Raw genomic sequence first — 72,089 nt, 5'->3', positions numbered from 1 at the left:
ACATCTAATGAGATGATCATGTGGATTTTTTTTTGAGTTTGTTTACATTGTGGATTACCTTGATGGATTTCTGTATATTGAACGATCCCTGTGTCCCTAGGATGAAGCCTACTTGATCATGACGGATGATCGTTTTGATGTGTTCTTGGATTCGGTTTGCCACAATTTTGTTGTGTATTTTTGCATTGATATTCATAAGGGAAATTGGTCTGAAGTTCTCTTTCTTTGTTGTGTATTTGTGTGGTTTATGTATAAGGGTAATTGTGGCTTCATACAAGAAATTGGGCAGTTTTCCTTCTGTTTCTATTTTGCGGGCAGATTGGACAGTATTGGTAATAGGCCTTCTTGAAGGTCAGATAGAATTCTGCACTAAACACATCTGGTCCTGTGCTTATTTTGGTTAGGAGACTTTTAATAACTGCTTCTATTTCTTTAGGCGTCATGGGACTGTTTAGATGGTTTATACAATCCTGATTTAACTTTGGTGCCTTGTATCTGTCTAGAAAATTGAACATTTCCTCCAGATTTTCCAATTTTATTGAATATAGGCTCTTATAGTAGGATCTGATTTTTTTTAAATTTTCTGATTCTTTGGTTATGTTTCTTTTCATTTCTGGTTTTGCTAATTTGGATACACTCTCTGAGCCCTCTGATTAGTCTTGCTAATGGTTTATCTACCTTGTTGACTTTCTCAAAGAACCAGCTCCTAGTTTTGTTGTTTCTTTGTATAGTTCTTTTTGTTTCTTCTTGGTTGATTTCTGCCCTGAGCTTGATTTTTTCCTGCCATCTACTCCTCTTGGGTTTATTTGCTTAGTTTTGTTCTAGGTATGTTGTCAAGCTGCTCTCTTCAGTTTCATTTTGGATGCACTTAGAGCTATGAGTTTTCCTCTTAGCACTGCTTTCATTGTGTCCCATAAATTTGAGTATATTGTGCCTTCATTTTCCTTAAAATGTTTTCTAAAATGTTTTTAATTTCTTTCTTTTATTACTTCCTTGTCCAAGTTATCATGGAGTAGATTGTTGTTCAATTTCCATGTATATGTGGTCTTTCTGTCATTTTTGTTGTTATTGAAGACAAGCTTTAGTCCATGGTGATCTGATAGAAAGTATGGGATTATTTCAATCTTCTGGTATCTGTTGAGGCTTGTTTTGTGATCAATTATATGGTCAATTCTGGAGAAGATTCCATGAGGTGCTGAGAAGAAGGTATATTCTTTTGTTTTAGGATGAAATATTCTATTAATATCTGTTAAATCCATTTGGTCCATAACTTCTGTTAGTTTCTTTATGTCTCTGTTTACTTTCTGTTTCCATGATCTGTGCACTGATGAGACTACGGTGTTCAAATCTCCCACTATTATTTTGTGAGGTGCAATGATGTGTGCTTTGAGCTTTAGTGAGATTTTATTTTTTATTAATGTAGGTGGCCTTTCATTTGGAGCATAGATATTCAGCATTTAGAGTTCATCTTGGTGGATTTTTCCTTTGATGAATATGAACTGTCCTTCCTTTTCTTTTTTGATAACGTTTGGTGGAAAGTTGATTTTATTCAATATTAGAAAGGCTACTTCAGGTTGTTTCTTGAAATCGGTTCCTTGAAAAATTGTTTTCTGTAATTCTACTCTGATGTAGTGTCTGTTTTGTCACTGAGGTGTGGTTTCTGTGTGCAGCAAATTCTTGTCCTATTTACGTGTCCGGTCTGTTAGTTTATGTCTTTTTATTGGGGAATTGAGTTCGTTGATATCAAGAGATATTAAGGAATAGTGATTGTTGTTTCTTCTTTTTATTGTTGGAGGTGGAATTGTATTTGTGTGGCTCTCTTCTTTTGGGTTAGTTGAAAGAACATTACTTTCTTGCTTTTTCTAGGGTGTAGTTTCCCCCCTTGTTTTGCAGTTTTTCATCTATTATTCTTTGTAAGGCTGGATTTGTGGAAAGACATTATGTAAATTTCATTTTGTCTTGGAATATCTAAGTGTCTACATTTATGTTAATTGAGTGTTGACCTGGGCTGACATTTATGTTCTCTTAGGGTCTATATGACATCTGCCCCAAATCTTCTGGTTTTCATGTCTCTGGTGAGAAGTCTGGTGTAATTCTGTTAGGTCTGACTTTATATGTTACTTGCATTTTTCACTTTCTGCTTTCAACAGTCTTTCTTTGTTTTGTGCATTTGGTGTTTTGATTATGTGAAGAGAAGAGTTTCTTTTCTGCTCCAGTCTATTTGGAGTTCTGTTGGCTTCATGTATGTTCATGGCAGCTTTTTCTTTAGGTTAGAGAAATTTCCTTCTGTAACATTTTTGAAGGTATTTCTGGACCTTTAATTTGGGATTTTTCACTCTCTTCTTTAACTAGTATCCTTAGGTTTGGTCTTCTCACAGTGTCCTTTATTTCCTGGAGGTTTTGGATTAGGAACTTTTTGCATCCTTCATTTTCTTTGACTATTGTGTCATTGTTTTCTGTGGTATCTTCTGCATCTGCGGTTCTCTCTTCTGTCTCTTGTATTCTGTTGGTGATTCTTGCATCTATGACTCTTGATCTCTCTCCTAGGTTTTCTATCTCCCGGGTTGTCCCCCTTTGTGATTTCTTTATTGTTTCTATTTCTGTTTATAAATTCTGGATGGTTTCGTTCAATTCTGTCACCTGTTTGGTTGTGCTTCCCTGTAATTCTTTAAGGGATATATGTGTTTCCTTTTTAAGGGCTTCTACTTGTATACTTGTGTTTTCCTGTATTTCTTTCAGGGCATATTTGTGTTCTTCTTAAAGTTCTCTATCATCTTTATGAGATGTGATTTTTAAATCCAAATCTTGCTTTTCCAGTGTGTTTTGATATCCAATATTTGCTTTGTTGGGAGAAATGGGCTCTCATGATGACGAGTAGTCATGGTTTCTGTTGCTTATGTTCCTGTGCTTGCCTCTGGTCATCAGGTTGTCTCTGGTGTTAGCCTGTCTTGCTGTTTCTGACAGTGGCTTCATACTCCTGTAAATCTGTCTGTCAGCACTCCTGTAGACCTGTATTCTTTGAGCTGGATCTGGGACCAGAGAACTGTGGGGTCAGGTCAGCTCCCGGTGCAGTCAGAAACCAGAAGGGTCCTGTCTCAGACTGCTTCTGGGTTTGTGTGTCTTGAAGCTTCCAGGCAGATCACTTGGAGCAGAATAATTGATCTTACCTCTGTTCTTAACGGTGTCAATGCTCCTGGCAACTGGCTTTCAGCTCTGCAAGCAGTCTTGTCCATGACTTCTCCTAGGTTCCTGTGCCCAGAGGGTACAGAAGGCATTAAGTGAGTTCCTCTTGTGCCTGGAATATGAGCAGAAGTAGTTGTCTCCTCTGAGCTCTCAGGATTGTCTGAGAGTCCAGTTTTCTCCCCAATGAGATTTGGATGCAGAGAGCTACAGGACCAGTTCAGCTCAAGGCACAGGCAGAAACCGGAAGTATGCTGTCTCAGATTGCTCCTGTATTTGTGTGTCAAGAGGCTACCAGGGGGTTTGTTCAGAGCAGAAGCGTTGGCCTTACCTCTGCTTTCAGGTGTGTTTGCCCTCAAGTTCCCATGTCTTAAGTTTTCAAATAATAAAAAGAAACTCAGGTAACATAAGATTATAACATAACTTATCATAAAATAATGTTCTGATAAACAGGGTGCCATTATTCTGTTCCCTGACTCTTCTAGGGTCCATTTTCTTGGCCTCACACAAAGTAGAAGGAATGTGGCAGATATTTCTCAGCTTCTGAGCAGAAGAAAGTAAGTCTTTGCCCAGAAGTTTACGACATGGATTATGATTCTAAAGATAGATTTGAAGGCTGTTAGAAAAACCAGTCAACATTTGTTATAAAAGCCCAAGTGGGTTGGGGATTTAGTTCAGGGTAGAGCGCTTGCCTAGGAAGCGCAAGGCCCTGGGTTCGGTCCCCAGCTCCAAAAAAAAAAAAAAAAAAAAAAAAAAAAAGCCCAAGTGGCCAGAAAGATGATTAAACAATTAGAGTATATGGTGTTCTTCCAGAGAAACAGAGATGGTGCCCAGTATTCATCATATACAACCCATGACATCTTTTAACTTCAACTCTAGAGGATTTATATTTCTATTCTGGTTTCGCCAGCACCTGTAATCCAGTTATACAACTTTATGCAGATACATAGACAATGCAAACATAGTTGTTTTTATAAAAAAATTTAAAAATACTTCAAGAAGTAGGCAAGGACATTTAAGAGTTAGCTAAAGTTCAAATCCTAGCTTTGAAGTTTCCAATAACTTCTACATATTCTACAAAAATCCACATTTATCTCTTCTTCTGAAGCCATAATTATTAAGATTAGCCTCCCCTTTTAATTTTATACACGATTACTGCAAAAGAAGTTAGACATTACTAGTTACTGAATACATTTCTCACACTGACCCATTTAGAAAGGTAATTTTTAAAAAATGTCCTTTTATGTCTCTTGTAGTATTTTCATTTTCTGAAGATGTTAGCTGGAATAGATGAGTTCTTAGTTTTCTTTCAGCAATATTTGTTATTCTTGCCTTTTCACTTAGCAAGAATTTCAAGAAAATAGGCAGAGTTCCTAAAAATGTAGTAACAATTCTGAAATATTTCCCTGAAGTGTTTAAAGAAGAATATATCAGAATGTGTTCACAGAGAGGTCATTTTCATGAGGAAAACACATAAAATAACTTTGTTTATATTTGAAATATCATGAACAGAAGTTATATAACTGTAGAGAAATAAGGAAACATGGGCTAAAACAAATGTTCTTATTTTTGTATCATTTCAAAAACCAAGATGAATGAAAGATGGGAGGATGCTGGAGTAAGAAGGACTCTAACCCACTAGATAAAGCCAACAATTAAACAATCGCTTACATGTTTTGAACAATATGGTGAAAACCACGAAAAATTTTTAAAATGAAAAATTTACTATTCATCCTTTTTCTTTTTACGATACAAACCATTAAACTCAGGGATCAGAAGTATTTTATTAATGTAAAGATACAAACAGATGACAGTTTAGATAATATTTTCAAATTATACTCAACATTGAAATTTTAGACAAAATGTAATAATTATTGTTAATATTAATTACACCATAATTGTTTTCTCTAACATCTAAATTTATAGTAACATCTCTTATATTTTGTCAATTTGTTTCATAAAGAAAATAGATGATGACATTTCGAAATTGGTGGAGATAAGATTAATGTAATCTCCAAAACCATAATTTCAGAAAGTGTTTTCAAACAAATCCATATTAAGACACTTTATCTGTCTCCAAAACAACTCTGAGCTGTTTGTTTTGATGGTTCCTGGTAACCTGGAGATACAGACCCAGTATATATATATAATGCATTTTTGAATGTCATTTACTGTGACAGAGTGGCATGAAGTAAAACCTTTTGCTGTATTATCTGACACAGAATAGAAAGACTAAGAGCTTAGTATATAGTCATTGAAAGGTAATAACTTAGTGGATAACCCATTCTGTAGCATGTCTTTTAAAACAACTGTCACATTTGTTCTCTGTTCCATACTCAGTAAATTGCATGGGTGAAACTCCAACTAAGTAGAGCGTTTTATCCACTGTTCTCCTTGTGAGTTTGAATTGCTGAATGAAGTGGCTTTGAAAGATGGTATCATTTGCTCTGGTCAATTATGTACTCCTTCCCGTCCAAATGGCTCCATTAAACTAGTTCATTGTAGTGTTGGTTTCTGAAGTGTGAATCCAGTCTGTCAGCATCTGGTTGAAGCTGACTTTCTTACAAGAGTCACCAACATTCCATCATTAATACTAATGATGTATCTGATCTACATCTTACCTGAATATTGATAAAATGAACCTTTGTCTTGGACCTCAAGAACTGTGTTTGGCTGTAGTACTTTAAAACCAACCACACAGCTTGCTCACAAAGTCAGTAGCTCAGCATTGGCCGAGCTTCTGATAATGCCAGAAATGGTAACTCAAGTTATTTCCTTGAGTTGAACTTGTTAATTTGTCACAAGTTCAGCTACAACTGGAAACTTGAAGAAAAAGTACAGTCATGTTTTCTAGAGTTGATAAGAAAAGTTCATTAAAATCGAGTGTTTGTATTACCAAGAAGATAAACACTCTTAACTGTTATTTTCAGTGATGCCTGGACACGTATGTTTGAAACTGCCATTCATTTAACTGGTGTTAATGTTCAATCAGCCAAAAGAAAGGCATCTCATAAACATGCGTAGGCCCAAAATATCTCGCTTAAACATTTATGGAATTTGTATTGTTTCCATTTGAAAAAAAAACATTTACTCTCACAGAAAGAATGTATTGAGAAATAAAACTATGTTTGTATTTGTCAACCATAGTTAATGTTTGATCTAAACCTTCACCCAGGTGATGGATTTACTGGGGCACAATCTGGAGAAATGTGAAAATTTCATATCTCATTAACTTGCATATTAAGCAAGTGGTCTACCAGACCTGCTTAACTGCAAGTATATGTCCATAAGAGAGAATGTCTTAAGCATAGCTCAAGACAACCTCAGAGATAAGATCCAACAAGTACTTATTCTTTGTCATGTCCCATCTGTTAGATATGACAAGGGATTTAGAGCACTCTGGTGTAAGACACACCTATTTGAGCCTTGACACAACAGAACTAGAAACAGAAATGAATGTAATAATGCACATAGGTTTTTGGGTAAACTGAGTCTACCCACATGATGCAGAAGAATAACTTTTATATATGCTCCTGTACTATTTAAAATTAGAATACAGTCTATATAACCAAAATAAAAATTATCTACCTGAAGTCATAAATCTCATTTTGTAATTGTGCCAATTACAATTAAAAGTAAACTTTAATGAAATTACTACTTATAATGACTAGAAAGAGCTGAATGTAAGTACCCCTCCTATAGCAATAGACACAAATAAAGATTCTCAAGTATTAGACCCTCAACACATTTGCTTATTAGTCAACCCTTTGTCCATGCTATTTCTTTATGCCAGGCAAAATGTTTACAATGAAATCTCAGCACTGGATAGTTTTGACTGCCTGTGACACTGTGAACAAAAGAGAAGATTCCACTTTCATGATGTAAAAGCAGTTGTCAGGGTCATGTATGGGTGTCTATTGTTCTTGCTGCTTCTGTCCTGGAGAGTTGGATTTGCCAGGGTTCTCTCCAGGGTGTTGAACAGGAGTGACAGGAAACTGAAATCCATAGCCATTGTACCCATCCAAGTAGACACATTGGAAGAAACTGATGGGACCTAAGGAAGAGAGTATGATTTTTGTTATAAACAATTAATACTTGTATAACAACACAGGAGGCACACTGAGGCTGTACACCACAGTAGACATAGTTCCTGACTACTGGGGAAAGCTGTACTTCATTCTGCCTTGACTTCTTTGTACATAGAATCAAGAAACATAAACCATGATGGGATACTAAAAAAGTCAATGAACCAACACAGAATGTGGTGTTGTATGTGTGTGTGTGTGTGTGTGTGTGTGTTGTGTGTGTGGACATGCATGTATGTAATAAGCATTTGTGAGTCCTAAAATAGTGAGTTATTACATTTATCTTTATCCTGGAGGCATGAAATCTACTGAGGCAGATGCTTCACACATAGAAAAACGCAGAGAAATGAGATGAATATGGCACAAAGCCAGTGAGCTGACTCAATGTGTAAAGGTGCTCATTGTCAATATTGACTACCTAAGTTCAAGCCCCAGGTCCCGCATGATGGAACAAAGGAATCAACTCCTAATATGGTGTCTTCCAAGACACACACTAAGATGCTTCTTCCCCACCTCCATCTACATAAATAAATGTAATTGCTTTAAGGAGCATGGTGCAAAATATTATGTGAAGCAGTGGACAGAACCTGAGCTTTGGCTATCAAACCAGGTTTCCCTAGAGGCAGCTCTGTTAAGAGATCAAATCCCTCTCCTATAATCACAGACACTCACTGACTGTGCTATTTTCTATCATATCCATGTGCATCATTGCAAACAATCACAGACATTTTGCCAAAGGCCTACAGGAAAATGCTGATTGAAGAGTATGATATGTAGGAGATTAGGAAGATGGCCAAATTTATATGAATGAAACGAAGTGTGGTAAGAAAGCTGAAACAAGTATTAATAGTATTAGGACTTCTTAGGCTGGTCTCACAAAATTTCTTTTTCCTCAGCCTCCCAAGAACTGAGATTATATGCATGAGTCACATTAAGGGTATCTTCAGATTCCAGTGAAGAGACATTGCCTAGCCTCAATAACTGGGTTTTCAGAAGATAGGTTTTTCTTTTTGTTGTACCTTGGTGGCACAAGTCCTCTTTTCCTAAAGCTGTTGAAATGGTAACAGCTGGTGTATATTAGATGCAGGCAACAAAAAGAGGCCAATCAGGGAGACATGAACAACTGGTGATAAAATTCAAGAGCATCTTCATATATGTTTATCTAATTTGAACCTTTGCAGATGCAGACACTGTTCTGGCACATGCATCTAACTCAAGTTGAAAGAGCTATTGTCAGAAATATCATTAGCTCTAAAAATGTAGAACTTACATTAAAGAATCATGAAGAATAGAATGTTAAGATGAAAATGTGAAATAATGTTTGATGTAATAAGTTCCACAGGTGAAAATTTTTACAGAATAATATTTCATAAATATTTAATTTAGTTTTAATCCCATTTTATTTTGATTTTGTTATGTGAGGAAAGATTTTTCTCTGTAATAATAGCCAGCCTGGGCTACTTAATATCCGGCACAGGGTGGTTTTTAATTCAAGGCAGTTGTCATGCCTCTTGTATCTGGAGTGATGGTAGAAATACGAACCATCAGGCCTGGAGACTTTTAATTACATTTCTTTTAATTTTGACCTAATTTATGTTCACATAAGAAACAATACAGTGACTTTCCATGCATTTTCATCCAGTTTCTCATACTAGCAAGATAGAGTCAACAAGAAAGTAGTGTTAATACTATCTACCCATTGCATTCTTTATTAATGCTTGTTTATGAAATAAGAGATTTCAATTATTGATGCAATCAAATTGAAATTACTAACAACAGTTTACCAATTGGAAGAGCATGACAGTTCAGATCATAATTGTTTTCTCATGGATTTCGGACTGATATATTAAATTATTACAAGATTGTTTATGCTCATGTATTTCTCCCAGACTGATTGTATGAAGCATTCCAGTCATGTGCTTTTGTGTAGCCATGTCAGTATCACCAGCAACATTTGCAGCATAGTATGTATCCAAATCTCTCAATTAATAAGCCACCTCAGGAACTTCCCTCAGCAGGCATGTAGGAAAACATGCAAATCCTACAAGAAATTTCTCTGATAAATGTTTAGTTCTTTAAATCATTATGCGTGTTGGCCTTATTGGATCAATTTTAAAAATTGTTTGCTCTAGTCTGTATAGTGATGATCTCTCTCTCTCTCTCTCTCTCTCTGTGTGTGTGTGTGTGTGTGTGTGTGTGTGTGTGTGTGTGTTTTTACAATATGAACAAATATTTCACTTGAAGCCCTGGATAATGAGACTCTTCAGCACCAAGTTCTGGAACTTCATGTGAATACTGATTACATTCTAGAATCAATGATTCCAGACACTGACTCTTAAAAAAAGTTGCCAAGTGTCCAGGAACATCACAAGGAACTTTGAATTTCAGGAGCGAGTCTAAGTAACTGAATTGCTAAAATATATTTCCACATTTTTAACTTGATTTTAAAAAAAATCAGCACTCCACTTCTACAGGTCTGTTACTTGCAGACAGTAACACACAGTTAAGCAATATTCAGGTAGAGAACCCAGAATCTATGCTCTTGTAAATAGCTTATGATAAATGGCACTATGAACATTAGTTGGAGTTACTTTATCCCTGTGCCTCTTGACTTAGACAAAAATGACAAGTTTCCATTTGAAATATAAATGGTAAACTTTGAAGTTCTTCATCACATTAGTGCAAAAAAATCATATTCTACTAATACTGTTTTTGTAGTCTCTAAAGTTTAATTACCTAACTAGTATCTTTATTATTGGAGGAGCTAGTTGTTTTTAATTTAATTATAAACTTACTTTTTTGCTTCTTTGGTGAAGACACATTATTAGTTACTTCTAGGGATAAAAAAAGTAAAAGGGAAATATTAATACATGCAGAGATCTGTAGTATGCACTTGGCTTTGTATCTTCTATTTTGAGCACAATATTTTATTATCAAAAATATCATTCTTATACACTCCAAGTTTTTATTTAGATTCATTTCAGACTTTCATGTAAAAACTGTGTACTGAGGAAAACAAGCATGCTTTTGGCGATTCTACTGGTCCTGTTGACTGGTGTGTTGATGAATGGTAATGAACTGACATGTATTCATTTATTGAGATGAAGTCTTTGATGCTCAGGTATTAGATAGTAAGGCGTAGCATCTATTAAATTCTTCTGTCACTTTTTGAAGTTGACCATTCTTATGTATTAGATAGTTTTTGTTTTTCTTTCAGTATTTCAAATTATCACATAAACCGTTTTGAATAGTATTACTCCAGGGTGTTATGGGAAACCAGAATTCTTCCTTGGTGGGTTTGGTATTCCTTAGATAACTCATTCTTTATGTCTCTTTTGTTGTCTCCAGTTTATCATGAATTCTTCCACTCTGTTTTTGTATGCAAATGAAATTTACTTTTAAAGTCTTAGTAATGTTAGGTGGCATTTGTCTTATTTCACATAACACAATTATCAGATTCAATGTTTTTTGTTTTGTTGATATTGTTGTTGTTTTGATTTTTTATAAATCATAACCCAATGTATATAGATGTCACAATTCCTTTACCTTTCATCAACAACCTGGCATTTTGGTTCATTCTGTACTATAGCTATATAAATAGTGTCATAATTAATATAGAAGTACAGGTATTATTTTGTACTAATGACAGAAGAGTAGTAGATCTATTTCTAGGTTTAAAAGGAATCCCTTTATCTTTAAACTGATAAATCAATTATCAGTCTTACCTACAATATATACACATTTTCCAGTAATACATATCATTTCAAGCTTCAATTCAAATTTGATTTCGCAAGGCATGGGTATCTTTTATCTGACTGTGGCTTTACTCAAGGCAATACTTCTCACGTTTTTAATAAAGTTCAGGAACAGTTACAGAACTTACACTTTCATAGCAAGAAGAACAGTTGATCAACTCTTACTATCCACAGAATATAATAGAAGAATATATTAGAAGAAGAAGTGCTTGTGCTCTAGCAGTTCCAAAGTCAGAAGCTAAGCCTCCTTCAGCAAATGACACTGAAAATGAACATGCTAGTTCCAACTCTTACTTTCCTAGACAGGCATTGGGAAGTGTTTAGTTAATAGTAAACATCTGGAAGTAGGAAGTTTTTCGGAGACATGTTTGGTGTATGTGTGTGTAGGTTCTATCCTGACTTCCTTCTTTGTTTGTTTACTTTAGAAGAAGGTTTCTATTATAGATGACTTTTTCTTTTCTTTTCTTTTTTTTCTTTTTTTTTTTCAGAGCTAGGGACTGAACCTAGGGCCTTGCGCTTGCTAGGCAAGCACTGTACCACTGAGCTAAATCCCCATTTGATGAAATAATAAGGTTGCACTCAAAAGTGATAATTCGTTAACAATAATATGATACTTAAATTAGGCAAGAAATATACCTGATCATATTTGCAAATAATATGAATGTAGCTCTTCTTCAATATGCAAGGAGAATAATTTATAAATAATATAAAATTACTAAAAAGCAAATATATCACATACACATAGCTTAGAAATTGCTACAATTATACCAAGATTAAGAATATTAGTCTAAAACAAACAAACAAACTCACTGTGACTTTGAGTGAAAGTGTATAAACAAGCAAAAGATAACAAACTCACCTTTATCTTTCTTTGAACGCAGGACATCTTTGGAGTCTTCTATTGAGAACAAAAATAAAGATTCATTATAAGAACACATATCAGAATAACCATTATAAAACTATATTGAATAATAAGTATTTAGAGAGAAAGAAGAATTTTTACTTTCTTGGTTGGAAATTAAGTTGGTTACTCACCAGAGAAAAGTTATGGAGTTTTTAAAAACCATGAAAAATATATCCGTCATATAATATTCAGCAGTTCCCCTTGGGACTACATATCTGGCTTATCTTAAGTTTAAACTTTTCTAAGACAGCATCTGGTGAGATTGTTCAGTTTTTAAAGTGCATGGAAGTATGAAGGTTTGGGTCTAGGTGGTCAGAATAAATTTAACATGTAGTGGTGCACAACTATAATCCTAACCCTAGGGAGGAGGAATCAGGATGATCCCTGGAGCATGCTGACAGCTAGTTTTCCCAAATCAATGAGCACCTGCTCAAAAAAAAAATAAAGGAGGAGAGTTGTGGGGCCGTGAAAGACACTCTGGTTCCTGGTTTTACTCATCCACTTTCTGCTATGACAATAAATGTCTTAAAACCATGAACTGCCTCTTTTGGGGAGCCATAGAGAAGGCCTTCTGTAGAAGACTTCTCTTCACTCCTAGTGATGGCCACCATCAAGCCTAAGCCCACCCCCATCAAGCCAGAGACTTTCTCCCTAGGGACCATCCTGACCCCCCCCTTTTCCCTTTGGCCCCAACGTGGGGTAAGCACAGTCAACTTCTTCCCTGAGTGGCTGAACTCTGTGGCAGAGCAGATGCAGCACCCCCATAACCCTACAGAGAGCTATGTAGGAAAGCACTGACTATATCATGACATGTAGCTTCATCAGGCATGTGCATGCACCTGTAGAACCTACACATATGCACACAAAAGCACAGATAAAGGCATAACACACACACACACACACACACACACACACACACATGATTCTCTAAGACAACAAATTGTAACGTTCTTACGCTAAAGGTTAGCTATGACAATTCATGTAATTAGCTTAATCATCATAGTTACATCTTTATGTGTATGTATATTAAATCTTCACATGTACACTTAAAATGTACAATTTGCATTTAATAAATATATCTCAAGGAAACTAGAGAAAAAGACATCTAATCTGAAGTGAAAATAGGAGACATAAATAGTAACTAAGTTATATTTTTAAAATTATTTGGTCTTTTATATATTCTGACTTTCTGGTACATATGAAATCCTGTGGAAATAATTTTAAATAAAAATAACACTAACAAAATATACTTGAGCAATTTTTTTATTTTAATTGCAAACTTTTAGTACTAATTGTTTTATTTACTCAAAGTTTGCATACCATATTTTAACTGATAAGTGGAAAAAGGGAAAGATGGGTCAATATTAGAATTTTTTTCTAATCTAAAGAAATATGACCTTCAAAGAGAAGCATTAATGTGAATTGTGTGTATGTGTAAATGGAGTGTATGTGTGTGTGTTTGGCATGTATGTATAGTATATGTATGTGTATGTGTATATGTATATGTATGTATATGCTGCATATATGTATCTATATGTGTATGTATCTATGTGTATACATGTGTATATGTATATATGTGTTTCCATATGTATGTGTGTACAGCTCCTATTCTCCCTTTTTTAATTCCCTATTTTCTCCATTTATGAGAGGGCTTTTACTATAAATAACTTTCATTAAAAGCAGTTTCTGATAAGATAAGAGATTTTCACTACTTGATGAAGTTATAGTTATACATGTTAATGTTAAAATAATGTTTCTGAATATTTATCAATAAATATATCTAATAATTATTTTGAAATAATGCCCTCCTAGTTATTTCCTAATACAGAAAAAGATGAAGCTTATAAAAATATAAAAGTATCAAAATATTTCTATCACATAAATGTTACTTAGAAATGTCAATAACTATACCAAGAGATCAGGAACATAATACTAAAACAAACAAACAAGAAAATGCAAAATATTGCTTCCTTAAGAGAAAGTGTATGAATAACCAACAGGTAACAAACTCACCTTTTTCTTTCTTTGGAGCTGGTGCATCTTTGGAATCTTCTAGAGCAAAATGAAAAATAAATCACAGTTTAAGTGCTTTTTTTTTTCCTCAAAAGGAAACAACTTACTTAAAGATTTTTTTTTTTTGAGTTACAGGTCTCTCTAATGCAAAGTACAGCTTCTAGGTCAAGCATTCTGACTTGGGAAATGGATATAGAGAGAGAGCATCACTAAACTTCTCTAAAAGCAGAGGCACAAAGAACAGGAAGCATGACATGAAATGTTTCTAATACACTGCTCCATCCCCCATGCCTGCATTTTTTGTAGACAGGATAAATTTTGGTGAAAGTTTTGTGGATGGGTTGGTGTTTCCATTGCTCCCAGGAGCTTTTGTCTGGCTACAGGAGGAGGTCTCTTCAGGTTTTATATCCCTAGTGTAGGGAGTCACAGCTAAGGTCATCCTTATTCATTTTTGCACAACTCCCTTACTCCAGGTCTCTGTTTCTTCCTGGAGATACCTCCCCACCTCACCCTCATTACTTGCAGATTTCCATTTCTTGTTATGACCATTTAGCTTCTTTGGCCTCAGTGCTGGAGAAAATACCTTGCCTCACAGAGACTTAGAGTGTCACTGTTTGTTTTCTGGGGAAGAGAGGCAACCCCTGTTAAAGGGTTGTTCAACCTCCAAAGGCATCGTGATGCACAGATTGAGAAACACGGCTCTAAAGGAAACTAGCAGAATCTCAATACTAAGCAAATAAATTTGGCTTATAAAACATGTCTGATACTATAGACATCATGAAGGGAAAACATTTCTAGAAAGGCAGTCAATCCACAGCAAAGAATGTTTCAGAAACGTTAGGCATGGTCACTGAGCTTTTGCATGGTCAAGTTCCATGATGAAATTTAAGTCATGTGTTTGAAGAAAATGTGGAGTAGGGAGATCCAGGTAGTAGCAATAGAAAACTGATGGAATGGCAAGGGATCATTGAGGAAATCCCTGTAGAAGTATGCTTATATGCAAGGCACTGGGACTGAAACAAAAGAATAAGTGGACATATGTATGGGCAGAGTGAGGGGCAAGCCTTAGAGTAAAAATAGAATTTGCCCAACAGATGGCACAAAATGAGAACTGGCAAGAACAGGTTCAATCAAAGGGGAAATTGTTTTTTTTTTGTGGGGGTGTGATGGTCTGTTTGTACATTTTTGAGGTGATGTCAGATAGCCCCTATTGACCTCAAGCTCCCTATGTAACTAAAGCTAAAATTAGACACCTGATTCTTCTGCCTTTACTTTCCATAGGATGGAGTTACAGGAGTAATCTAGGAGAAATTGGGAATAACTACTTCTTGAGGGATCAGGAGGGACTGAAGAGTAGGCTGAGGATGATTAAGCCACAAAACCTTCAACCCAAAATGTGTCCTGCCTAAAAGATAGGCAGGAAGAAAGAGTAGAGACTGAGGGAATGGCCAACCAAGAGCTGCCTCAAATTGATACCCATCCTACAGTCCAGAAACAATCCCTGACATTATTTATGATATCCCCTTATCCTTGTAGACAGGAATCTAGCAAAACTGTCCTTTGAGAGGCTCTACCCTGCAGACAATGGAAAGAGATGCAAAGAACTAAGGCCAAATTAGATAGAACTCTAGGAGTCTTAGGGAAGAGTTGGGAGAACAATGGAGGGACCCACAGAGACTCCACAGGAAGAACATCAGAGTCAACTAACCTGGACCTTGCAGGCTCCCAGAGACTGAATCACTAACCAAAGAGCAATCATGAGCTGGACACAGGCTCCCTGCATATATATAGCAGATGAACAGCTTGGTCTTCATGCAGTTCCCCCAAAAGCAGGAGCAGGGGCTAAATCTGTTGCCTACCCTCCTGTGGATCCAATTCTTCTAAATAAACAGCCTTGTCTGGCCTAGTGGGAGAGGAAGGGGATGTCCCTGCAGGGGAGTGGGGTTCTAATGGAGGTGATATCTAAAGGGGGGCTCTCCCTTCTCAAAGGAGGAGAAGGTGGAATGGAAGAAGGCTCTGTGTGAGTGGGTACTAGAAGGAGAAGAGGGGCTGCTAATGGGATGTAAATTAAACAAATAAATAGATTAAATAACAAAAGACAGTGAAACTGAAAGAGATGGTACATGATAAGGAACTCATAGTTCTTGCATGGATGGTTAATTTGTCTTTCCTACTTTAAGTCAGCTTTCTGTAGTGGGAACCAAAGTATACAGAGGATAACTTTAAAATATGAAATTTCAGTGCAATATCAATTAGCCCTATTGTGCTGGGCTTGAGTAATGTTGGGCATCACAATAATGTGGACATATGACCAAGGATGGTTGCCTTATTGAAGACAGGTGCCAGGAAAAGACAAAGAGATCGGTACTATCTTATCTCTTATTTCTACTCTTTATTTCATATATGTATCTAGCCTATAACATGATACTGTTGACATTTTGAAAACATCTTCCCTGTCTAGCTAATTCTAACTGAATTCACAGAGCCACTGAGACGCACAGTTCCCTAATCTTGAGATACTTTCTAATCTAGTCAAATTAACAGTCAAGATTAACCATCACATATTTTTTAAATATAAAATTTCCCCTGCGGTGTTCATAACAGCTCCGATTATTCTTAGCAAACACAATAAATAAATAAAATCTATCTAGATAATGTATGCATTGCTATCCACACAACACTGCATCTTTTCTCTGCTAGCAATCTGTTTGGATTGCTGCAGATCCAGGAGATATTGAATAATGATTAAGCATCTGGAAACCTTAGGCACAAACACAACGGAAATTTAGCCTGAAGTATTTTTATTATTCTCCATTCCTCTTGTTTCATTTGATTCAATGCATTGCTCTATTTCTAGAGGTATTCAACACTTCAAATTATTCAACGGACTTTATGAATTATGTATAACAAGCTAATACAATATTATATTCTATGAGTTTATATTTTCTCAAGAATGCCAATACATACACCATGGTCCAAAACTAGAGTTAGCAGCTAGTATATCTAAGCTCTTCAGTGGGAGAGGTTCCTCTTATGCATTCTATTATTCAAAATGATCATGAGATCTAAAGAAAAATTGCTGCCACACTGAAAATAGACACATTATTCTTGAACATGACTCCAGGGAATAATAAAGTATGCAGAGGCCACTCATATTTGGAACTGTGCACTCATCTCTTAGTGAAGTCAGGAATGTTGAATAAGCATTATGTAGTCCATTCAGAGTATCCATGCTGTCACTGAGAGTGAGATGACTGTCTCAAGGGCATTGTCAGAATAACTTAACATCACCCATAAATGAATGAGCTTCAGTTGATGTGACCCAGAGCCTAATAAGGAACAGTGGCAAACATTTCACCAAATGCACTTCTACACTGAATTTCTTGGGATCAACAAAGAGGAAAGGACTGTTCAGAGTGATATTCATGTAGCTGCTACATGAAAAGCTTCAGTCAAACATGACTATTTCATGGTTATCTTGTAGAATAAAGTGAATTTAATTACATTTGCCCTAAAAGTTAAGATCGTTTCAATCCAAACTTAAAGGTCAGAAAAAACATATTCTCCCTAATAATTAATTTTATAATTTTACTTGCACTGATACCAAAGTGGATCTCTTCTGACCTGGGAAAGTAGCAGATTTACATGAATTGTTAGTGCCATAATTCTTAGTATTACCCTCATACTTACTGGAACTAAGTAATCAATAATCTTGATTATGCACCAAATTATATATATATACATATATATATGTATGTATATAATATTATATTAATTTTACATTAAATATCATTTCAAAGAAAAAATTTAACTGAACCCTAGATATATTAAATAATTTTTCCAAATTTATGCTGCTTTATTGGTAGATTTCTGAAGTTAAGGTCCCCAGTATCAGAAGCCACTGACCCATGAAACAATTTGTAGAAATTTGATATTCATTTCATTATGTCAAAAATATTATACTACTATTTACAACATTCTATCCCCCCAAAAATCAACCTCTAAATGTTTAAATTTAGATAATCAGATATTAAAAATTTTAGTCATATTTTTAGCTTTTAAAATATACTAAATCTACAACAGATAATGCTTCTCTTTTTAATTACAAGTTTATGATAATGGTCAGTTAATATTGTACTTGGAGAAAAATAAGAATTTTCAGGCATTAGAAGTTTTGATATGCTCCATTGCATACCTAAGAGCTTATTCACCAAACAAACAACACAAAAGAGAAGACTCTGTATTACTGAGCTCAAAGATGATAAAGATAATTTTATCTTATACTCAGTGGGGAAGAAGAATTCAGCAGGTGCGACATGGGCTCCTGTGTTGTCCAAGATTGTCCTTTGTCAGTTAAAATTCACCATGAAGGGTATGGACTTTGAGATGCTTTGTTATGATAGAATAGGACAATGAAAATACAATTGCCTTGGAGGATTCTGAAAAAAAAATAGCAGCAACAAAATTTCAATATTCTCCATGCCTCTCAATGCAGTAGAGGAGAGAGATACCAAAAACACATGCATTTAACAAAATCAGATGAACTCACAAATATCTGTGAGTGAAAACGGTGACTAAAACAAAGTGAATCAAATGAATGAAAGAAGAGTTGAGGCAAACAACCAGGATTATGAGAGACTGGAGAACAGCAACTCCCAAAAGTTGAGCAGATATTTTCCTGAGTGCATCATGCTGACTGCCACGAGATCATCTGTTGACATTGGTCAGGAACTTTTCTCCAGTTCAAAAGTTGACACAAAGCTGCCATGAAAGCTGAGACTACAGGAGTAAAAGGGGCACATTTAACTTCTGGGAACTAGCCAGGTGTAGTTCATTTCCATGATGCTACCTCACCAATGCTAAGAAGATGCTGAGCTTGTAATAAAAGTGTGGAAGGCAGGACAATTGAAACAAAGACCAACAAGAAAAGTGAGAGGAAGCTTTCAGCTTTAATATAATTTTCTGATGGGTTCTTAGTTTATTTTTCAGTGATGCTACAGTAAATATGCTTGGATTTTAGCAAAATCTGTCAGGAGCCATCAAAGGACAAGCTAATAACTAGCAGGTGATCTTTCTGAGATGACTTTGCCTTAGATTAAAATCTACAACCAAGCTCTAATAGGCAAGGCCCATGAGAAAATCATTTTAGGGAAGATTACTGCTATTAATATGATTTTACTATTATTAACACATATATAACAATCACTAGCTATTAGCCTGCCTTTTGAGCAGATCTCTGCAGAAATATGAAGATGTACTGACTTGTAGTGATGCTATGTATACAAATAGATGACTTCTTAATTTTTAACTCTGATCCTATAAGAATTCCTAAAATTATATCAGTATTTATTAAACTCTTTTACATTGGGACTGCTATTAGGTCCCTTTCTGATAGTCAGAACTGCAGTGAACTCTGTCAGTCTCTCGTTATGCCACCAGTTAATTGCTCTTAGATAGCAACCAGACTTTCTACTACTTAGAGCATATTCCAAGAGGTTGTAAAATCATTAACCAAATGTTATAAAAGGGAACTGATGATTTATTATAGGTGCTAGGACAGAAGATAAAATATTGACTGGGCTTATTCATCCAAAACTTCAATAATAACTTAGTTATGGTTTTCAACTTTCAATGAACCTGTGGAGTTGTGACAGGTTATGATTGTTTAGCCAGATAAATACTCCTAATAGATTTGGATGTAAACTTCTCTGTTGTAAACTTCTTATTCAATTTATAATTTGAACTAATGAAAAATTATGATGAACTCTTTAGCATGTGATCACATATTCTGAAATATGTATAAGTGCTGAAGACAAAGAGTCAGAACTGAGCGGAGAAGAGATTTTTAGATAGAACACTTTTTAGACAGATCTGAGCAGAACTTTTAATAACAGAACTGAAGTTTTGTTTTAAGTCAGGACACAAGAAATCTTTTTGGACAGAACTAAGCTTAAGAAGAACTTAGAAGTAAAGACATAGCATTGGGAAAAAGGCATTGAGAGTAAGAGCATTATTGGGACATCAGAGTAGGAAGAGATAGCAAGTTTAGAAGGAGAATGCAGAATGGAACAACTTAGAAACAATAGGTAACATTAAAAAAAACTAAGGGAGCAATATGCAGAATGCAGAGGGAAAGAGGAAAAAAGAAGCTTCAGAGAGGCAGAAGGAGCAGGCCTTTTCCTAATAACAAGGTAGGCATACTAAAAGGAACAAAGCTTTCTTTTTACAAACTTGTGTTTAATTCACTTAGTATTAAAATGGTAGTAGCTTTTTTCTTTCTCAATGCAATAAAGATTGGAGCTCACTTTTCTCCCAGAAAGACTGAATTCTCTGTGCTTTGATGCTTGGTCTTTTGCTCCAAATGCATATATAAGAATGGTTGTGTGTGTGTGTGTGTATGTGTGCGTGTATGTGTGTGTGTGTGTGTGTGTGTGTGTGAGAGAGAGAGAGAGAGAGAGAAAACATAATTGTGAGAATGTTTGCATGCTGACCCCAACTATAATGACTGAAAATATATAAATATGCATGTGTGAATATATGTATATATGTGTGAATTTATGAATTTATGTGAGTTTATGCATATTTGCTTATATAAAAGTTTTTTCTTCTGTGACTGTTATTCTCTTCTCCTGGTTTAATAGAAATTTATTGCTCCAAACTTTCCCCTAGCCTGACAAACAAGAGGCATTTGGACAAAAAGACAAAAGGCTCTAGCTATCAATCCTTTACTTAATCTCCTGTTAATTTAGGATGAGACTGCAAAAGGAGGAGTGCAAATTTTTCCTGGCTGCTTTAGGATCTTTCCACTTTCCCTACTTTTTTCTAAGAGAGATTTCACAACTTAGCTTTTACAACTAAGAAATAAATGCTAAATTCACTTCAGACTTTCCTTACTTCTTCTGCAACTTTTACCAGCAGGCTGAAAGTTAGAGCTGCACAGTTACTACTGAGATAGAACAAAGGCTACTGTACTTAATTCCCAGCTGTTAGGCTACCAGTGTTAATTGCCTAAACCAGCAGCTTTTAACCCTTAGAATTAGCAAGAAAATTTTTAAGACTTTTTAGAAGTTATCGTCAACATTTCAGTATGGTTAGAGAACTAGAATATTCGGAGATCATCAGTCTTTAAAGCCAGACCAGAGTCCTGCTCTGTGTCTTGTTTCAACATGCTCCAGGCCAGCAGGCTCCCAACACAAATACTTGGTAATATTCTGTCACAAAGCTGTACCTAAGGTGACATATCATTCTTCTGTTGAGGGTATGTGGTTCCAGTTTGGCCAATTATTAGGCAAATTCTATAAATATTCACGGATAGTCTTTTGTGAGAGCATAACTTTTTAATTCCTTTCATCCTGCAAGGAGGAAATAGTGGAGTTTTCATAAAAACCTGATATTATTTTTAAAAGACCGCTAAAGTAGTTTCTATGATATCAGATAATTTTGCATTCCCAAAGCAATTATTAAAGTTCTGGCCGCAAAAATCCTGTTCTTTTTTATATTTAAGTCTTTAAAAAGTTTCAGTGATTCTATATATATGAAATAGTACATAACAGCAGACTAATCTGCATTTTATAACTAACTAATGATGTTAAATACTTCCTAACACTTAATGTTTTCTTACACATGCTCTTTGACAACTACTGTCTTTAATTTTGAATTTCTTAAAATTAATTTGTAATCATTTTAAGTAATATGTAATAGGTATTAATTCCTTTAAGGCAATTTCATGTATATATAAATATACACACACACACACACACACGTCTCATATAAAGGCTGAGAAAGAAATTAAGGAAACAACACCCTTCATAGTAGTCATAAATAATATAAAATTTGTGTAACTCTACCCAAACAAGTGAAAAATCTGTGTGACAAGAACTTCAAATCTGTGAAGAAAAAAAATCAATGAAGACCTCAAAAAAGTGGGGAGATTTCCCATGCTAACAGATGGGTAGAATTAAAATAGGAAAAGTGGCCTTCCTGTCAAAAACAATCTACAGATTCAACACAACCCCCATCAAAATTCTAACCCAATTCTTAAAGACATGGAAAGAGAAATCTCAAATTCATCTGGAAAAACAGAAAACCTAGAAAAGTGAAAACAGTTCTTAACAATAAAAGGATTTCTGGGGGAATCACTATCCCTGACCTCTGACCTCAAGCTACAAAACAATGGCGAGCAAAAATGTGTGATATTGGTACAGAGATGGACACATTGATCAATGGAATAGAATTGAATACCCAGAAATAAAGCCATACAGTTATGGAGACTTGATTTTTGACAAAGAAGCCAAAAATATACAATGTAAAAAAATCTTTAATAAATGCTGGTCTAACTGGCAGTCTGTATGTAGAAAATGAAAATAGATCCCTATTTGTCACTTTGCACAAAACTCAAGTCCTAGTGGATCAAGGACCTCTACATGAAACCACATACACTGAATCTAATAGAAGAGAAAGTGGGAAAGAGCCCCTGACTCATTGGCATGGGGAAGGGGGGCAATTTCCTGTGTAAACTGAACTATATTGGTTCAGCCTCTAGATCAAGAATTGATAAATATGACTTCGTGAAACTGAGAGGCTTCTGTATGGCAAAGGACATAGTCAATAGGACAAATCAGCAACCAACAGATTGGGAAAAATTCTTCACTAATCCCACATCTGATAGAGGACTAATAACAAAATATATAAAGAACTCAAGAAGCAAACCACCAAAAAGTCAAATCAAAACATGGGGTATAGAACTAAACGGAGAATTCACAATGGAAGAATCTCTAGTGGCTAAGAAGCACTTAAAGGACTGTTCAAAGTCCTTAGTGATCAGGGAAATGCAAATCAAAGTAATACTATAGTTCCACCTTACAGCCATCATAATTGCTAAGTGTTGGGAGTGATGCCCTTAAAACCCTCCATTATTGATGTTAATATTATGGTTAGAGCTAAGTATGACTGGGTTCATGGAAAATCCTCAGCTAGCTGCAGAAGACTAATACAAATCTGGTCGTCAGGACACCCAGTGATATGACAAACCTGTGACCTTTCTGAGACACCAACATCCTGCTGACTAATGATATGACAAACCTGTAACCTTTCTGAAAAACCAACATCCTGTTGATATCAGCTGACCATACGAGTATTTTGTCCTGCGTAAATGTTTCCCACTTCCCTCCTCTTTCTGTTACCACTGTTATGGTATAAATTCAGCCTTGGGGAAGAATAAAATTGTCGCCTTGATCAGACTCTTGTCTTGGCGTCCTTCTTTGCGCCTTTTGTCCCCCATTCTCTTCCAGGCACCCTCTGCACTCTTGTTGACTGTCCTGCAGGGTGGGACAACTGGCTGGGACAGCTAGATCAAAACCTCAGTTGACGGCATATGTTGGCAAGAATGTGGAGAAAGAACATTCAACCACTGCTGGTGGGACTGCAAACTGATAGAACCACCCTGGAAATCAATCAGGAGGTTCCTTAGAGATTTGAAAATAGATCCACCAGAAGACCCACCTATACCACTCTTGGGCATATACACAAAAGAGGACCCACTAGTGGAGGACATGTGCTCCACTATGTTTATAGCAGCCTTATTTGTAATAGCCAGAAGCTAAAAGCAACACAGATGTCCCTCAATGGACGAATGGATACAGAAAATGTGGTTCATTTACACAATGAAATACTACTCAACTATTAAAAACATCACCCTGGGGTTGGGGATTTAGCTCAGTGGTAGAGCGCTTGCCTAGGAAGCGCAAGGCCCTGGGTTCGATCCCCAGCTCCGAAAAAAAAAAATTATTAAAAACATCACCCTGAATGAGTTAACCCAGTCACAAAAAACACACATGGTATGTACTCAATGATAAGTGGATATTTCCCCAAAAGCTCATAATGCCCATGATACTATTCACAGACCATATGAAGCTCAAAGAAGAGGAAGACCAAAATGTGGATGCTTCAGTACTTAGAATGGAGAAAAAATTACTCACAGGAAGTAGAGGGTAGGAGAGACTTGGGAGGAAGAGAGGAGAGGGAGGGGTAAAAGGGAGGCAGGATCAAATATGAGAGGAGACTGGGATGATATACAGAGGGTTAGGAATTTGAACAGAGGTATGAAGAAATGGGGAATGGGGAACTAGGGGTAGCTACCAGCTAGTTCCAGATGCCAGGAAAGCAAGAGGCTCCTAGGACTTAACAGGGATAAGATTAGTTGAAATACCCAACAAAGGGGAGAGAACCTATAGAGACCATGTACAGAGGTTTGGCAAGGCCTTGGTTGGGGAATGTACTTACCCACTCTTCTCAAAATTTTAATCCAGAATTACTTCTGTTTAAAGGAAATGCAGAGACCAAGAGTGTAGCAGAGACTGAGGATAAGGCCATCCAGAGACTGCCCCACTTGGGGATACATCGCATATGTAGCCATCAAACCCAGTCACTATTGATGATACCAAGAAGTGTTTGCTGACAATAGCCTGATATGGATGTCTTTTGAGAGGCTCTGCCAGAGTCTTACAGATACAGATGAGGATGCTTGCAGCTAACCATCAGACTGAGCACAGGGACCCCAATGGAGGAATTAGAGAAAGGACTGAAGGAGCTGAAGGGGTTTGCAACCCGATAAGAAGACCAACAATATCAACCAACCAGATCCCTCATATCTCCCAGGGACTAAACCACCAACCAAAGAGTACATATGGAGGGACCCATAGTTCCAGCCTCATATGTAGCAGAAGATGGCATTGTCTGGCATCAATAGGAGGAGAAGCTATTGGTCCTGTGAAGGCTCAATTCCCCAGTTTAGGGAAAGGCCATAGTGGTGAGGTGGTAGTGGGTAGGTGGGAGGGGGAGCATCTTCACAGAAGGGGAGGAGGGGATTGGAGAGGGGAGGGACCAGGAAAGGGGATAATATTTGAAATGTAAATATATAAAATATCCAAGAAAAAAATAATATCATGCTTTTTTGCAGCAGGCAAATGGATTGAACTAGAAAATATCATCCTGAGAGTGGTAACCCAGACCTCAAAGTATATGCATGGTATATACTCACTAATAAGTGGATATCAGTCAAAAAATTACAGAATTCTTAGGATACAATTCACAGAACTCAAGACTGTTAACAAGATGAAGGGCCCAGGCATAGATGCCTCAATCGCACCTGGGAAAGAGAAGAATGCAACCATGGAAGGTGCGGGGTAGAGACCTGGATAGAAGAGGTAGAAGAGGGGACAGGGTGCGAGAAAAGGGGAAATGAGTAGGTGTTATAGGGGGAGACAGGAGTGAAGCCTTGAGGGCCAGAAAAAAGAATGGAAACAGGCAGCCTTGGGTGGAAGGAATGAGGTGGGGTCTGGGCTCTGGAATGTACCAGAGACCTTGAAGCTGAAAGACTTTCTGGACTCAAAGGGGACCTTAGATGAAATGCCCTACAGTGGAGAGAGGGAACTTGTAGAGTGCACCTCCAGTAGAACAACAGGTCATCAATTGGAGTGATGGGGTTGCCATCCCACAGTCAAAAACTCTGATCCAGGATTGTCCCTGTCTAAAAAGAACTACGTGGACAAAAATAGAGAAGAGACTGAGGGAAAGGGGGTTTTGTAACAGGCCCAAATTGTGGTCCATCTCAAGGGGTTGTTCCAAGGCCTGACAATATTTGTTATGCTATGGTGTGCTTAAAGACAGGAATGTAGCATGGCTGCCCTCCAAGAAGTCCAACAAGCAGTTGAAAGAGTCAGATGCAGATATCTACACTCAACTGATGGACAGAAACCAGGGGCACCATACAAGGAAAAGCTGGAGAAAGCTGAGGAGGAGAGTGACCCCATAGGAAGACCAGCAGTCTCAACTAACCTGGACCCTGAGACATCACAGATTGATATACAACAGAGGTCTGGCCTCAGTGAGAGAAGAAGCACCTAACCCTGAGAGACTTGAGGCCCCTGAAAGTGGGGAGCTCTAGTGGGGTGGTGTAGGGGGTGGGGACCTGCTTTTGGAGAAGGGGGAAGTGGTATGGGATGAGGAACAGTCAGAGGGCAGATTGCAATGGGGATAACGACTGGACTATAAAATGATTAGAGAATAATAATAAAAAGAAAATTAAATTAATTAAAAATTAATTCATAATCATTTAAAGCCGTATGTAATAAGTAATTCCTTTGCATATATATATATATGTATATGTAAGAGATAAATACATGTGTCATATATATACATACATTTTCAAACTCAAGGTTATCCTCACCTATATAGTAACTTTACATATATATATATACGTGTGTGTGTGTGTGTGTGCGTATTGCATTACATTTACCTTTCACCAACAAACTGTAGTAAAACTGTAAGATAGCAAATGTAGAGGGAAAAGATACTGTCACAGAAAGGACAGTTGAATTTGCCACCGAATTCTCCTATCCTAACTATAGAATGCAACCAAATAATCAATTTAAAGCTTCTGTCAAGTGCTGTTGCTATGTGTCCAATGACAAAAAGGTTTTATACATTATACCATCCCTTGGGAGGATGGTAGGGAATGCTCATTAGTTGGAGATGATCCTGGACTAATAGTAAGACATTGTCTCATTCTCCACACCACCTGCTATACCTAAATACAGTTAAAAGCTAATTGTAAAATGATAGAGAATAATTATTCTTAAAAAACCTGAGTGGGGGTCCCATATAACTTTGTTGAGGGTGATTCTAAAGAAGATTCCACTGGGAGGCAAGCATATTAAAGGATTAGAAGTTAAACTGGCCTAAGTGTAGACATATATTGACTCAAATGGTCTATAGATTAAATTAATATGTTATTGTTTTGTGATGGTTTGAATATGCTTTGCCCAGGGGCGACACTATTAGGAGATGTGGCCTGGTTGGAGGAAGGGTGCTAGTTTGGGTGTGGGCTTTGAGACACTTCTCATGGCTGCCTGGGTGACAGTCTTCTCCTATCACCCTTTGGAACAAGATGTAGAACCCTTAGACCCCCCTGAACCATGCCTGCCTAGAGGCTGCCATGCTTCGAACTTGATGATACTGTAATGAACTTAGAATCTGTAAACCAGCCCCAATTAAATGTTGTTCTTTATAAATGTTGCTTTGGTCATAGTTTCTCCACACAGCAATGAAACCCTAAGAACAGGTTTTTAAAGAGTACAGAATACAATTAGCCATGTAAATGGTTAGATGTGATTAGACTTGTATGTTTTAAGAAATCGTTAGAGAAAATGTACAATGCATTAACCATACATGCTAAAATTTTAAAGATGACTTTGTTTGTAACAGAAATAAAGGAAATCTCTTCCATAGTGGTAGAGGCTACTAACTAGGACAACATATTTTAAAATGAAGAAAGAAATGCTTTGAAATGAGAGAAGACCTTTATTTTGAAGAGAGCACAACTAAGTTAAAACTTCTTTAAAGTAGAGTAACTCTAGAAAAGACTGTACTGGATCAATAGAAAAATACAACCTGATAAGCTGATAAGCTTTAGAGAAAATCTAGAAATGCATCCTCTGACCTGTGAAATGTTTTCCATGTTCACAAACAAACGCATAGGCACAAGGACAACATGCAATCCATGATGAGAACAATAAGCATGAGAGTCAAAACTGAAGTTCTGTTAGTCCTTGTCTATGATTAAAAGTTGAGGAATGTGGCAAAGTGGAAACCACACCGCTGGTGGCAGTGTATGTTTCGTGTGCTATTTTATACATATCAGATCGTACATGATGAACTAGATTTTGAAACAGAACTAACACACTTAATTTTGTTGAAAAGGTTTGGAAATGTACATTTCTAAGATTATATAACACTAAAACTACAATTTTAGAGTTTGCAAACATGATTATGAAGACATGAAACTCAAATTGTTATAATAAGAAGTGAGAACAAGGACAGTAATACCACTCCACAGAAATACAAAGGATGACAAGTACATAATATATAAACATTTATTCATGATAGGTCAGATAAAAGAAAATTCTTTTTTAATTAGCAAATTGTTCTGGGGCTGTTTGTAACATGAAGATCTCCCTTTTCTTCCTTTTAACACTATATCAAAAAATGCTATTATAGTGTTAGTTAATATGCGCATTGTATTGCTATACTTAAAATATAGTTGTTAAGTAAAAGTTAAAAGCATTTTTAAAATGAATATTTTTTGGAAAGATATATATAAATGGACTCAAAAAGAATAGGCTGAGTTGATTCGTAATAAGTAAATAATTGTATTGACAATATATTAACAACAAACAGAATACTTGCAAATTAAGATGCATGCTCCAAGTCACTCCACTGCTGAATTCGATAGAGCATTTTAAGATTTATTTACCTAGTGTTCCAAACATGTAATAGGGAAGACATACATGTTTCTACTTATTCTACAAAGCAGCCTCACTCTGAAATCAAACTCAGAGCAAAAAGTCTTAAGAAAACTCTGTAAATTCTTATGAATTAGGATGTAAAAATTTCTCTAGCAACTTAAAGCCGTCAGTGTATAAAATCTATACAACAACCAAGATGGTTCTAGAAGTGAAATTCTAGTGAATTTAGTTTAACATCTAAAAATTCAGTCACTGCATTATTTCATTGCTAGGTCTATAGATGCAGATAATGTTATTTACCACAATCCTGTACCACTACTTCACGATTGAAAACCAAGGAGTAAAGTGGAATCGTCTCAATGAACAATAGTTGTCTCTCTTATCTTACTCCTTTTTACAATTTTATGTTCTGAGTGATTATTTTAGAAATGAGAATGACCTCCTTTTCCCTTTGATTTCAACAAGTCCTAATCTCACTTACTGACAAGATTCACAGGCAGCCATAATAGATCCTATGTAGATAGCACCTGAAATCAGTCACTCCTGCCCTCCAAACACTTTTAACAAACCAGGGGAAAAGATTTGATAGCCATTTAGTTTTTACTATGCCATTTGTTCCTTGCTTAGATTGGCCACATTTAGAACAAATGAATTAAGATACACTGGCATGAATCTCACCAGTCCAACTCATTTGTTCTAGGTAAGTAGATAACACATCAAGCCTTGCTCTATAACTGTACCCTATTCAGATCATTTTATTCCTTTTCAAATACAAGAAATGTGGTTGACACATGTTGTACAGTAATAAAATTAATTCACTTCATTAAAATTAAAAGCCCGATGTGTTTTCATTAATTAATTGTAAGGTAATTTTATCAGCAACTTAGTTAATCTCTTATAACATTAATTAATTTAGAAGTGAACTAATTTTTATCTTTCGGGATAAATGTTATCACTTCACTAAAGACCATAAACTCATTCATTTAAAAGTTAGGGCTAAGGATTATAGCAACATAAGGCAAAGAGTTTGTTTTCTGTGCTTAAAACTTAAAAAATTTCATTTTTTGTGTGTGACTCAGTTGCTGCTTACCGATTGACAGAATCATTAATAGTGAAACTCTTATTTGAAACATTGTATATTATTTCAATCATAAATTAAATTCCTCTAGGGATATTCTGGGTTGCCGAAGATATTGAAATATTTCAGTGTGGGAATGTACATAAAATTATTAATGATTTAATGCCAAATAATATATTTGTTATGGTTAATTATGTTCTCTAAAAAATTTGTAGATGGTCATTTCACAAGTGGATTTCCAGATGAATGCATATCAAAAATATACATTCAGAGAAAAGCACCATATTACAGAAATCCTTGTTTAATTATTCCTGATGTTCTTTTAACACTTTGTGATAATTTCTAGGTAACTTGAAACTACTGACACCTCTGTGATTCATCTTACATTATAATGTGAAGCGAACTATTTATTTTATCACATTTATAAAAGATGAAGATCTTAAATTTATATCCCTAACAAAAACCAAACCCAGAACAGATGCGGTTTAATGTGGGGCAAGCAGAACCGTGTCACCAGACAGAAAAACTGGTAAAGTCCAGCAGATTAAGGAACTGTGGCAATTCTCAAAATTGAGAACTCTAGGTATTTGAATCTGCTCCTGGCCAGCTTCCGGCCCTGGAGCAGGTGACCACAACATCCAACAAAGAGGACCATGTCCACTGATCACATAGCGTAGATCCCAGAGCTCTCCATACTAATGAGTTATCTAGATGGACTTGCCAATACATTAGCCAATAAATTTCCCTTCCCTGACATTCCTTCCTGCAAAAGGTATTTAATCTCTGGTCCACCCTGAGTAAATTTATGAACACTTTTCACCTTGAATAAACAGTTTGACAAAGCAAGGATTGTCTCTTTCACCAAGAACCGCCATTGGGGGGGACTAGCCTTCCTTACGGAGCCTTACCACCTAAGTGTTCTGCACAAGGCCCCTCGCTTCTGGTTGAGTTAGATTGTGCAAGCTGTTTCTCCACAGCATATGCTCTCCTGATCCTTGGCTTTAGGGGCTATAAAGAAAGGGTACTATAGAAAGAGGAGCTTCCTAGGACTCTTCTTGAGGATCATCAATACATTTCGTCCTCATATCTGTGAGAAAATCCATTAGTTTTATAATTTTTAAAATTGCTGGAGACTATATGACTTTCACTCAATGAATTTTTGTATGACATTCCTGGCGAGTTTTATTTATTAATGATTCCTTTATGTTCTCTTCTGTACTAACCCATTGAGCAAGCTATGAAAAACATTTAAGTCCTCGCAGTCTATAGAGCAAGTACTGCCTACACAGAATGTGAGGAATTGAAATGTGGGTATTGCAAATGTAAATGTGTCATAAGTATAAAATACACAAATACACATACAGCTTCAAAGTTATAATTTAAAAGATGTGAACTTTTATGCTTGTTACATATTTAAATGGTATATGTATATATTTAGTTACACCTAATATTAAAATAATTTTGCATACTTTGAAAAACTTTGTTATGTAACTGTCAAAAGTTACACATTCGGCTAATAGTGTACATAGTTTTTGGATAACAGTAATTTTCAATGCTTTCTTTTAAAACTGGAAACATGGAAAAGAACAAATTCTATTATTTCAATAAATTCTCAAAACTTTCAAAAATTTGTTTACAGCAGGATTATGCATACTTAGAATGCTCAGAAAACTCAGCATGTTTATTATATTCAATTGAGCAAGGAGGCAGGGTTAATTCATACATATACACACGAAATCAGAGCTATTATATTAGCTGAATAGGAAGCAGGCTTCACTAATCTCAGTATGAGCAATCTCTGTAGGGGAGTAGTCCTCAGGCCATAAACTTCCCAGAGTGGGAAGACAGCTATGATAGAATTCTTACTCACACACTGTCAACACTCATGCCACTGACATCCATTTATTCAAGACCTTACTAGCTCCAAGCAGATGAGTGCATAGCCAAGTGGGTTATTAGAATGCAGGACTGAACTGGAGAAAGTGTATCACTAAGGCTGTCTTTCTATCTGCCTCTCAGCTGCTCCTAAGGAAAGCAGCCTTTTCCACCAGGTGGGTTCACTACCATGATTTTCCACCTTACTTCAGGCTCAGAGTGATGGAGCTGCTGACCACAGACTGAAATATATTTTGTTCTTTAAATGATGTGTCTTACCATAGCCACATACATGTACTAAAAAGAATTTATTGCCAATACAAACAGTACTTACTTGATATTTTTCCACGTTTTTCTGCTAAAAATAAAAATACACATTTTGTTTTACTAACATAATAAATCAAGAAATTGTAGCATGTATCAATGGGCTATGAGGTATCTAATATATTTGGTTCAACTCCCTAATAATAAGAATTAATGAACAAATATATCTCCCCATTGCTAACAAATGTGTTTTCTCAATAACTCACTCTTTTTTACAGAAGAAAACATAAATGCTACCAAAAAGGACATTCTTCACCTCAGGTGTCAAATAACTTAAAAATTTAAGCACTCTTACTAAAATCCGATAGATCTTTAAAAAATTATGATTCAACATAATTACAGATAACATGAACAAAATTACTTTTCAAGATGTAGTTTATGTATACAATTTACATTCTCTAAGCTACATACAATATATTGAAAATCATTTTCCTTTCAAAGATGAATAGAGACAAGTAAATGTCAATTACATTAAAAGCTAATGGCTCTGCAAACTGCATTTTTTCTCTTCGATGAGTGATGATTATTTGAAGTACAACATCTCATTGACAGTATTTAACATAAAATAAATAACATAAAATAATCACAGTGAGATGAAAATGCCAGGAGATAGGCATTTTCTTAGAAAAAGAGATGGGGCATATCTCTTGTGTACCACCATTTATTAAATTTAAATATTTTGTCTCCAAAATCATAATTTTAACAGAACCTGCATTACACTGATATACTTTGAGATCTGTAGAGTTCATACTGAAGAATTAAGAACTACAAATGTACAAAAGTCTAATTTTTAATGCAAATAATTTGAGTTAGGAGACATGTTTTGAGGATTTTTGTGGCTAAATGCCTTCAACAGAAAAAAAAATCACGAAATTAAGTAACTTCAAATTCTTCACTAATAATTCTTTTACTTTAAAGTTACTGGCATGATGAAGAAGACAGAGCCTGCAGAAGAAGTGGAGATCGTGATAAAATGAACCATCATTGTATTTTCTCAGCCCACTGTGACTTGGAGCTATGCTTTGCGAATTAACAATTCTTCTATACTGGATGCCACGGCACTGTTTCAGATATTAATAAGTACATGGCAAAATGGTGCATCTAGGGACATTCTACCTTTTGAGCATAGATGCTACAATTAGTAACAGAGAGAATCTGAAAGACAGGGCTTGCTTTCCTCTCAATGAGGATTTACATGTTTATTACGTAGTGAAATCATGGGCTTTGGTTTTGCTTCTCTGCCATCTTAGTTGAGCTGGCTTGAAATTATGTCACCCTTAGAACCTAATCCATTAATAAAGTTTATTCGTCATTTTGTGATATCACTCAAACACTTAACTTTCTTTTAAAGGCAACGATCTTCCATTTGCATGCTGGCATTTACAGTTTATTGCTAGGTTAAATTGGTTCTAAAAGTCAGTTTATAAATAAAATACTTGCATGATTGCACATACTAATTTTCTTTACTCACAAATAAAATAAATATTAGTTGAAATTGTTTTAAAATATTATAGGTTTATAAGTTGTGAAAATAGTTATGCAGCTCATGCTTTTTGTAATAGGAAATTTCACTCTTCCAGCATGAATAAAATATTTCACTCACTGTAATAACTCATAATATTTCTCCATATTTTATAATATTTTGTTGAAACATTATCTTTCCACTAGACTTTTTTCGTTTGAGTCTCTCTCTAGTTTATTAGCAGAAAGGCATATTTACAAAACCTCTTCTTAAAAGATATAAGCATTGCTAGTGATAGTGTTGAGTATCATATGAGTTTCCATAACAACACAGAATATGAATATTAATAAAGGTCAAGCTTACCTCTAGTCACATTGCGCACCTGAACATTTTCTTGTTTCGGTGGAACTGTTTGTTAAAAAACATACATTAAAAAATGAATCTCAGAAAAAAATGAAACTTTAAAATAATTTTGCATTAAAATGATTATCTTGTTTTAAACATAAAATGAAATAATTGCAAAGTTATAACTAGTTTCTTAAGGTAGATTTCAGATTAATTTTTTATTGCATTAATAATGAACAAACATAAATGTAGCAAAAGGGTTGGTTTATTATTATAAAGAATTATAGTGATTTGGAGGCTTAGTAAGCACCGACTACAGGTCATCAAGATCATCCAAATTTGAATGAACAAACCTGTTATTACATTATTACTATTATTATTACTATCATTACTATTACTATTATTATTATTATTAGTAGTAGTAATAGTAGTAGTAGTAGTAATCGTGGTTTCTTTCTGCTCTAGTATTTTTTTAACATAATTAAGGCCTCTGTATGTTTTCTAAATTATTATATAAAACCACCCCTAAATGTGGATCGTAAATAACTTACTAACATAAGCCTAATTTTAAAGATGAAGGAGACTGTCATGCAGTTTCCAGATTGTCCACTAGTGGCAACATAAACAAATGCTTTTTTTCCACAACCGATCTTTCATTCCTTAATCTCTTGACAATGCTATCAATACATAGTCAACAGTGGCTTCTTTTAATCAAAACAGTTCATTCAACATGCAAATATTAAATTTTATTTAGAGATATAGGAATAAATTATGACTCAAATAATTTGGGCTTCAAAAATCTAGTAAAATAAATGTATTATGTTACATAAATGCCTCTTTTTATATATCTTAAATTTGGTAATGTAGTCTGTGTCATCAATACCCACAATTCAATAGTCATATGTATGAAATTCATTTATCACTAATAGTTACAGTTTGCTTCAGGTTATAAATTTCTAATACCTTGACACTTAATAGCAGCCATGTGAAGCCTATAGTAGTTGAATGTGGAACTGAAACTGATCTATGGTATAATGTCAGCATCTGTTTTTTCATACATAGTTCTTATTCGTTTGCTTATTTTTCATAAGACATACATGTATAAATTTGCTACGCTTACCTTTACTTTCCTTTTCAGGTTTTTCAATTTTCTTCTTCCCTAGGAAGAAAAAAACCCAACATGATGTAATCAGCATATGAGACACAATGTTCTCATTTGCTCTTGGAGGGTGAAGCTGAGACATGAACACATGTAAAGGGGTAGGTAGGTGATCATGGCTGAGCCATTTTAAGGTACACAGGGACGTTCTGCATATGATAACTGTGCTGTTTATATTTAGCTTCCTGTGTGTTTAATTCCCTTGCCTTTTTTCATATGTATTTTGAAAAACAAGACTATGATGTTAAGAGGAATTCAAAATAAAAATAAAAAGAAATCTAAATTTTCATTTTCACTAAATAGCGAGTTTCTCAAATGTGAATGAAACCATACGTGCCATGAACGAGTAAGCTGTGGAAGTAGACTAGCAAGTCCGGGTTTTGAGTGACTGGTGGTTTTCTTTAGAATGTGTATAGAGAAGACAGAGACTTAACGAGGCCAACTAAATATGGCAGGGAATGTGAAGTGTGTTTTTCACCCACTCTTAAGTGGGTTTGGGAAGCCTTGTGCTTGTCTGCCTTTGAGGACACTGAGAATTTGAATATTTGGGCAACTTTATACCTGCCATTGCTAAACAGTTATAGAAAGACCCAGGTTAAAACTGTTTTCCACAATTCAGTATTTATTCCAGAGATGAAATATTTACCTGAGTCTGTGACTTCTGGTTTTCCCTCTTTAGAAGAAAAGAAATGTTAAAAAAGAGAAAGATAGAAGATAATAATACTTATTTCAGTAGATCACTGAAATTTATCCTCAGATATTCTTATTAAATCACAATAGACAAAATGCTCAAAGTGATAATGAAATATTCTAATAATCACTACTTATAAACTGGGATGAGGCATCTAATATAAAGTGGACTCATGGTATGAAGCAGTTTGAAAACATTCAATACCACACAAATAAATTCCAAACCACATAAATTACAATATAAACCATAAAACTGCTGTATCAATATTTAACTTGATCTCTTAGATGCATGAATTATTCATCGACTTTTATTAAATCACTATATATAAGATTCTGTGCCATCGGCAATAAATGGGGATTTATAAAAGGCAGTGAAAACTGTAGCAGCCACTGACTTAACTCCTAGTGATATAAAATGACATTTACCTTTAGTTGGAACATTGCTTAATCAGTCTTTGTCTTTTTTTTCTACTTCAGTTAATTCTCAGACTAATAATATTCTAAATGTTACTCAGTACATTTTCTTATCCTTAAAACTTACATTAGAAAATCAATGTTTACTGAAAAATAAACTTCTTAAACTATAAAACGTTAATTTATCGAAAATGTATATTTAGCAATCAATCTACAAAATTCTGGGAGCTACTTCTATATTTTTAGAGGAAGTAAAATATTTTGTAATAATGACTTTAGTAAGTGAATAATGTTTCATAAACAAAATAGTGTTTTCATATGGCAAGCATTCTCCTCTAACGAGAAACCCTTTATTTTGGCAGTATTCTTTATATCAGTAGTGATAATATAAGCTCAATATGGCAACAATTTTCTCCAAAGCAAAGGCAATATTTAATGTTTAAAGTTGGCACTTGATCTCTTCAGAAGAAACCATAGCTGCAATTTTAAAGAATGTCATAATACTGTCTTGGAAGCAATCAGTATTTGGTATTTCAAATATTTAAAATGCATTTCCTCTCTGCCTTCATTCCTTCTGTAGTATCTAGATCCTTGTTACAGAGCCAACATTCCTCCTCACTAGATCTATTTGTGTAAGCAACTAATACCTGGAAGGAATCTCTACCTGGGAACCCAAAATTGATCAAAAGAGGTAGGAAAATACAGTACAAACTTATCAAAGAAAATATCTATCAAGAAAATATTGCAGTTCTAAACATATATGCACCAAATATGAGGTCATTCTAGTTCATAAATGAAACACTACTACAGCTAATATCACATGTTGACCCTAACACAGTGATCGCTGGTGACTTCAGTATGTCAGTCTTGCTAATAGTCAGGTCATTATCCATAAAAAAAATCTGAGCACAGAAAGGCTGGAGTTAAATGATGTCAAAACCCCAAAAATTTTATAGAACATTTTATGTGGACATTAAAGGATATATTTTCTCCTCAGCAGTACTCAATGTGAAATTTTTCCCAAATTGACCACAAACTCAGACACAAAGCAAGCTTCACCAGATACAAGAAAATTAAAATAACACCTTGAATTCTATTTGACATCCAAGGATTAAAGCTGGGTATCAACAACGACACAAACTGCATAAGGTTTATGTACTCATGTAAACTTAACAACTCTCTACTGAATGAAAAATTGCTCATGACAGAAATGTAAAACTTGTTACAATTGAAATAAACAAATATACATACAATTGCATATGTATAGTTCAATTTAGAATTGAATGGATGGGTTTGAATACACAACATATTGAAAGTTATGGAACATAATAAATGTAGCCAAGATAAATCAAATGATAGCTCATGTCAGAGTGACCAAAATCAATATACAAATGACAGCTCATGGTGGTGAAGACATGGGTAAAGGGAACACCTATTTATTGCTGGCAGGAATACAAATTTTTACATCTACTATGGAAATCAGTATGGCAATTCCTAAAGAAGCTGAGAATAGATCTACATTAAAATGCAGCTACCCCCAAGAGGATACATCCTACTACAGAGAAAACTGCCTATCCATGTTTATTGCTGCTTTATTAATATTATCCAGAGATTGGAAACAAACTATATGTCCTCTTGAAGACAATGTGGTATATGCATACAATAGAATATTCCTAATCTGTGAAAAATTGTGATATTTTTAGGTAAATGGATGGAGCTAGAATAAATTCTAGGTGAGGTAATATAGACCCCAAAAGACAAATATGGTCTGTATCCTTTCATGTGGATGTTAGCTGTTAAGTCTTGAATTAGGAGAGTAGAATCCATAAACCACGGAGTGCACATATGGATTATGAGGTTAGTGGGGATGGTCAGAGCCTCTGAGGAAGGGAAGCAGAGTACAGAGTTTGTATAGATTATGACAGAGGGCCTGAAACAGAAGAATTAAATGGAGAGGAGGCAAGAGAAGAATAATGGATAAAATATAGTGATGGACAGCTAAAACTAAGGACCACTTGAAGAGTCCTATGGAAGCCTACTATAATACAAGCCTCTTTAAAGATATACATAGATAAAAAAATCTAAAGGTGATTACCATATAACAAGGTAGACAACGCCCTAACTCAACATCTTTTGCTATCATGCTACCATGCAAGTGCGGAAATAAAACCTGAGTTTTCTGGAAGTTTTCTGGAGTTTACTAACCTCTTCTGCTACACAATTATTTATGTTTTCCACTGGTATTCTTCCTTTAAAAAATGTGTTAGCCACATAGTCATGTTGAAGGAATATTTTAAGCATTCCCCACATATCCTAATATAGTCTTCTAAGCATAACAATAGGGGCTAAGAATTAGAACTTATCAGTATCCGTTGTCAATCAAAGTCTGTTATTTCATAATAGTATAATAATCTTTATATTAATAAACTTAACTCTGAAATTTAATTTACCACTAATGGACATTGTAAAATTAAAACCTCACAATAAAATGTTCTTTTTAAAATTATTACCTAGTAGTATAAGAATGGTGTGTGTGTGTGTGTGTGTGTGTGTGTGTGTGTGCGCGCGTTTGTGTGTGATTATGTGCACTTAGATGGAGATCAGAGGACAACATTGTAGACTCAGTGCTTTTTGTCTACCTTTGACTGGGTCCAGGGAATTCATGTCACAAGACCTCATGCAAAAGTACATTTACCCAATGAGTCATCTCATTATCTCATATTCTTAAAGTTCTGAGTGATAGACTTATTTGAAGATGGCTTAGACTTATCTAAAAAAAAAAGATAAGTAAAAAAGTCCCACTTATATTTAACATGTTAAATCTATATCTTCTATTTTGCTCTTAGAGCTAAAGTTGGAAAAATAAGGATATATTAAAGTAAGCAATAGAGGAATATTTCATAAATCTTTAAACTATTTTCCAACAGGTTCCCATAGAAACAGTATAGAACTTGGGAGTGTTGAACTTCTTGGTTTTTCTCTTCATCTGCAAACGTTCAGTCATTTTCTTTCTGGGAAGCCACTAATATTCACTAACAATTTGAATTCTCTCAAATAATAATGAAAAGTGACACAAAATGTCAGGAAGAATAGATATATAGTAGATGAAAATCTTCACTTTCTAAGTACATTTCCTCCTTCAATACAGCATATATTCTGAAAGTATTGACTAAAGTTAAAAAGTATTGACATTCAGTTTAAAATGTAAGCTTTATTTAAAATGATACTTCATTATGATTTGGGGTCTTTATGGTAATTGTTCATATAGAAAAATGCCTTTTCAGTTATCATCCTTTATCATCATTTGACCCTTACGAATGGTTCATATCATGAAATTAAGTAAAATTATGAAATAATATGCTAATTGTTATATATGTCAATGAATTTATTTTAAAAGGGTGGAGCAGGAGGGAGATAACAACTGGACTATAAGAATTAATAATAATAATATAATAATAATAATATAATATAATTCTTGCTGAAGTTTACAGTCAGTCACATTTAACATGTGTAGTTTTAAATAATATTCTAAAGCCATATAAAGGCATTCTAAGCCATGTGAATAATAAATGTCATTCATTTATAATAATGACATGACCTTGATAATGAAATGACCTTGCTAAATCCCCAAAATTATAGAATGAACTTGTATATCATGAAAACAAATACAGGTTGCTAGCATCTCTGTACAATGCGGCATGCTTTGGTAATCTTTTGATTGCCTCTAACTCCAGAGCTCTGCTATCAGATAAGACAGATTATATTGCAAAACCCAAAACTTAACAGTACAGATAAACAAACAAAAAGTGCCAACTTGATGTTTTTATGGTCAGGTTTAATAAACATAGTGAACAAAGATAGGATGTAAAAAGACCCAAAATACCTGTCTTTATAGATGGACGGTCTTTTTCTTGGCGTTCAGCTTTTTCTAGAGAAAAAATTGAAAATTCACAGGAGATATAAATAATCTTGGAGCAGGGAGAGTGTCAGCAGATGGTTTTCACTTGCACAAGATGCATGCTTCTGCAACCATTTCTATGCAACTTGTCACACAGAAGTGTATTGTCAAAGAACATATTAAAAACAGGTATAGGATCATTCTCTGGGATTCCAAAGATGTCTTCCGTAGGCAGCCGAAAATCAGTGTCAGGTTTCTTGTTCTCTTTATAACCAAGAGTTTAAGAATACAAGAAGACCGAAAATCTTGGATTACCCAAGATACAACCCACAAACCACAAGAAGTTCAAGAAGAAGGAAGACTAAAGTGCAGAAGCTTCAGTCCTTAGGAGAGGGGAACAAAAATATTCATAGGAGGAGATATGGAGTCAAAGTTTGGAGCAGAGACAGAAGGAATGGACATTCAGAGCCTGCCCCACCAGGGCATCCAGCCCATATACATACAGCACCAAACCCAGACCATATTGATGAAGCCAAGAAGTGCATGCTGACAGGAGCCTGATATAGCTGTCTCCTGAGAGGCTCTGCCTGAGCATGACAAGAACAGAAGCAGATGCTTGCAACTAACCATTGAACTGAGAATGGGGTTCTCATTGGAGGAGTTAGAAAAAGGATTGAAGGAGGTGAACAGGTTTGCAATCCTATAAGAACAACAATACCAACCACCCAGAGCTCCCAGGACTAAACCACCATCCAAAGAGTACACATGGACAGACCCATGGTTCTAGCTGCACATGTAGCAGAGGATGGCTTTTTTGGGCACTAATGGGAGGAGAAGCTCTTGGTCCTGCCAAGGCTGGACATCCCAGTGTAGGGGAATGTCTGGGTGGTGAGGTGGGAAGGGGTGGTTGGATGGGTCGAGGCCCACCCTTATAGAAGGGGCGGGAAGGGGAAATTGTGATTTATAGACAGGAAACTGGAAAAAACATACACAATAAAACAACACAATTTTAAAAAAAAGAAAAAAAGATTTTTGTCCTTAAATATAAAAGGAATGCAAGATGACAAAGAGAATTTGAAGAGCAGCTACTTTTATGGTGAAGGTTGCCTTTTGGAAGGCAAAGCACCTGTCAATCTTTTATTCCCCATCTGACCTTTCTGTTTTCAACTTTCCTTCCTTCCATTTCAGAAAAATTTAATTCAGAACATTGACTCTTGTCTTTTCAAGTGTAACCTAGGTGTTCCTTACTCTGGAGTACATCATATTCCATATCCTGCACATCCCTGTGCATCTCCAGGTCTAGTCAGAAGCATCACAGCTGAGTCTCAACTGGTTCCAGGATTTGGCAAATGGAACCGAAATTTGTGAGCCTAAGATACCTTTCTAAGCGCTTCGAAATTATCTAGAGTAATACTGTTTATGTTTTTAAATCTCCATTCATAAAGCGCAGAATTCCAGAATATCATGGTGGGATATTTTGGAGGGAAGTGAGAACATTTGGAAACTAAACAGAAATTGGAGCAGAGCAGACATAAGTTCGCACTAATGACTTTCAGAGTTAGCCTTGGTTGTTGCCAATCTATATCTGCATGTATCTGCCTTTCCTTTCCTTCATTCTTGAACTTAGAGGTTTCCTGGGATTACTGGAAATTTATTCCAAGATCATGTACCTAGCATCGAAGTTTATGGAAATGTGTGAGAAACTATATCACGTGAGCATAATTGTAAACTAAATTTGATACCTTTATAAGAATGGAGTTCCATCAATTGATTTTACTTAAATATTATGTTATGTATCCATACAAACTAAAATGTAGATGTCAGTATTCAAATGTAAGATATACCTAGGACAGTACTTCAAAAGTGTCCTTTTAAAGTGACAATTATATGACATGTACGTGCAAGTGTATGTGTCAAGAGTGTCAGGTCTCTTTGTGTCCTAATTAGCCTCTGTAAACTCACACCCGATCTACTGAGCCACCAACATTCCTATATTTTCTGTCACATCTGTCTTCATGTCTTGTCATTTAGCTTTTTCTCAGTGGTTAGACATAGGTCATGACTTCATCTCAGTTTGTGCCCTACAGAGGCATCTCCCTGAGAAGCAGAATCATAACTTTGATAGAGCATTAGACTTGTTTATTTTTTGTGTAAGCATGGTTGAATTCCTCCTGAGTTCCAACAGCACCTTTCAAAGTATCCATCATTGCAAACTAAAAGGAAGTGAATGATCTCTGAAGTTCTGTAGATCAACTCTGAAGGAAATCTCACTATTCTAGTAGATGAATGGCAAAATGGTAAATTTGTGGTTTTCTAAGTGCTAAAATATGCAATGGAGCTTAAAACATAAAATTTAGTAAGTATAGTCAAAAACACAATCGTTCATTTAATTTCCCCTTGCCATTCACTATAAACATTTACCGGATTTCTTAGGTATTTGATTAACTGTATGAGCTTACCTGTTTAATATTAATAATATTGATAAACCTCCAGACTTTTCTTCCACACAAATATTATAAGGAAGTTGAATCAAAGTCACAAATCGACATGAATTTATCACATATACATGTAATTTAGTTACAGGCTATACTAAAAACAAACAAAAACCCAGGCAAATTGTTAAATTGAAGTTAGTTAACTATTTTATGCTTTTGACTGTGGAGAATGGAAAAGAACACAGCCTACTGATGATTCCCAGCGCAGGAAAAGTATTCATATTCACACATATATGCTGTTTGTTTAAATTTTTATTTCAGCTTAATCATAATACTTAGTAAAAACGATAGAAGGTATGAAATGCACAGAACACCTACAACAATCTCTATATTCAGAGTATAAGTATGCTGAAATAGTTTGTGGAATCCTTAAATATTCACAAGATACTTCAAGGTAGGGCAACTATCACACCACTGTGAAAAAAATTAAAGGTGACACATTGATAGAAAGAAAAAATCCAAATATTCATATGGGTCTCATGCTATTCCCCTTGTTTTTTTCCATAAAATATTTGAATCACCTCAATATACCTATGTTACTACCTCAGTTCACAGAAACAAAAAACATGCTGCATAGATATTTTATTTTAGGACAATTATGAGTAAGAAAACATGGTTGAGTGGTCAAAGCGGTAAAACTTTTTTTCTAGGCTTCAGAAAAAATGAACTATAAGGGGTTCAAGAAATCAGCTCAGAACAAGACGCCTAAGTTTTGTTTCTCTTCTTGGTAAAGTTTCCAAAACAGAAAAAAGTCTGAATTACTCTTTTTTCACAAAAGAAATAATGGGAACATGTTCTTATAATCTGTCCTTAAGGCAGATCTTTAAATATACATAACAACACAATTCTCTGAGGAACTTTCCTGAAACAAATCATGTGATATGATTTATAAGCAGCATAGAGCTGCAACTTCTTTGATTTTATTTTCTTTTAAAAATGTATTTATATTACTGTATGTGCCTGTTCTTATCTCCGTTTGTATGTTACTCACTCATCCATATATTCTCTCTCTCTCTCTCTCTCTCTCTCTCTCTCTCACATACACACACACACACATTTGCAGAGAGACAGAGAAAGAGAGACAGAGACAGAGAGGGGGGAGGGAGGGAGAAAGGGAGGGAGGGAGAAAGGGAGGGAGGGAGAGAGAGAGAGAAAGAGAGAGAGAAAGAGAGAGAAAGAGAGAGAGGAAGGGAGAGATACACATAAAGGTAGAGAGTCAGGCAGCTAGAGATAGATAGATAGATAGACAGACAGACAGACAGACTGATATGCAATAGATAGCAATCAATTATGTATATTATGGAGGTCAGAGGTCAAAGCACAACTTTTGGAAGTCAATTCTCTCCTCATTTTTATGGGTATTGGGAAATAGTATAGAATCACCTGGCTTGTATGCTACGAATGCTAACTTGTTGGCTATTTTACTGATCTAGTTCTCTTCAATTTCAAGAATTGAGAAAATGTGATTTGATACCCAGGGGTCTCCCCCTTTACAGAGGAGAGAGGGATGGGGGCAGGATCTGGGGGGGTATTGTGAGGGGGGATGATGTTGGGATGTAAAATGAATAAATTCATTAATGAGAAAATTAAATAAAATGAAAGATCAAGTTAGAATACATGATAATGTATGTATGAATATGTATAATGGATTTTCTAATACATTATGTGTAAGTTTGTCAATCACATTCTGAAAAATAATGTTGTCACTTTCTATTACCTTCAATGAAAATTATTTTGAAATTATTCACAATAACTCAAAATTTTAGAATTTATGGCTTTAAAGTGTACATGATCCCCCTATAATAATTCTTCAGTCTAGCTGACCAAACAAGAACTGAACACTAACAAAACAGACACACTCATGTTCACGAAGGAAGTCTGAGTGTACCCAGCTGTGGATTAAGAAGTACTAGCCACTAATGAATCATGAGAGAGAACGAATTACTCTCAGTAATGAGCCTCCTATTGCTCATCCAATATCGAGCTATCAGCACTCAACAATCAACACTTAAAAGTGTCAGCAGCAATAATAAATAAAAAGAAGTCATGAATACGAATGGTAGGGGCATAGGAGAAGTCAGAGGAAAGGAAAAAAAGAGGAAACATGGTATATTTTAATTTCAAAATTTTAAAATTAAAAATTACACATACTTCATGCACACATCTGTATATCTAGACACAGAAACTGATATAGAGAAGATAATAAAACCAGGAAAGGTAATAACAATTGAAATGTAAACAAGAAATAACCAATTTAATAAAGATGGAGAAAAGAACAAAAAACAAAAAACAAAAAACAAAACCAACCAACCAAACAAACAATAAGAATGTCTTTACCTGTCTTTTCTGCTGTAATAGCTTTTATCTGCTTGGGAACTTTTTGTTCTGTGATAGGAGAAAATGGTAATAGAAGGAGAAATTTAAAACATACCAATAAAAAGCAATGATGTATTCAACACTTGGAATTTTGTTTAAATCAGAAAACAAAACAAAAAAAATGATTTCTCCAATAAAGCAGCAAACCACAAATTCCTTTAGGTCAAATGAAAACTCAAGGAGAGGGCTCCCCACTAGCTCTCTTGCTGAGTTCTTGCAAATGTAAATGGTTTCCAGCCCTGTGCATCTGAACCTTGCCTTTTGTCTCAACTGTGATTTTACAGTACTTATATAGGGAGTACTTTCATTTCTGTATTACTTAATTATTTCTGTATTAAAACAGGAAGATCAATTCTGAACTTACGTGTGCTGATGACATTCTAAAAAGTTTTGTCTCAAAGTAAAGTGATAATTCCAAAAATTTCATATAAAATTAAACTCCAGAAATATCATTGGTAAGAGTGACCTGTCTCGTTAAACAGCCTATGTAGGATTTTTTGCTGGATATAAGAATTTAAAGGGCATAAAGTTTGTATTAGATTTAGAACTGTGGGGAGAAATCATGTGCTCTATGTATCCCCATTTCCGTGTATTTCTACAAATGGCACATATTTAAGTTAAATATTATTTGTTTCAGTATAGCTTTTAACTAGGAGATTTTAAGATTGTATTGTTTTATTTCTGTCAATTAGACAGTCATTCAGTTCTCTCCATTCTATTGCCTTCATTTTAGTACTCTTGTATATTCTTATATTTAGGTCCCCCCTCCATATTTATATCTATATCTATCTATATCTATATCTATCTATATCATCTATATCTATATACATATACACACATGTGTGTATGTGTGTGTGTGTGTGTGTGTGTGTGTGTGTGTGTGTGTGAGAGAGAGAGAGAGAGAGAGAGAGAGAGAGAGAGAGAGAGAGAGAGAGAGAGAGACATGGCCTCCTGTAGCTCAGACTATTTTTAAACTTGCTAAATACCCGAGAACTACTATTCATCTTGCTTCCAGCTACCAAGTATTGGGATTATAGACATGTGCATATGATATCACAGCCTGTGGGAATTCATATTTTAATAGCATAGATGAATCAAATCAAACTGACTCAAATCCACTACATATGAACTTTCTTACATGCAATTTAAAAATGTAAGCAAATGGTTTCTTATGTTTCACTAAAACAAAATATTTTTAACTTCTCAAAGAACCCTGCCCACCCATATTCACAAGATTGAATAGTACTTCATGGGATGTCTAGATTGATGGGTAATTCTATGCAATAACTAAAAGTGAATTTCATACTAAAAATATCTATTCTTAAATAAAATCTAGCTATTAAGTTGTTTCTGTAAATTCTACATCTTTATCATCGTGATACCTTGTTTCACTTATAATTTCTTCAAACCCCAAGGAAAGGGGGGTTAGAGTAGAAGAGAAGAAGGGAGTCAGCTAAGTATTTAGGACAGATGTAGATTTACTCAATGTTCTTGGAGTGGAGAACTCTAAGGGGAAATAGGAGGAAATCTAATACACAACTTTTAGAAGTCTGTCTTGTTTTAGGTAGTATCAGTCAAATCCATATGAGGAGCCCATTTACCTGGGTGCTGACTGGATGCTCTTTGTGATTGACAAGCCCAGATCTTCTGGTCAAGGCAGGCAGCCTGTCTATTTGAATCTGACCATTAATGAGAAAGTAACTAAGATTGGAAATGGTCTTTAAAAGCTGATGACTTAAGGCATGAGTTATCACAACTGATTTTAGATCTGACTCCATAATCTTGCTTTCGATATAACTAAGACAATGTGAAACTATGAGATGCAGAAATACCACCTGGGAAATACCTGGTTTACCATGAGGAATAACTTGCTCTGGTCTGGTGATGTTCTGTTCTGAAAGTAATAAAAAAGATGTTTCAGATATTTTAATGTTTTCTAATATATTACACAATGATCATTCTCTATGACTTATGCCAGTGATTTATAAAATTGAAAATAACAAATGTGACAATAGGAATAAAAGTATTTTAAAACTTCAGGGCCACCCAGTCTAATATTAAAGTCCCAAAGGCTTTGCTTTGGAAAAATAGTATACATAAAACTTTTTATTTACATGGAACCTATAATTTTCAAACCATAGGTTTTTAAAGCATAACTGTAGAAGCAAGATTAAACTTTACAGTTTTGGAAATGAAAACTGCCTTTTAAAGAGCTTATATTTGAACATTACAGAAGAAACCTATGTACATACTGCGTGTTTGGCCTTTCTCAGATGATGCTGAAAGGATAAGAAGTTAATCAGTTACTTGATTAAATATGCTATTTTAAAACAACTAATATAAGTTCTAAATGGTAATATTTATAGCTAGCTTTTAAAGGCTCTCTTTTTATCACTGGACCAGTGATGTGGTTCAGCATGTGCATGTGCTCATGCACCATCAAACCTACACTTGCTCCTCATAAACCACAGAATGGAAGGCGTGAGCCAATTCTGAGAAGTTGTCCTCTAACGTCGATGTGCTAACCTTGACCCATATACACTCTCTGCCACTACCTCATCTCTCTCTAAGGAAATAAATGTAGTTTAAAAAATTAACATTAAAGTCTGGTAAGCAATACTTTGCCTCCAATAAACAAACAAAAAAACCATCAGGAAATAAATCCTAGAAGGGTAGATGAACATTTATATGCTCTGGTGCTTGAAAATATATTATTTACAAGAGCATCCAGATACGTGTTATGACTAGCTGCAAGGTAAACTCTAGTGAGAAGTGGAACAGCGTGACAATGTTAGACATATATATCTAGATTTGGATTCTTAGATTAGGCTAATAAGGAAAGGTTTTACTATACCACTTCTCATAATGAAAGGATGCGTGAGGGCTTTTATAAACTTGCCGCAGGTCAGTAACTAGTTGGTACCACAAGGAGGATTTAATCATGACCTTATAAACTAAAAGAGGTCACTCTGCTTTTTGGTCAACATTACTGGCTAATAAAATGACACAGTTAGTCTAGGATGATTGCTTAATAGAATTACTGAGAGTTCAGAAAAAAGTTAAACGCATTGTAGAACTTAATCCAACATTTGTTAGCTTGAAAATATTGAAAAACTAATTGTATGAATTTGGCCTTTTGAACCATCTCCATGACTACTGTACTGAGGATAACACTTGCTGTGCTGAAGGCCTCCATAATGATGACAGTAACTGGTGTGCTCAGTCAGTACTTCACAGGAATCTTCCTGGGCTCTAGCCATTGCTCTTGTCACGCCCAAATAGCACATGATTTTGTTTAGTGTAAAGCAGTGGTTCTCAACCTGTGAGTCGTGACTCACTTAGAGATTGCATATCAGATATTTACATTACAATTCATAAGATTAGAAAATCACAGTTATGAAGTAGCGACGAAATAATTTTACTGTTGTGGTCAGTACAGCATGAGGAACTGTTTTAAAATGTCACGATATTAGGCAGGTTGATAACCACAGGTATAAAGCCATACTCTAGATAGATCTTGCCAACTGGAAGTCTAGATTTCACTTGAGTACTGTAAAATATTATAAGACATTAGAAAGGAAAAAAATCAAAGGGAACTGAAAGACTTTTAATATATGAGCAGTCAGTAATATTTTCAATTCTACCATGAGGGAAGCAAGCACCAATCCTTGACAATATTTTTCTAATTTGTTTATTTATTTAGAAACAAAACACTACCCCCTCTCAGTCTATTCCCCTCCTAGAGTACCTTCCATCAACCCTTCTCCCCTTCTCATCTGAGATGATGCTTCCCCTCTATCCCCCCATTCTGGTGCATCAAGTTTCTGTAGTGCTAAGCGTATCCTCTCTCACTTGGCAGACAAGGCAGCCCTATTAATGATACTCTGTTATGCTTACAGACAGGAGCCTAGCATAACTGTCCTCTGAGAGACTCCACTCAGCTAATGACTAAAATTGATGTAGAAAACCAAAGCCAAACGTTGGACAGAGTTCAGGACTCTTATGAAAAAGTCAGGGGAAGGATTGCAGGCCCCAATGGATAGGAAGTCCACAGGAGGACCAAGAGAATCAACTGACCTCGACCCTTCAGGGCTCTCAGATACTGAGCCACCAACTGAAGTATATATGAGTGAGGGTCGAGGCCCCAGGCACATAAGTAGCAGATGTGCAGCTTGGTCTCCATGTGGTGTCCTCCAAAAACTGGAGCGGGTGCTGTTTCTCAAGCTGTTGCCTGATTGTATAATCCTTTGCCCAAATGGGCTGCCTTTTCTGGCCTCAGTGAGAAAGTATACACTTAACCCTACAGAGACTTGATGCATCGGGGTTGGGAAATACCAACCTCCACCCTCCACCCTCTCAGAGGATTAGGGAAGGGAGCATGATAGGGACTGTGTGACCCTAAAATTGGAGGAGGGGCAGTGATCTGAATGTAAAATGAATAAATAAATTAATGGTAGAAAATAAAATACTGTCACCTAGTTTTGCTTCCTTCTTAACTTGAGGCTCTGAAAAAGAGAAAGATAAAAACAGAAAAAAATTCTAAAATGTAAGCTAAAGCAAAAAAAATCATTTCCAATAATCTGTATTTATTTATCTCCATAAAAATAAAGAATTTTGCTAATAATCCATTTTATGGTGCTTTGTTAAAGGAGAATCATTAAGCATAGTAGTTAAAACTTGCTATGCACTTGTCTGTCATTAATCTGTTGTTCTTAAAATGTGCCTCAGGTGAACAGATACTTGGGAATTGGTTTAAACCTAAATTGTCTCCTTGGTTTCAAGCTACCTACAAGAAAAAGTTCCAAAATAGGATTAAGCAAAACATTTCAGAAATAAAATTGGAAGAAATTGTTTCAAGTCTAAGAGATCTCTGGGAAATTTAGAAATCCAGGTATATTATGATTTTTATGTATTCCTAAAGACAGGTTGAGTCTTTGGCATCAATATCTGTGAAGTGACATTACTGAAAACAGGGTTAATGCAGATATGATAATTGATATGAGATGCAAACTTATTAGGACAGCGTGTGTCCTCTTAAGAGATAGAGAGGGAGAAAGATACGTGACAATGGTGGTGGAGATTGACATCATGAGTTTAAATTCCAAGGAATTCATCAACTTCTGGTAACCACTGAAGGAAGAGGCAGGAAGATATCTCTGCTAAGCTCGGAAAAGGAGTGTTGTTCACCTTGCAGAACTATGGTGGGATATACACGCTGCTTCAAGAAAGAATCTGAACTATCTTACTCCATTCACAGAAACTCACAGACTGCATTAGGTTGTAGAATACTGCTCTGCTGTAACAAGTGAAAATTTTGAAGTAGTCTGTGGGAGACATATTGGGGAGATACTGCAACATTATTGGAAATTTTTGATACGAGTCTAGATTGCCTGAAGAGACTAATATTTGCTTACTACTGACAATTAAGACAGTTGTGAAAAGAATTAAGAAATAGTCTATCATGTACTAGAGTCCCACATCCGCCTATGACTCCCTTATCTAGGAAGTTATCTTCAACTTCCTAGTCTCACCTGACCTTCCTTTTCTGGTTTCCAAAGTTAGATATCTAAGATATCTATACAAAATCTGTCTCCTCTGGCCTTGTTGTTAATGTTGTTGTTGTTGGTTGATGTTTTGAAGATTCCACTCCCCTGGACAATCACATAGTGGTTATTTTATATGGAAATAAAGCCATGTATCGGAGTGAAAAACGTCCAAGACAAGAGCTAGTTGCTAGCACATTCTAACATGGTGGCTTGCTACTGCATCCTCTGGAGAGGAGGGTTATCGTGTCACACTGCATGACAGAGGTAGAAATAGAGCAAGCATGCAAGGAGAAACTACATAAGAGCCTTGATCTCATTCTTGAAACAAGAAACTTCAGTGTCTAATCACCAGTTTGCGGCCATGGCCTAATCCTGTCATATTGATAATGCCAGGGCTTTGAAAGAACACATCCAAAGTAAAGCAAATTTACTGCTGTAAATACAAGCAACATGCTGCATGGAGCAGAAATGCTAAAGGAGACGCTTGCTTTGCCAAGCATCAAAGCAACATGATTAAGGTTGATTACAAGAAACTATGGGAATGTGTAGGCCTCTGTAAAATCAATCAAGAGGGGAAGCCAGAGAAAGCAGTTGTTTGCAGTTGTGTAGTACTTAAGGACTGTGGCAAGGAATCTCAGGCCAAGAATGTCATCAAGGAGTACTTCAAATCCAAGAAATGAATAAATGACACTTTTACTCAAAAAAAAAAATCCAGATAGAAAATGTAACCACACTAATGGGGCAGAGACGAGATAAAATAAATGAAGAGGTGACTAAAAAGGGAGACGAATTCTTCTGTAGGAAGGGTAGGGCCACTATCTCATTAAGCCTACAGGACAAAGGACAGATCCAGAGAGAATATTAAGACTTGATGTTAACCAGGATTGAAAACTTGTTTACAAAACACATCTTCATTTTTCCTTCTAATTTTTCCACTTGAAATGAGAATGGCTGTCTTATTTTATTTGGAAACAGATTATTATGGACTCAGAGGTACACAAGTAAAGAATGCTTATATCATTTTTTCTTTCCCCAAAGCTGATGTAGATCACCTAAATGACATGATATCTGGAATTGTAATCAAATGAAATTAAGCGTAATTGAAATTAAAAGACAGAAATACAGTAGATGTTATAGTAATTAAGATTTGACATTTTACGTATGGTATCAATATATTTGAACATAGGAAAGGCTTGAACATGGGACAGGCTTTAATAGATTGTGTGTACTCCAAAAGAAGTATATGTTCACATCCTAATCTCTAAAACCTGAAAATGTTATCCTATTCTGAAATATGCTTCCTGCAGATGTAATTAGTTAGGATGTGACAACGGGGGTGTAGGTAGGTCCTTCATTACCTGTGACTGGTATTCTTAAGAGGAAAACAGCTAAGATAAAGATTCTCATGGAAAAGATGGCCATGTAACCATGGAAACAGAAGTTAGTCTGGGGGTGGTGGACACAGCAAGAATGCTGGTAAGCATTAGTAGTCCAAAGAGGCAAGGATGAATTTTTCTCTGTGAGTTTCAGGAAAATATGGATCAATCAACCCATTGATTTTGGATTTTTAGACTCCAGTAAGTATATACAAACATACATACATACATACATACATTCATACACACACATATAATATATAATGTATATATATAATATATATATACACACACATACACATACCTGACTTCTCTTCTTTTTTTAGTTGTGTTTCTAAAAATATAAGTAATAATGGTTATACAATGATGTCAATCAATTTATATAACATTAATTATATTTTAATTATATCTGTATATGTATGAAAATTACATATATATGTATTATTAATATATTATACTAGTGTGTTTTTCTAAAAAATATCTTGGATGCATAGCATTATTGTTGTATATTGTCCCTCAATAAAATAAATAATATGTCTGTAATTATCCAAGTACATTTTATGTATAAATGGATATTGTAGGACTATAATGAAGTTAGAAAGACAGTTTTTAGAAACAGTAGCATAATAATCTTTTCTATAAAAGATTATTGTTTTTTAATGTTTTGGGTAATATTTACCATTACATTTCAAAAAGATGTGCTATTATTCATTATAAATACAGAATGCATGCATAAGCTTATACATTAAAATACATACCCGACTTCACTTCTTTTTTTGGTTGTGGCTCTAAAAATGTAAGTAATAATGGTTATATAATAATATCAATCAGTTTATATAACATCAATTATATTTTAATTATATATCTCTATATATGAAAGCTATATATATTATTAATATATTATACTAGTGTCCTTTTCTAAAAATTGATATATTCAATGCATAGCATTATTGTTTTATATCATCCCTCAACAAATAAATAATATGTCTTTGTAATAATCCAAGTACATTTTTGATGTATAAATGGATACCATAGGACCGTAACGAAATCAGAAAGACGGTTTGTCTTTCAAAACAGCAGCATAACAATCTCTTTCATAAGAGATTATTGATTTTTAATGTTGTTTTGGATAATATTTACCATAACATTTAAAAAGATGTGCTAATATTCATTATATATACAGAATGCATGCATAAGCTTATACATTAAAATACATACCGGACTTCTCTTCCTTTTTTAGTTGTGGCTCTAAAAATGTAAGTAATAATGGTTATACAATGATATCAATTAATTTATATAACATCAATTATATTTTAATTTATCATATTTTAACCAACTATGTTTTCTTTGTAGTTATGTAGGAGACACAGAATAAAAGCCCTTCCCTCTAAATGATAATATGAATTATTTTGAATAAACATGGAAAAACAAGCAAGAGCTTTTAGTGACAGTCGTACAAAATTCTATTTCCAGTGAATAATTCAGCATAGCATAATTTCAGAAATATAATTGGATAATATGCATATATTAGGAAAGCACCCAGCTAGGTTTCAGAAAAATATTTAAAATGGGCTCAGAGAGATATATAAAAACCATGCATTTAATATTTTTCTACTAATTTATTTATTCATTAGTTGTATATGCGAATAACATACGTGGTAGTTTAGGCTTTACATCTCTGCCTAAAGAAAGTTGAAAAAATAAAAATTTGTTATTGTTTGTTGTATTGTATTGAATTATTATTATTCAGTATCTTAAATTGCCAGATATATCAAAATAAGGCAAAACAATATAGACTTCAGCTATCTTTCTTAACTGAGTTCTTACATTTTTATTTATTGCTTATGATGAAGATACTAATTGATGACTCATTTACGTTATAGAACTCTTAGTGTAATCATATTCATTAAAAACATTAGGACGTTTATCAACTCTTGTGCAAGTGTTATCTTTCTATATAAAGTTAAGGGAAAAAACATATCCAATTTAATTTTGACACCCATTAATTTTTTTTCATTTTTAATCCATCATGGTACTAGAAAAAGTTCAAAGATTTTAAATTTTTGTTCGATTTATTAACATGTTATCTGACTTCAATGATTTCTACTGACTTGGAAATTCTATGTATAGGTGCATTTTTTTTTCCTTTTTTTCGGAGCTGGGGACCGAACCCAGGGCCTTGGGCTTCCTAGGCAAGCGCTCTACCACTGAGCTAAATCCCCAACCCATAGGTGCATTTATTAAGACTAAGCACCCAGTATAAGGATTAGCAGATTTCTGTAGAAGGTTAGATAGTCTATATCATCAGCTTTTACCTCATTACATCCCATCCATCTATAGTTTTAAGGTACAAAAAGGTATTTTGGATAAATATATTAAATTGTTAATGAAGAAATTTCATGTTCTATATTGATCTCAGACTTTCTGATCACCTTATATAGGATAAATACAGAATTCATTCTATAATGCCTAATGTTTATCTTTTATTGAATTGTTTCAATTTGAATTTAAAGTAAAAAGGTAAAGTTCTATGTAGTAATAGGAAATGAAATGTTCATGAATTTACGATACACATAATTCAAGTAATATTTTACTTTAAAAAAAAGAAACAAGTGTTCAAACACTGGGTTTAAAATATTAAATTTTAAGACAATTTAGGCAATTCAAAGACAATTAGAGACTTATCAAATTCAAGAATGTAATATCATTTTATGAATATAAAGTGTGTAGAAATTTTCTCTGAAAGAACTGTTTAAGGAATCTTAAAGAAATTGTCATTAAATATGTGAATTAAAATTAAATAAGAGAATAACAGCTCATTATGATAGATGTAGAATCTTAAAATTAGCAACACAAAGTAAGAGATTTAGGAATCATCTGGAATAGTTTTTGTTTTTTTTTATTTCATAATAAAACAAAATTATCAGTTTATCAAACATTCAAGTTGTACCAAATGTTTGTGCCAAGTGTTTCTGTGCTTGTAGAGAAGGCCTGTCAGTCCATGGCCATTGGTAAGGATTTCCTAGTGCACTTCCCAGCCTTTTTCCCCGACATATGTTTAATATGGTCCCCCAGAATTTTTATTTAGAAGCTTTATCAGATGACCCTGATAAATACTTCAGTTGTAAACTGTTATCTCACGGACGTATGAACAGCATTAGTGCTGGGCCATGATAAGGGTCTTGTTAAGGGTATTTGTATGTACAATTGTAATTTGTTGTTAATCACTAGTTGAGCACCAAGTGGGAGAAGAAAAAAATATGTCCCAATGATGAGTTTTCACCAGTAAAATGTAGATATTGCTGTTAATATCCCTGATTTGATGATCTCATGTATTCAATAAGATACCATTGATCAAGTAAAAATCTAAAAATAAAATCCTAGGTGAAAACGCATTAGATGAGGTTAATGCTTAGGCTATGATGTAAAGGAATGTGTAAAATGTTTACTGGATGAAAAATACTGTAAGTCGGTAGTTGTTCAATAATAGTAACACTTGAAGGAAAAAGGTGTAAGTTAAAACTTCTGTGCTACTGTTGTGGTTTGTAGACTTTGAAGCAGAAGGGGAATTTTCATGTCTTTTCTCCATTGTCATTTTGCTTAGCATGTTGGAGTGTTATCAGAACTAGTCCTGTGTGGCAGTGTTGGAGTAGTTCCATGTAGTTCCAGGTCAATTACTCAACTGTGTCTCAAATGTGCCTTGTCTGTAGCACTTGTGTATTCCTTCTAAGGCTGAGAGGCAACCAATGGCAATGGCAGCAGCTTGTACATTTGAGGAGTCTCTTGATGGAGAGGCTACGGAGGGTGCTGCATACTGGCTTGCTTCACATGGCTTGCTCTGCTTGCTTTCTTATGAAACCCAGGTCCATCAGCCCAGGGATGGTATCACCCACAATGGGCTGGGCCCTCCCCCACTGATAACTAATTGAGAAAATGCCTTGCAGCTGAATCTCATGAGGCATTTCCTCAACTGATTTGTGTCAAGTAGAAGAAACACAAGACTAGTTAGTACAACTAGTACCATGTCAACCTGACACACAAACACACCACTATTAACTAAACTCTTTCCTCCCTGTTTTGTTTTTTGGTCATGATGTTCAGTGGCCACAATAGAAACCATGACTAAGACACACATGCATAAGTATATTTATTCATTTATCCATACATATGTACAAACACACACGCATGCATGCATGCATACATACATACATATGTACATAATGCATATTTCAAAGTTAACATAAAATGTTTGTCTATGTCTCTTTCCAATCATTCCTGATTTTTTAAATCTTTCCATATTTTCTCCTTCAGTTTCCCACTAACCACCATTGATAAATAAATTACCCTCCAGAATTTCCCATTTCTGTCTTCCTAGCACCTGAGTCTAACTATCACTCCTTGCTACAGCTCCATTTATCCCTACCCTGTTCCATGTTTTACCTTTCTGGTATTTGTGGTTACTCAAGATTCTATGGCCATAAACAGATTTGAAGCTAGAATACACATGTAACAGCTAGCATACCATGATTAGTTTTATGTTATAAATAAGGATGCAGTAGTGGTAGTTATATAACAGTGTTAACCAACAGACAGCTAAAGACCCAGCTCTATCACTCTTGGGCATATACCCAAAAGATGCCCCACCATGCTACAGGGGCATGTGTTCTACTAGGTTCAAAGTGGCCTTATTTGTGATAACCAGAAACTGGAAACAACTGAGATGTCCCACAATTGAAGAAAGGATACAGAAAACGTAGTTCATTTACGTAATGGAATACTATTCAACTATTAAGAATGAGTTTTGCAAGCAAATGGATGGAACTAGAAAATATCATCTTGAGTGAGGTAACTCAGACCCAGAAAGAAATGATGGTATGTAATCACTAATAAGTGGATATTAACCAAAAAAGTACAGAATATTCAGAATACAGTCCACAAAACTCAAAAGGTTAACAAGTCAAAGGGCCCAAGTGAGGATGCCTCAATTCCACTTGGGGAAGAGAAGAAGGGAGCAGAGGGAGGGAGGGGAAAAGGCGAACATGACCAGGTGTTGGGGCGGGGACAGGAGTGAAGCCATGAGGACCAACAGAAAGAATGGAAACAGGCAAGCTTGGGAGATAGGAGGTGGGAGAAATGTATAGAATGAACCAGAGATCAGGGAGGTGAGAAAAGGTCAGCACTTAAAGGGAGGGGCCTTGAATGAAATTCCCAACAGTGGGGAGAGTGAACTTGTAGAGTCCACCTCCAGTAGAAAGACAAAATATCAAATGGCGGGATGGGCTTGCCATTCCACAGTCAAAAATTCTGACCCAGAATTGTTCCTGTCTAAATGAACTGGAGGGACACAAATGAAGAAGAAACTGGGGGAAAGGAGGTCTGGTGAGCTGCCTAAGTTGCCAGCCATATGAAGGGGAGGCTTCAAGGTCTGACACTATTACTGATGCTATGGTATACTTACAGACAGGAGCCTAGCCTGACTGCCCTCTGAGAGGCCCAAAAAACAGCTGAAAGAGTCAGATCCAGATACTTATACCCAATCAATGGACAGAAGTGGGGTACCCCTTTGGTTGAATTAGGGAAAATCTGGAAGAAGCTGAAGAGGAGGGTTACCCTATAGGAAAAACATCAGTCTCAACTGACTTGGATATAAGGTCCTTGACACATTCACAGCAAATAACTGCCTGGTCTAGCCTCAGTGAGAGAAGATGTACCTAACCCTCAAGAGACTTGAGACCCCAGGGAGTGAGGAGGTATGATAGGGTGAGGGTGGAGTGAATTCTTCTGGAGATGGGGGAAGATGAATGGGATGAGAAACAGTCAGGAGGGTGATAACAACTGGACTGTATAAAAAGATTTAATAGTAGTAGTAGTAGTAGTAATATTAATAATAATAATAATAATAATAATAATAATAATATAATAACACATCAATAGATATCACTAAAGGCTTACTCAATAGGAGTAAAGTCTTTCCTGGCACTGTAAACCTAGCCAGCTATGCATGGCTGATGAGGTAATGGACCCTCGTAGAGAACCAACCATAACCACATTCCCTCACCAGTACAATTCCTAACTCCATTCTAAATGTTCATTTTTGTCTCACCCATCAAAAAAGGTTTTTCTTTGAGCAACAGATGGATCCAGGGGTCCAGGAAATTGAGAAAGATAGAGTTTTCTGGATTAAAGTGCCAGAAGACCAGGGCTTCAGTAATGAGATATTTTCTTCTATATATGACAAGGAGTGAAACCCATACAATTTAACAATAAAGTCACTACAGAAGACCTAAACAATGAACCGTTAATTAACGCCAGTTAATCTTTAATGTAAATATGGGAAATCTCACAAGCCCCCCCCCTAAACAAATAGCTACAAGAAATCCATGACTGCTGAGAAGGGTAGAATCATTCTTCACCAGGGATGAACTCCCTGATTGGTTACCAAAACTATCATCCTTAAATGTATATACAGATAGCAAGATAGCAACACTGTATGGATTCAGTGAGCGTGTATGGATTCAGTGAGCTTGTATGGATTCAGTGAGCTTGTATGGATTCAGTGAGCTTGTATGGATTCAGTGAGATTATATGGATTCAGTGAGATGTATTTATATATACATATATAAATCTATGTGTATATATGGAATGTATATATGACAATAATAAAAGAAGAGGTTATAAAGATGAGAGAGAATGGTCAGGATAGAAGTGGAAGCTGGAGGAGTACCTGAGATAGAAATAAAATAAATATAGTTCTCATGTAAAACTATATAAATTCAAACATAAAGTAAGCAAATAAATGCTAATAAAAGCCTTCTAAATTTATCCAATACCTACTGAAGTTTGATAAACATTCTTCAATAACCATGGTTGAAGTTGCTCATAGCATTGATTGAGCACACATCCACAGTTATTTTTCACAGTTATGTTTCTTTATTGTAATTGTGAACAAACAGAGTTTAATTAAGAGCCAGAGAAAAAGCTCTCAGTTTATTGGTTATAAATGAATAATGCTAAAAAATTAAATGACAAGAGCCAGCTTTCGTTTTGCTGATTCTTTGTATAGTTAAAGAAGAGAGATGGGAGGGGGAACTAAGGGGGCAGTATCAGGTACTGGAGGGAACAGGAGAGAGTTAAAAAAGGGCCAGAAAATTGAATAGAAATATGTAGCAGGGAGAGTGAGGAAGTGAGGATACTCAATGGAGGGTCCCAGGTGCCAGGGAAATGAGAAGCTCCCAGGACCCAGTGGGATGACTTTAGCAGAGAAGAGGAGATAGAACCTGTAGACACCACCTCCAGTAGATATGCACACCCACCGGTCATGGAATAGAGCCACACACCTATCTCAAAGTTTTAAGCCCAGAAATGTTCCTGTCCAAAGGAAGAACAGGGCCAAAAAAGACTGAAGGATGGGCCATCCAAGGATTACCCCACCTGAGGATCCATCCTATCAGCAGATACCAAAGTTCACACTGTTTTCCTTGCCAGGAGGCACTTGCTGACAGGGACCTGGTATGGCTGCTCTTTGGGAGGTTCAACCAGCAACTGACCAATGCAGATGTGAATGCTTGGAGCCAACCATCAGACTGAGCTCAGGGACCCTGGTTGAGGGAGCTGACTAAAGGACTGCAGGAGCTGAGGGGGAATAGTAACCCCATAGGAAGAAGGACATGAGTTGGCTGGACCACCTAGTGCTTCCAGGGACTAGACTACCAACTAGGGAATGTACAGGAAGGGATCCATGGCTCCAGATACATATGGAGCAGAGAATGATCTTGTCTGACATCAATGGGAGGGGAGACCATGGGTCCTGTGGAGGGGAGACTATGGCCCCAGCATAAGGGGATGCTGGAGGGGTAGGGTGGGAGAGGGTGTGTAAGGGAGTACTCTCATAGAGGCAAAGGGGAGGGAGGAGAGGGAGCTTATGGGATGGGAGGCTTGTAGAGAGGAAACTGGGAAGTGGGATATCATTTGAGATGTAAATGAATGGATTGATTTATAAGAAAAAATAAAAAATAAAATTTCAGAAAAAAAATTGAAATAGCTCAGTAGTTAAGAGCACTGACTGCTCTTCCAGAAGTCCTGGGCTCAAATTCCAGCAACCACATGGTGGCTCACAACCATCTGTAATGGGATCTGATGCCCTCTTCTGGTGTGTCTGAAGACAGCTACAGTATACTAATATATAATAAATAAATAAATCTTTTTAAAAATTTTACTAAAAACAATAAGACAAATAAAATGCCTTAAATGTAAGGGAAGCTTTGCAATGTCAAGAATAGTAAAATGGTATTATTATTAGTAGTATTGAAATCTAGGAATAATGTGTCATAAAATTAAATTCATGTAAAGCAAGAATTATTTTTACAATAGAAATCATAGTAACTTTGATTCTTTCAAGTAGGTAGTAATTGACACAATTACATAAGTAATTTTCAATGAGCAAAAATCTAAGGATATACATACTTGTAATTTTGCTCATTTTATTAGTTTCAACTTTATAATTTATTATGTTTTTCAAATTATTTTAGTTAATATAAAAATGTCAATGCAATATTTCTCTTTTCTGTTCCTAGTATAAGGACTAAGGTCACAAAGAACAAATTATGAAGTCAGTAATAGGTAATAGTTATAAATCAAAAATATTTTGATTCACACGAATTATAAGTTATATTGTGATATTAGGGCCACAAAAGTATACAGAGTCAACATTTGCATATTAAAACTTAGAAAGTAGGGTCAAAGTGACAAAATTTTTGACATAATACATTTGACAAATACCTTTGACATAATATGTTAAACAGATATGTTTAACGAATGCACTAGCTGGCACAAGCAACTGATAATGAGAATCTATTGGCAGTTGACGCTTTCTGGGTGAGGGAGAATATTAGTTTTGTGGGTCACTGGAAGGGTCACTTTGTAACAACTAACAGTCCCATACACATGCACATAAAGTCCAACATCAATTGGATTTAATTGGCTACTTTATAAAAACGAGACGGCATAGAGATGGGGAGAAATACTGTGGGAGACGGAAGAAGAGAAATGTGGGCCGGATGTTATCATATTTCATTTTATACATATAATATGCGTATATTTACATTTCACTCAATACATTGTAATAACATTTTTAAAAGAAAAGGTTAAAGTTTGTGTCCACTCTTTTGTTCAGAAACAAACTAAAAATTGAGAAAAATAGAACTTTAAAGGGACTGATATTACATCCAATATTCCCATATAAATATGGAATACTGATTAAAAAGTAAGCAAAGAAGGGACTGACCTAAACCCTCTGCCTATATGCTACATTGTGCAGTTTGATCTTCCTGGAGGATTCCTAACAGGGGAACCAAGGGCTGTCTCTGACTCTTTTGTGAGCTCTTGGGACTCTTTCCTTCATCCAGTCCAGTAGGAGGGATGGTGTTTAGTCTTACTGCAACTTGCTGTGTCATGTTTGGTTGGTATCCATGGAGGGCGGGGGGGGCGCCATTTTCTGAATAGAAACAGAGGAGGTGTAGATGGAGATGGGAAAGGAACTGAGAGGAGAAACTACATTTGGGAGGTAAAGACAAATAGTAATAAATGTATGTATAAAATGTAAGCAAAGTGTTTAAACTAATATATTAAAAAACAGAGATATAAATGGTCAAACATATGTGAAAATTGTTGTCTCTATCCATTCAGAAATGCTAATCAATACAATGAGATATCACCCCATACCTATTAAAGTGATGTCATTAAAAAGATGAATACTGATTAGCTGGAAAGGATATGAAGAAAGGGGAACTCCATCAGTTCCTATCAGTCAAGATGTAAGTTAATTTAACTATTTTGGAATATAACATTTTGGAAAATTACTCAAAAACCTAAAAGTAGAACGATAAAGTGATCCCATTTGCAGGTATATATCCTTAGGAACTGACACATTCATGTTGAGGAGAATAATTTTACTCCTGTTTGAACATTATATACTCTATTTTCAACATTATTTACAAAGAAATCTTGATACGCAATCAAATAGGTGTCCAGAGAAAGGTCAATAGATAATGTAAACTTCGCCAAAGAACACAGTAGAATACTATAAAGCTTTCGAGAAGAAGAAAATTATCATTACTATGTCTTTTATGAGAATATAGATGGAGACTGAAGACATTGTGTCAAACAAGCAGTGCATCCCAGGAAAAGAAATATAACCATATTCTACATAAGGGAATTAGGTACGTGAGGCAAATACTCAGACTGTATTAACCACAAAAGCATACTTATTGCTATTACCTGTTAAGAATTAATAAATATTTACAATTGAAAGAAAGGTACATAGGTATACTGATAGTATACGTTAACTTTAAAAGTGAATTAATTTGGTGGGGAAGAGAGCAGGCCACCCAGGAGTGCAGACATCCCAAGGCCACAGACAGACTGCCACCTCTGCATACCTCGGCCCACATCCCTGGTCCAAGGGGAAACTGCACAGTGCCTCAAGACAGAGGGATATAGGAACAGACAGCCACCGGTACCAGGTTCTGGTCTGCGCTCAGGCCCAAACTGATCTTGCCAAACAGCTCCCTGCACCCAAATCCAGTGGGGGAGAGAGCTGGAACCTCAGAAGTATGGATACCCCTGAAAAGTCAGAGGAGAATACCCTCTGCCCACAGTCCAGACCCAAGAGGGAATTGCATAGTGCCAACTGTGTCTGCTGGGTGCCAGGACCTAAATGAGCAATCAGGGGCAGAACCCTTTGATTCCTGCCTGCGCCTAAAGCTGAAAGACAGACTCCAGGAGCACTGCCACAGCTTAGAGCAGGGCACCTGTTCTCAGGAAAGGCTGAAAGAAAACAGGAAAACAGTTCTAGAGGAGTGCTGACACAGAGACCTACAACAGGGCCAAGTCACTCCCAGAAACAGCAAACAAGCAAACATCAGAGACAACCCAATGACTAGAGGCAAGCACAGGAACCAAAGCAACAGAAACCAAGACTACTTGGCATCATCAGAGCCCAGTACTCCCACCAAAGAAAATACTGGATATCCAAACACACCAGAAAAGCAAGATTTAGATTTGAAATCATGTTTTTTGTTAATGATGGAGGACTTTAAGAAAGACATAAAGAACTCTGTTAGAGAAGTGCAGGAAAGCACAAGTAAACAAGTAGAAGCCCTTAGAGAGGAAACACAAAAATCACTGAAAGAAAAACACAACCAAAACGGTTGAAGGTATTGAAAATGGAAATAGAAACAATAAAGAAAGCACAAAGGGAGACAACCCTGGATATAGAAAACCAAAGGAAGAGACAAGGAGCTGTAGATACAAGCATCACCAACAGAATACAAGAGATAGAAGAGAGAATCTCAAGGGCAGAAGATACCATAGAAAACATTGATACCACTGTCAAAGATAATGTAAAACACAAAAAGCTCCTAGCCCAAAACATACAGGAAATCCAGGACATAATGAGAAGATCAAACCTAAGGATAATAAGTATAGAAGAAAGTGAAGTCTCCCAACTTAAGGGGCCAGTAATTATATTCAACAAAATTATAGAAGAAAACTTCCCTAACCTAAAGAAAGATATGCCCATAAACATACAAGAAGCCTACAGAACTCCAAATAGATTGGACCAGAAGAGAAATTCCTCCCACCACATGATAGTTAAAACACCAAATGCACAAAACAAAGAAAGAATACTAAAAGCAGTAAGGGAAAAAAGTTAAGTGACATATAAAGGCAGACCTATAAGAATTACACCAGACTTCTCACAAGAGACTATGAAAGCCAGAAGATCCTGGACAGATGTCATACAGACCCTAAGAGAACACAAATGCCAGCCCAAGATACTATATCCAGCAAAACTTTCAATTAACATAGATGGAGAAACCAAGATATTCCATGACAAAACCAAATTTACACAATATTTTCCTACAAATCGAGCCCGACAAAGGATAATAAATGGAAAGCTCCAACAAAAGGAGAGAAACTACACTGTAAAAAAAGCAAGAATATAATTTCCTTGCAATGAAACCAAAAGAGAGACAAACATAATTCCACCTCTAACAACAAAAATAACAGGAAGCAACAATCACTATTCTTTAATATCTCTTAACATCAACGGACTACTCAATTCCCCAGTAAAAAGACATAGACTAACAGACTGGATACTTAAAGAGGACCGAGCATTTTGCTGCATGCAGGAAACACAACTCAGAGCCAAAGACAGACCCTACCTCAGAGTGAAAGGCTAGAAAAGAATTTTCAAAGCAAATGGCCAAAAGAAACAAGCTGGAGTTGCCATTCTAATATCAAATAAAATTCACTTTCAACCAAGAGTCATTAAAAAAGATAAGGAAGGATACTTCATATTCATCAAAGGAAAAAATCCACCAAGATGAACTCTCAGTCCTAAATATTTTTGCTCCAAATGCAAGGGTACCTACATTCATAAAAGAAACCTCACTAAAGTTCAAAGCACACTTTGCACCTCACACGATAATAGTAGGAGATTTCAACACCCCACTCTCATCACTAGACAGATCATGGAAGCAGAAATGAAACAGAGATGTAGAGAAACTAACAGAAGTTATGAACCAATTGGATTTAACAGATATTTATAGAACATACCATCCTAAAACAAAAGGATATACCTTCTTCTCAGGACCTCATGGAACCTTCTCCAACATTGACCATATAATTGGCCACAAAACAGGCCTCAGCAGATACAGAAAGATAGAAATAATCCCATGCATCCTATCAGATGACCACACACTAAGACTGGTCTTCAGTAACAACAATAATGACAGAAAGCCTACATATACATGGAAGTTGAACAATGGTCTACTCAATAACAACTTGATCAAGGAAACAATAAAGAAAGAAATTAAAGACTTCTTAGAATTTAATGAAAATGAAGATACAACATTCTCAAACTTATGGGACACAATGAAAGTGGTACTAAGAGGAAAACTCATAGCTCTAAGTGCCTGCAAAAAGAAACATGAGAGAGCATATGTCAACAGCTTGACAGCACACCTTAAAGCTCTAGAATAAATAGACCCAAGAGGAGTAGAAGGCAGGAAATAATCAAACTCAGAGCTGAAATTAACCAAGTAGAAACCAAAATGACTATACAAATAATCAACAAAAGCAGGAGCTGGTTCTTTGAGAAAATCAACAAGATAGATAAACCCTAAGTCAGACTAACCAGAGGTCACAGACAGTATATCCAAATTAAGAAAATCAGAAAGGAAAAGGGAAATATAACAACAGATTCTGAAGAAATTAAAAAAAATCATCAGATCCTACTACAAAAAACCCATATTCAATAAAATGGAAAATCTGGAGGAAATGGAAAATTTTCTAGACAGATACCAGGTACCAAAGTTAAATCAGAAACAAATAAATCATCTAAACAATGCCATAACTTCTAAAGAAATAGAAGCAGTCATTAAAAGTCTCCCAACCATAAAGAGCCCAGGTCCAGATGGGTTCAGTGCAGAATTCTATCAGAACTTCATAGAAGACCTCATAACAATACTGTCCAAACTATTCCACAAAATCGAAAAAGACAGAGCACAACCAAATTCCTTCTATGAAGCCACAATTACTCTTATACCTAAACCACACAAAGACTCAACAAAGAAAGAGAACTTCAGACCAAACTCCCTTATGAATATTGACGCAAAATTAATCAATAAAATTCTTGCAAACCAAATCCAAGAACACATCAAAATGATCATCCATCATGATCAAGTAGGCTTCATCCCAGGGATGCAGGGATGGTTTAATATACAGAAAACAAGCAATGTAATCCTAGTGGATTACAAACTCAAAGATAAGAACCACATGATCATTTCATTAGATGCTGAGAAGGCATTTGACGAAATTCAACACACCTTCATGATAAAAGTCCTGGAAAGAACAGGAATTCAAGGCCCATACCTAAACATAGTAAAAGCAATATACAGCAAACCAGTAGGTAATATCAAACTAAATGGAGAAAAACTTGATGCAATCCCACTAAAATCAGGGACTAAACAAGGCTGCCCACTCTCTCCCTACTTATTCAATATAGTACTCGAAGTCCTAGCCAGAGCAATCAGACAGCGAAAGGAGGTCAAAAGGATACAAATTGGGAGGGAAGAAATAAAAATATCATTATTTGCAGATGATACGATAGTGTACTTAAGCGACCCCAAAAGTCCCACCAGAGAATTACTTAACCTGATAAACAACTTCAGCAAAGTATTGGGATATAAAATTATCTCAAACAAATCAGTAGCTTTCCTCTACTCAAAGGATAAACAGGCTGAGAAAGAATTTAAGGAAATAACACCCTTCACAATAGTCACAAATAATATAAAATACTTTGGAGTGAGTCTAACCAAACAAGTGAAAGATATGTATGATAAGAACTTCAAGCCTCTGAAGAAAGAAATTGAAGAAGATCTCAGAAGATGGAAAGATCTCCCATGCTCAAGGATTGGCAGGATCAATATAATAAAGATGGCCATTTTGCCAAAACCAATCTACAGATTCAATGCAATCCCCATCAAAATTCTTACTCAATTCTTTATAGAGATAGAAAGAGCAATTTGCAAATTCATTTGGAATAACAAAAAACCCAGGATATAGAAAACTATACGCAACAATAAAAGAACTTTTAGGGGAATCATCATCCCTACTTCAAGCAGTATTACAGAGCAATAGTCATAAAATCTGTATGGTATCGGTACAGAGACAGGTAGGTGGATCAGGGGAACAGAATTAAAGACCCAGAAATGTACCCACACACCTGTAGTCACTTGATCTTTGACAAAGGAGCTAAATCTATCCAATGGAAGAAAGAGTATTTTCAACAAATGTTGCTGGTTCAACTGGAGGTCAGCATGTAGAAGAATGCAAATGGATCCATTCTTATCACCATGTACAAAGTTTAAGTCGAAGTGGATCATGGACCATCAAATCACATACATTCAAACTAATAGAAGAAAAAGTGGGGAAGAGTCTCAAACACATGGGCATGGGGGAAATTTTCCTGAACAAAACAATGGCTTATGCTCTAAGATCAAGAATGGACAAATGGGACCTCATAAAACTGCAAAGCTTTTGTAAAGCAAAAGACACTGTCATTAGAACAAAACAGCAACCAACAGATTGGGAAAAGATCTTTACCAATCCTACATCTGATAGATGACTAATATCCAAAATATACAAAGAATTCAAGAAGTTAGACACCAGAGAGCCAAATCACCGTATTAAAAATAGAGTACAGAGCTAAACAAAACATTCTCAGCTGAGGATAATCGAATGGCCAAAAAGCACCTAAAGAAATGTTCAACATCCTTAGTCATCAGGGAAATGCAAATCAAAACAACCCTGAGATTCCACCTCACACCAGTCAGAATGGCTAAGATAAAAACTCAGGTTACAGCAGATGCTGGTGAGGATATGGAGAAAGAGGAACAATCCTCCATTGTTGGTGGGATTGCAGACTGGTACAATCACTCTGGAAATCAGTCTGGAGGTTCCTCAGAAAATTGGACATTGAACTACCTGAGGACCCAGTTATACTTCTCTTGGGCATATACCCAAAATATGCTCCAATATACAACAAAGACACATGCTCCACTATATTCATAGCAACCTTATTTATAATAGTCAGAAACTGGAAAGAACCCAAATGCCCTTCAACAGAGGAATGGATACAGAAAATGTGGTACATCTACACAATGGAGTACTACTCAGCTATCAAAAACAATGACTTCATGAAATTCATAGGCAAATGGAATGAAGTAGAAAATATCATCCTGAGTGAGGTTACTCAAACATAGTAAAACACTCTTGGTATGCACTCATTGATAAGTGGATATTAGCCAAAAAGCTCAAATTACCCAAGATGCAATCTACAGACCACAGAAAGCTCAAGAAGGAGGAAGAGCAAAATGCAGATGCTCCCATTCCTTCTTAAAAGGGGAAAAATATTCATAGGAGGGGATATAGAAGCCATGTTTATAGCAGCGATTCAAGGAATGGCCATTCAGAGCCTGACACACATGTGTCCCATATGTATTTACAGCCACCAAAACTAGATAAGATTGATAAAGCTAAAAAAATGCATGCAGAAAGGGACTGGATATAGATCTCTCCTTAGAGACACATCTAGAGCACCTCCAATACAGAGGTCAATGCTAGCAGCAAACCACCGAACTGTGAATAGCGCCCCCTTGCGGGGAATTAGAGGAAGTATTGAAAGAGTTGAAGGAGCTTGCAACCCCATAAAAACAAGGCCAACCAACCAGAGCTTCCAGGGACTAAACCACTACCTATAACCCAGGGCTCCAACTACATATGTAGCACAGAATAGCTTTGTTGGGGCACCATTGGAAGGGAAAGCCCTTGGTCTTGCCAAGGTTGGACCCCCATTGCGGGGGAACATGAGGGAAGTCAATAAGGAGGATTTATAGGAGGAATACCCGTATGAGGGAGGGGGAGGGGAGGGAATGGTGGCTGTGGACAGGAAACCAGGAAGGAGAATAACCTTTGAAATTTAAGTAAAGAAATATATAACAAAAATTTTAAAAAGTGTGAATCAATTTGAAGGTAAACAGAGTGTTGTCTACTAGGGGGAAACAGATAAAAACCAACATGAAGTGGTGTACACTTATATGCATAGACTTATTGATGTTTAGGAAGTTTGCTTACTCATTCTCTGATAGATTTTCTGCTGTGGAAGTTTGTTTTAAATGTAAGGTCACATTGACACACCTTCTTTGGAAAGAGACTGGCTCTGTTACAATCTATGACCGAAGCATTTAAAAATACAGCAGAGGTTGGCTCTGCTGGAATATTCCTCTTGGCTGAAACAAGTCTAACAAGCAATCTGTCATTTATAATTGGCTTGAAGATTAATACCTAAATTGCACACCATATATATTGAATAAGCAATGCACACTTCAGTCAATTTGGAATCTTATCACAACCTAGAACAAAGCACTTTTACTCATTTACTTTCATTTTAACATTTCCCAATATTTTAAATAATATAATAATGGAAGTATAAATGTGAGCTAGAAATGGCAATACATGATTTGATATCTGCTGCACTGAAACAAAGGGGCTTTCTGATTCATATGTGAATTTGGGCAACCCCTGAGCTTTACATTCCCAAAGGAAGTACTCTCACACAGTGGGGGCTTTGTTTTTAAAGTCTACTAGAATTCCAAAGTTTCCTGGGCTGAAATAATAAGTAGCCATAATTAAAATCAAAAGAACATTTTTGAAGAATTAGGAGGAAATCGTGTGAGAATTAGTATTATTTAATATTGACAGAATTCAGTGAAAAATATTTCTTTGAAAACTGATTCTTTTTCTCAGGTGATCCATGTAAATTAGTAAAATGGAATTATTCCTCCTCCTCCTCTTCCTCCTCCTCCTCCCCCTCCTCCTCCTCCTCCTCCTTCTTCTTCTTCTTTTTCTTCCTCCTCCTCCTCCTCCTCCTCCTCTTGCTCCTGCTCCTTCTTCTTCTTTCTCCTCCTCCCCTCCTCCTCCCCTTCCTCCTCCTCTTCCTTATCCCTTTCCCCTTCCCCTTCCTCCTCCTCCTTCTCTTTTTCTTCCTCCACCTTTCTTCTTATTTATTATATTTAGTCCTAGCTAGCCTGGAACTCATTGTAACCCAAGCTGTCCTTGAATTCACAGAGATTCACCTACTGCCTTCCAAGTGGTACAACTAAAGGTATGTACCACCACATCTGGTATAGAACTCATTTTTTGCATAATTTTTAAGGTTATAGTTTGATTACATTTTTTATCTCCTTCTCTCCCTCCAAGTCCTGTCATATACTCTCTTCTTCAAATTCATGTTCTCTTGTTTTGACTACCTGCCATCCAGTGTCAAACTTTCAGCTATGAAATATTTATGTAATTATGCATACTAAATGGGTTATATCTCTGGATATATGTATATACATACATGCATACAATAAAATTAAAACAATTTTTAAAATAATTTTTACTATCTGTTATGGTAGATAGAAATGTGCTGTGGTAGATATTGTGTGAAAATGTGATTCATGGATCCACTGCTATTAAAAGCAGTAATATTGGACTGAATGGTAATATAACAGTAGAAAAAATTTTTAACTAAAGTCTGAAGCTGATATGTCTTTCCTTTTACACTACACAGACACTGTGTCAAATTATTTAGATGCCTGTTGTTTAAGTTTCCTGAGATTGTACTGTTCTACAGAAAGTTTCTATGGAATACTTTAATGAATACCCATCCTACAGTTTTCACAAGAAAACTAGAACTTTAGCTCTCATATCTGTTGGGGGGACACTTTCAATACTGTGATTTACTCTTCCATGAACTGCAGATGATTCTAAAAATAATTAGCAGGAAATACTTTCTCAATCAAGGATTCAATTTAATAAATTAGAGGAACTTAATAGAGTATCAATTAACCAAAGGTGCCCATACAATTTATAAAAATATAGACAAGGATTCACTTTGCTTATTCACATTCTTGTCTGTATCTCCTACACTTTCAGCACTTAGTAATGTGTTAAGCACTTTACTATTCCAAGACCATCAGCCTCTCACTCTTATTTATCAACAGAAACCAAACACTTAGTCTCAGTCATGGAAGGATGAGATTTGTTTGAAATGTCATGCTGTACATATAATTTTCAAAGAACGTTATGAAAGGGAAGTTGTGTTTATTTCAAATTGCCTTAGATACCTAAAATTCTGGATATAAAGTTTGTTTGTTTTAAAATTCATCATGTCTCTTAGCAACATACAAGTTGGTCTAGAATCAGAAATCTTTGGACTAAAAATGATATTTTTAGCAAGCTGGTGTTTTTTTTTCAGTATAGTATAGCAAACCACCAAATTCTTAAATGACAAGTTACTAAGCCTGCTTGGTTTACTTTTACTTAAAGTTTATTGTTTATCTAAAAATTTCTGCTATGCCATACTTAACTAGCTTGTAAAATGAGTTGAAAATGGGGAAAATCACTTTTAGTGCACTGAGTTAAGGAGTTGACCTTTTGAAATTCTCACAAACTAATATGGCATAAAATTTAAAAATTGTAATTTGGTTTTTGAAGAAGGAATGAAGCATCCGCACTTTTGTCTTCCTTTTTGTTAAGCTTCAAATGCTCTGTGAGTTGTATTGTGGGTATGCTGAGCTTTTGGACTAATATCTACTTATCAGTGAGCACATACTATGTGTGTCCTTTTGGGAATGGGTTATCTTACTCAGGGTGATATTTTCTAGTTTCATCCATTTGTCTTCAAATTCAAAAGTCATCATTTTTAATAGCTGAGTAGTACTCCGTTGTGTAAATGTACCACATTTTCTGTGTCCATCTATTCTTCTATTGAGGGACACCTGGGTTGTTTCTAGCTTCTGGCTATTATAAAGGCGGCTGCTATAAAAATAATTGGGAAGGGCGAGCTTTGAAAAGTACCTAATTCCTGGTGGAGACAGATTGAATCCCCAGAAACCCTAATAGAGACAGCAGATGCATTCTCAGCCTTCCAGATCAATGCCTCACTAGCTGCAGACTCCCACAAAACCCTGTAGGATGTTTGAGACAGACCAGTCACATAGCACAATGCCCTAAGCCCCTCCTCCACAGGTGAGGATGTGACCACAAGTCATATAGGCTCAAGACAGATCAGTCATAGAAACAGGACCATGCCCCCAAATATGTAGATGAGGTCTTCCCAAGCTCTTAGGCCAAACCAATAGGAAGTACCTGCTGTCAGACACTGGCCCATTCAAAAACTGTATTTAAGACTCGTGTTTAAAATTAAAAGTGTGCAGGAATTATTCCATCATCTGAGAGCTTCTATCGTAAGAGCTGTAACACCACGACTGGGGAAGAGATCTGCTCTCCTGAAATCACCTCCAGAGTCTCCTGCTGAGTCAGCACACCAAGGCAACCGAAGAGGCAGAAAGGAAAAAGACCAACAGCTAGTGGGGATGGCGGAAACTGTTCCCCCTCCCTGTTTGAGTTCTCTCCCCTTCACCGGAAACTATGCTCCTAGCTGAGCGAGAGATTGCTATGGAGAGTCCCGGCACCAGAGCCCCACACATAATAGAGCATGTGTCCTTGTTATATGTTGGAGCATCTTTTGGCTATATGCCCAGTTGGATCTTCAGATAGAAGGGGCAATAAAATCATCAGGAGACCTAAAGGGAGGGAGACCTGGAAGGGAGAGAGGAGGGGAGGGGAAATGGGGTGGGTGGGATCAGGTATGGGGAGAGAGAGGAGAGTCCAGAGAGTCAGAAAAATTAGTAGAAGTATGTAGCAGTGGGAGAGTGGTGGGCAGGGGGAACCACTAGAAAGTCCCAGATACCAGGCAACTGAGGGAGTTCCCAGGACCCAACAGAGATGACATTAGTCAAAAGACCCAACAGATGGGAGATAGAACCTGTAGAGACCAACTCCAGTAGATAGTCCTGGCCCCCAGTTGAAGGATGAGGCTATCCACTCATCTCAAAATTTTTAACCCACAATTTTTCCTGGCTAAAGTAAATGGAGGGACAAAAATGTAGCAGTGAAGGAAGAAATGGCCATCCGTAGATGGCCTCACCTTGGTATCCACTTCATCTGTAGACACCAAACCCCAAATTATTGCTGATGCCAAGAAATGCTGGCTGACAGGAACCTGGTATAGCTGTACTCTGAGAAGCTTTGCCACCTCCTGGCTAACGCAGATGTACATACCCACAGACAAGCATTGCACTGAGCCAGAAGACCCCAATGGAAGAGTTAAGCAAAGGACTGAAGAAGGTGTACGGGATTCAA

This window comes from Rattus rattus, chromosome 2 (assembly GCF_011064425.1).
Source record: "Rattus rattus isolate New Zealand chromosome 2, Rrattus_CSIRO_v1, whole genome shotgun sequence".
Lineage (NCBI taxonomy): Eukaryota > Metazoa > Chordata > Mammalia > Rodentia > Muridae > Rattus > Rattus rattus.
Note: the sequence above shows the minus strand (reverse complement) of the source record.